Source organism: Mastigoproctus giganteus, chromosome 4 (assembly GCF_048544385.1).
Source record: "Mastigoproctus giganteus isolate SK-2022 chromosome 4, ASM4854438v1, whole genome shotgun sequence".
Lineage (NCBI taxonomy): Eukaryota > Metazoa > Arthropoda > Arachnida > Uropygi > Thelyphonidae > Mastigoproctus > Mastigoproctus giganteus.
In genome coordinates this window covers 47,829,899-47,901,987 of record NC_143578.1, presented here as the reverse complement: position 1 = coordinate 47,901,987, position 72,089 = coordinate 47,829,899, and the positions used below count along the sequence as shown (strand labels likewise).

At 39.4% G+C, this 72,089-nt stretch overlaps 1 protein-coding gene across 1 annotated transcript; it reads right to left on the bottom strand.

Moving 5' to 3' along the window:
* Window positions 1-34,725: 34,725 nt before the first annotated feature.
* On the bottom strand, window positions 34,726-65,258 carry LOC150086698 (paired box protein Pax-6-like). Its single transcript, XM_090372230.1, has 5 exons — window positions 64,967-65,258; window positions 56,969-57,118; window positions 51,094-51,249; window positions 41,282-41,551; window positions 34,726-35,051 (listed from the first exon to the last, which is right to left on the bottom strand). Exons 1-5 carry the CDS (start codon window positions 65,256-65,258, stop codon window positions 34,726-34,728), a joined length of 1,194 nt encoding a protein of 397 aa, XP_090228356.1.
* Between the last annotated feature and the right edge of the window lie 6,831 nt (window positions 65,259-72,089).

The following is a 72,089-nucleotide window of genomic DNA, read 5'->3' as shown; positions in this document are numbered from 1 at the left end:
AATAATAAATACCTGGGTGTCTTGGTCGCCTTGAAGTTGGTGTCTTCTTCTTCAGAGTCACTTGAGGAGTATAACGATACTAAAATCACCTTATAAACTAAGGCATAACTTCATTAATTTTAATGATTATTGAGAGCAACACAGATACGTGACTGTACGGTCCGGCGCCACCTATAAAGCTGGCAATCATACATTAGATGTTGCCAGCTCTCCAGACCGCCGCAAACTCAGGTAGGGTCCTCTTCAATTCCCAAAAGGAAAAGTTTGGCATTGATGGCGCCATGTCCAGTGAGAAGGTATGCCGCATGGAGTCCCGGTGAGAACTACGTTGCGAACTTAGGGTAGACCCTGCCGACGTCAGGTATAAACTTTCTGGTTATCTCCCCTGTATGGGAGTTTGTCCATCTCTCTTGCCACACCTGCAGCAGGTGAGCGTAGAGCCTCTTCTTTTCAGCAGTGCGGTTATTTGCTGGGTCAGTTGTATGTCCGAGACAAGTCCTTGAGGTGCCCTTTGCCAGATGGTAAAGTAATCCTTTGCCCACAACTCCAGGTCAAGGGGGAGAACTCCGGTCAGGACCTGTAAAGCGTGGGCGCTCACCGTGCTACAGGCACGAGAAGTAAATAGTAGAATCGATCTTTGGGTTGAGTCGTTGATACGTTGGTTGACTGCGGTAGTACCTTGTAATACCATACGCCAGAGGCATATGTGATGATAGGTATGAATATGATTATTATTAAATTACAGTTGCTCAGAGCGAAACGGATACAAAATTAGATTGTGACAAGTTTAATAATAGGAAATATACATATATTAGATTAGATACATAAAAGCTTTCGGTTGTTTAGTCAACCTTCCTCAGTTAAACTGACAGTTAAGAATGGAGCATGAGGGCGTATACTGCCAATCTTGTACGTGAAGTGCGTGATTGATTGTTGGATGTTGAAACCTGTGGCTCTGATGTATGCGGACGTTGCCAGCGTTTGTCAATGGACAGGATTGCTGTTTCGGTGATAGGGTGGACTTGACATCCACTGTTCATGTTCACTGAGGTATTGGAGCATTTGATGTTTAACGACTCAAACCAGGCGCCTCGCCAATAGTGGCGGGTCTTATCCACAATCACGACATCACGGTGTGGGTCAATATCGTGGTGGATTGCCCAAACGTGTTCGGCAATAGCTGAGTGCTCCACATCCGCTAAGCGGATTGCTCTTTTGTGTTCGGAAAGGCGTTTTTCGAGTCGTCTCCTAGTTTCCCCGATGTAGCAGCTAGTGCAGTCACGGCAAGAGATGCGGTAGACCAATCCGCTTTGTAGTAGGGTGGGGATAGGTGTTTTTACCTTAGAGATGAGGGATCGTAATTTTCTGCCTGGGAGTTGTACGCATTTTATCCTATGTGATTTTAAGATTCTACAAACCTGTTGCGATAGGTTTTGGTAGTATGGGATAAAGGCGCTCGTGGCTGAGTCATCACCTTGGATGTTTCTGTTGGTCGCAACGTGGTCGCGTGTCTGTAGGTCACACCTGTCAAGAGTATTGATGGGATAGCCACACCTCGTAAGATCTGCCTTGACTTTAACAATTTCAGTGCGCCTCTCATTTACAGAGCTAGAGTGTGTCCAGGCACGAGTTAGTAAGGTTCGTGCAGTGCAAGAAAATGGCTACGCGCGTGTGCTGACAGGAAGTTGGTAAATTGGCCGGCACACATAGGTTTACGATGGACAGTTGTCTTCAAACGCGTGCCCTCGCGCCGGACAAGGGTGTCTAAGTATGGTATGGTGTTGTCCGACTCTAGCTCGATCTTGAATTTTATGAAAGGTGACAGAGAATTGAGGTGGTCTAAGATTCGGTCACCTGAATTTCTGGGGATAACCACGAACACATCGTCCACGTAGCGACACCAAAAGGCAATGGGATCTGGTACATTTGTAAATGCACGACCCTCTAATTCGTCCATCGCGATGGTTGCCGTGACCGAACTAACCGGGGAACCCATGGCTGTGCCATATACTTGTTGGTAAATGGAGTCGTTAAACATGATTGCACCGCCTGTTAAGCACAGTCTGAGGGCGGTGGAGATATCGTCTGGTGTTAGTTTGGTTCTGCTGCCAAGGGTTTCGTCATTATCTAAGAGTTGCTTTGCACATGTGATGGCAAGTTCTACTGGGATGGAGGTAAAAAGTGAAAATACATCAAATGATGCCATAACTTGATCTTGTGAGATGGATGTAGTTCGGACAAACTTAAGAATTAGCTACGTTTGTCTCGAGGCTCCTTTCTCCACTAGTAGGCAAGACCACCAACACCGTCTCCAACAGTAGTGAGTTCATAGAAAGGATCCGAACCACATCCATCTCACAAGATCAAGTTATGGCATCATTTGATGTAGTTTGAAGACAACTGTTCATCGTAAACCTATGTGTGCTGGCCAATTTACCAACTTCCGGTCAGTACATGCGCGTAGCCATCCTCTTGCCACTGCACGAACCTTGCTAACTCGTGCCTGGACACACTCTAGCTCTGTAAATGAGAGGCGCACTGAAATTGTTAAAGTCAAGGCAGATCTTACGAGGTGTGGCTATCCCATCAATACCCTTGACAGGTGTGACCTACAGACAAGCGACCACGTAGCGACCAACAGAAACATCCAAGGTGATGACTCAGCCACGAGCGCCTTTATCCCATACTACCCAAACCTATCGCAACAGGTTTGTAGAATCTTAAAATCACATGGGATAAAATGCGTACAACTCCCAGGCAGAAAATTACGATCCCTCATCTCTAAGATAAAAACACCTATCCCCACCCTACTACAAAGCGGATTGGTCTACCGCATCTCTTGCCGTGGCTACACTAGCTGCTACATCGGGGAAACTAGGAGACGACTCGAAAAACGCCTTTCCGAACACAAAAGAGCAATCCGCTTAGCGGATATGGAGCACTCAGCTATTGCCGAACACGTTTGGGCAACCCACCACGACATTGACCCACACCGTGATGTCGTGATTGCGGATAAGTCCCGCAACTATCGGCGACGCGCCTGGTTGGAGTCGTTAAACATCAAATGCTCCAATACCTCAGTGAATAGGAACAGTTGATGTCAAGTCCACCCTATCACCGAAACAGCAATCCTGTCCATTGACAAACGCTGGCAACGTCCGCATATATCACAGCCACAGGCTTCAACATCCAACAATCAATCACGCACTTCACGTAAAAGATTGGCAGTACACGCCCTCATGCTCCATTCTTAACTGTCAGTTTAACTGAGGAAGGTTGACTAAACAACCGAAACTTTTATGTATCTGATCTAATATATGTATATTTCCTATTATTAAACTTGTCACAATCTAATTTTGTATCCGTTTTGCTCTGAGCAACTGTAATTTAATAAAAATAATGAACCCAGAGCGCACAGGCCTCTTTAATCATAGGTATCAATATGGCTTTGTAGAAGATATGTAGCGTACGCCAGCTAAGGCCCCAGTCTCTTCGAGCCACTCTAGCAACGAGGGCAGCATATTTCCTAATCTTGGTTCGGATGTTTTGTAGGTGGTCTTTGAAGGATAGGTTGTGGTCTAGGATGAACCCTAGATACTTGAGTTGTTTGGAGAATTTTATTGTCGTCTGGTTTGTCTTAATTTGAGGAGGCCGTCGTAGGTCCAAGTTCCCTTTCAGCAAGGCTGAGTTGGTTTTTTCTAGTGATATTCTCAGGTAATTCTGTTTTGCCCAGTTCTGCAGTAGCTCCAAGGCCAGGTTTGCAGATTCTTCCAGTTTTGCCCTGGAGTTCACCGAAACGGAGAGAATGAGGTCATCGGCAAATGCTTGAGCATCCACTTCTCCAAGGTCCGAGACGAGGAAGCTGTCCAAGACGACGTTCCATAGGATTGGTCCCAGGACCGAACCCTGCGGGCAGCCCCGGCGGATGCTTCTAGAGAGGGTCTGATAGGGCGCATTCACTACTATGAATCTGTTGGATAGGTAGTTCTGTAAGGTCTGATAGAGGTTGCTGGGAAGATTTGCCGCTCTAAGTCTGGCCAGGACGCTCGGCCACCAAAATGTGTCAAACGCTCCAGCGAAGTCCACAGAGATCACGAAGAAGTATTTTCTGTTGCAGTTCTCCACTTTCCCTAGGAGGTGCTGGTGGGCATCTATGGCAGAATGACCCTGTCGAAAGCCGAACCGGTTGGGCGTTGTTAGTCCTGCAGTATTGTAGTGATGTTGGAGACGAGCATGTAATAGGCGCTCGAAGAGCTTGCTGACCAAATAATAATTGCTAAAAACCAAATAACAACAACTAAGCTGGCAGAAGGCATGCTGGTGGGGACGGCGTTATGGTCTGGGGAATGTTTTCATGCCATGGCTTGGATCCGCTGATACCTCTGGAGGACACCCTGAACAATTGGTTACTTATCGATCGTCGCCGATCAGGTCCAACCGTACATGTTGACAGTGTTCCCTGGGGGCGAAGGTATCTATCAACAAGACAATGCGCCATGCCATATCGCCAGAATTGTCCGTGAGTAGTTTGAGGAGCACGACAAAGACTTCAAGCTACTCGCTTGGTCACTGAATTCCTCGGATCTTAACCCAATTGAAAATCTATGGGACCACCTCGATCGACACATCAGACGGATGGATCCTCCACCAAGGAACCTAAAGGAACTCCGGGGTGCTCTGCACTCTGCATGGCCGACCGGGCTAGCCAGGTGGGTAAAGTGCCTGCCTGGCAACCCAAAGGTCGCGGGTTCGATTCCCGCCTCGGGCTTGGATCAAAGTACTGCAAAAACCTTGGGAGGTGCACTATGGCCACAGAAGCCGATGCGCCAACAACTACCAAACCAAAAAAAAAAAAAAACCACTCTGCATCACCAAATACGGAGGATGCGGAAAGGTCAGGGAATGACGACCGCATATCCTGGAGCAATATGGCCTTAGTTGCTAATGCTCCTAAAAACCAAATAACAACAACAGCACTCTACATGGTCACAAATACACGTAACAACCATCATCGAACTTATTGAGTCTGTCCCAAGGTGGCTGGCTGCGGTGCATGCTGCGAAAGGCGCATAAACTGTATACTAGGTAGGTGGTCATAATAATATGACTGCACCCTGTATATACACTGTGCTGAACCTTTCAAACCAAGAATAACTTGCCCACGGAATTGATGGGTGTTTGTTGCTGCTCCGGTGAGAGTAGAACCTATAGCAGACTTGACCTGAAAATGGAAGGCAAGAGAATTTCGCAAGAGGTCCTTCAGCTTTGGCAAGAGCGCTGGACGACGTCCTCCAAGGGTAGAGTGACGTTCGAAATACTTCCCGACATTTCAAGGTTGGAACAGATCCAAAGGTGTCCTAAGCTTGGAGTCTTTCAAGCTATGGTTGTTACAGGACGCGGACTTAAACAACGACTACTTCAACTCGGGCTTGCGGACAGCGATCGCTACAGTTGTGGGGATATCGAGGATAGTCAACATGTAGTTTTTCAATGTCGATTATACGACATTCCAAGGCGAAGGCTTCTTAGCCAATTAGGGGTTTCCTCTCCCCATGAGTTGCAGCGGCTTTTTGAATCTGAAAATGTATATAAAGTTTTCTTGACATATCTAAAATTTGTAAATACTATTCGTAGTGCTCAGGGCACTACTTGAACCAAAGTAGGTTCAGTTTTCCCTCATGCTTGCGGATGTTAGTTTTGTGTTGCGACTGCTTGAAGTTGCTATTTTGTTTGTATATTATGTATATAATATTGTTTGACTTCTAAACTGATGTAAATAGCACTCTTTAGACCTCTAAATTGAAGTAGTTTTCTTAGATTGTGGGTAAGATCAAAGCAATCAGAATTCTATAAACATAGAGCTACAACGTTGTGTTAATAAGGATAGTAGCGACCTGCTTCCGCGGGGCTAGGGATGGTAAACTTCCTGGCGGTAAGATGAGTTCTTGCCGTTAGGAAGGCTAAATGGTCGAAAGTAGCTAAAATTGCGTTGTTAAGCCTTTGCTCAGGGAACGCTCCAATGAGGGTAAATATGATGATGATGATGTGCTGCCACTTTATTAGGTACACCCCTGCTGTGCACACAAATCGTTTGTCCCACAACGTTGCAAGTCACATTACCACAGTTGTGGATATACATGCAGCAGAACAACCTTTCTAGTATCAGTTAAGCGTACAAACCGTAGCAAGAAAAGGGGAAAAGGAGTGATCTAACGAACTTCGAACGTGGCATGGTAGTAGGTACAAGGCTTGCTGGACAAAGCATCTCTGAAACGGAAGTTTTCCTGAACTTTTCACGCACCACAGTTTCAAGGGTGTATCGAGAATGGTGCAACAAACAGAAAACATCCTCTCAGCGGCACTCCTGTGGAAGAAAATCGCATGTTAATGAGAGAGGTCAGAGGAGGATGGCTAGAATTGTGCAAGCAAACAGACGGGCCACAATGTCGCACATCACGTCAGAATACAATCTTGGTGCGTAGAACAAAATATCGCAACGGACCACTAGTTAGACTTTGTCGCGAATGGGCTACAACAGCCGACGGCCACATCACGTACCTTTGTTATCAATGAAGAACAAGAGAGAACACCTCCTGTGGGCACAGCAACACCAGCACTGGACTATCGACAATTGGAAAACAGTTGCTTCGTCTAACGAGTCGACGTTCCTAGTGCATCATGTTGATGGAAGGCTCAGAATTTGGCAAAAACAACATGAATACATGGACCTGTCATGTCTGACGACTACTGTGCAAGGCGGTGGGGGAAATGTTTTCTTGGCACACGTTGGGTCCATTGATACCCATAGATTCATGTCTGAATGCCACATCGTACCTAAACATCGTTGCTAGCCAAGTGCATCCGTTCATGTTGACAGTTTATCCTCAGTCAGATGGTTACTTCCAGCAGGATAATGCGCCGGTGCACAAAGCCCGAATCACTATGGAATGTTCCCAGGAACATGACAATGACTTTTCTTTGCTGCAGTGGCCCGGTCAGTTCGCGGATTTCAATCCTTTTGAACATCTTTGGGATGAGCTGGAAACGGCTGTTCGCTGCAGGCCTACACATCCGTCGAATCTCAAGGAACTGCGTGACACATTCATGTCTGTATGGTACTCCATTCCTGCACAACGTTTTCAGCATCTTGTTCAATCCATGCCTAGGCGAATTCAGGTTATTCTGAAGGCTCAACACGCTACTAGGTAGGTGTACCTAATAAAGTGACAGCACAGTGTATATATATATATATAAAAGAGGAGCATTGTGGTGAATTTACAGCCGAAATGGCGATAGATTTAAGTGAGAGGGGTTAAATTTTGCGCTAGGTATAAATCCTAAACAATTACACTGCTCGAAAAAATGTATCAGAACAAAATGTTATTGTGAACATTGTCGCCGCGGGGGCGAATATATATATATTTTTATTTTCAATGAAAAAATAGGCATCCTGATATAATATGATATAACAATTTGATATAATACAACACTTTGATATCGATTTGTCACCTTACAAAGCCACACATTACGCAAATTATTCATGCCTATAAAAACACGGTTTGCGACCACATCATCACTTCATTTCCGTTTTTTGGCTTGTTCAGTCGGATAACTACATCTCCAGTACAAGTCATCATCATTTAGATGATTCTTTGAAATGGCGGATCGTTGGACGACTTGAAGCCGAGCAGTCGCAGGCGGAGTTGGCACGTTGGCTTAATGTGACACGCAGTGTCTTCTCCATACTATGGAAACACACAGAGCGCGTAAGGAGTACCAGCGTCACAGAAATTGGCCGCCCCAAGACGTTGAACAACTGCATGCCATCTACCTCGCTAAAAAGAACACGTTTACCAAAGCAGTGCCAACAGGAAAAGACAAACGTGGATGGACTTCGTCAAGGACTCAAGAAATTCTAACCCACAGGGATGCCTTTATAAAATCTCTTGGGGAAAGATATATACCCAGTTGTCTTTGGCTCGGTACAGCTTCGCGAACAAGAAACCATAACTTGGCACGATTCGATCAGTGTCATACTTGATGAACTTTTCCCCACAGACGATCCAATGGAAGACCAACCTGAACATGCAGATATCAGAAGAAGGCATTCACTCTGCACATCAGCCTCACGTGATGAACCTTTTATATCCCAAGAACTGGAGATAGCAATGAACAGAATGAACCTGAATAAATGCTCTGGCGTTGATTGTATTGAGTGTGCATTCATACAAAGGCTGTTCAAACTGAAACCAGAGCACCTAAAAAAAAAACTTACTTCTCCTTTTTAACCGCTGCCTTAGAGAATCTCTCTTCCCTGAGCCCTGGAAAGTTGCGCTTCTCCGACTCATTCCGAAGCCTAACAAACCACCAACAGAACCTGATGAAGACTGTCTAATCTGTGCTCCTCAAGTTTATAGTGATTTCATGTATTTATTTCGCGAGTTACACTAGTTTTTTTGTATAGTGACCTGCCTAGTGGTAATACTGTGCATCCTGTGGAAGATCATTACCCTAACATTTTAGGTAATTATGTGTTTTGCATGATCTGTTTCTATCCGTATATTCACATTTGCCAGCGTTGCTTGTCTCCGAGGCCTGAATTCAAACTTCACTTCTGTAGGCTTACTGTGCTGGCTGACCACTGTCCGCTTCGGGCTATATCACAAGGTCAAGCAGTTCCTGTGTGGTGGGAGCTCTCAGGCAGTGGACCGCTTGTAAGGTGCGACTTTTATAACTCTGACCTACTTATGCATCTGTTTAGCTTAAGAGACTACATGTTGACAGCGAGTTAGAAGGAACTCAGCAAACTTAACTCTGATTATTTTGTCTACTTCTGTCTGGCAATCAAATATTCGATAAGATGACCACTTTTGCCGGACCCACTCATCAACAGGTCTCAGATGGCCCAGCTGCCCTTCCAAAACTTACTTAATTTGTGCATCTCCGGAATTTAGCCTACACTTCAAGCTAGTAAGCTGCCCAATTGCAGCAAGCCTTTGTTGCTCCCTGCATTTCACCTACCCGATTACTGCCTTTCTCGACGTGCCATCCGCTCCCTTCTTCAGCTCAGACGTTTCGCTTTTAATTCAACTGTATACAATGAAGGATAGAACGGGCGTTCAGCAAACGTCCTGTGCCGAATGTGGGTTCAAACCCGAGGCTCCGGCATTACTTTGTGTTACGTGTCGTAGAATCTTCTGTCGTGATTGCCAGCCACCTAAAGTTAAAAGGTTGAACAAACAACGGAGAAGAAAATGGTCCTGCCACCTTTGCGCAAATAACCCAAAAAACTCTTGCAGAAGAAACCCCATCTGGTGTTCTTGATGTGCGCAGTTCGATTGAAGGCAGTATTGTGTCGCCTGCGTTGAGAACACCTGGAGATTTAAGCTTATGCTTTGGGAAAGACGTTGCATCTTCGAATAGGGAATTTGATACCGCTCCTGCTGCCTCCGCAAACTTGGAGGTTAATAGCCCCTTTGATTGTTCGTCAATTAAAAGCGCTCTAAGGGACAACACCTCCATACTCAATGCCCTCCCTGAAAGATTTAAGATCACTTTCGGGGAGATTTTGTCCCCAATAATCGACTCTCTTGCCTGCCTCAATAACGAAAATAGAAAACTCAGAGCCCAAAATACGGAAATTCTCGACCAAGTGCTCACAATGAATGAACAACTCAGGGATCTCAAAATCTTTATAAGTGATTACTGTCTTCCCTCTAGTCAGACGTCAGTGATGGACCATTTGGAACCTCAGGAGCATTCACAGGAAGCAGATGATGCACTAACAAGACCTCCAACTCAAACTGAGCGCGTCCAGCGAGGAAATCGAGATCTCAAAAATCTGCACAGTTCACCTCGTTTTGCAGACAAAACAACTAAACAGATCGTAGCCCCGGCCGTGATGTTAAACCCTTTGGGTACTCATCCCCCTCACACCGCTCTCCATCAGCGCGATCCGACCTTCGAGGCTGACAGCCCTTTTATACAGGACAAGTGTATTATTCCTGGTGAATCTAATCCGCACCAACCTTGCAAAAGACGTCACGAGAAGCCTGGTGGCCAGGTTCTGAACCAGGCCCAGCACGGTTACAAGAGGATGGAGATGAGAGAAACCCCACGCCAAAACAGGGAGGAGCGGAGCTATGCTCAAGCGGATGCCTTCTGTCTCTCTGACCAAATTAACCATCTTGCGCAATTTACCAGGCATAAGCCACAAATGGCTTACGCTCAAAGTGTTTTGACTGTGAAAACACAAGGTAACAAAACTCCATGCGAGGAGCCTAATATGTCGGTTCCTACTGAACCTGCCTCGGTCCCTCTGTCGCGGAGACTTGAGGAGATATATAATATTTCAGCTGTCCAGACCCGAGAGAGAATTTTTGTTTCCAGACTAGGACCAGCAACAAAAGTGGAAAGTATCAGGGCACTCTTTGCCCAAGAACATGGGATCAACTTAGACGCAAAAGCGATCAAAACCAGACACCCGACCTATTCTTCCTTTATCATCTCCTGCCCTGCGAATGCAAAGCATATCGTCTTGGATTCTAGCTGCTGGCCGGTAGGCACCCTTATAAAGCCGTTACAAGAGAGGAGCAGATCGATCGCTTATAGCGGATCCAGGCGAGATAAACAGCCATAGCTACAAAAGGATGACATGCTACCAGGTTCACACGAAGGAGAGATTCTTTGGTTTATGCAGAATGTTCGCAGCCTAAAAAACAAGCTTCATTGTCTCCAGACTCTCCTATTGCTTAATGAGTTTGATATCATCTGCCTTACAGAAACATGGTTAACGGCAGATAGACAGCTTGATCTTACCCATTTTAACACCCCTTACAAACACATTGGAAATCACAGAATTAACGGGCGAGGCGGAGGTGTTGAAATCCTGTTCAACGATCGCTTCCGGCCAATAAGGACACGAGTGAGCCAGTCTAACAACTTTGAGGCAGTCTCCCTGACGCTGAGGAGTCCTCTTCTTCAAATCCAATGCTGCCTGGTTTACCTTCCTCCGGACCACAATGATGACTCTAGAGCGGAGCTGCTCACGTGGTTAGCAACCAACTTAATGCCTAAAATTCCAACTGTTGTAGCAGGTGACTTTAACTTGCCACTTCCCAGGCATGGGAATGCTCTTGAGGGCCTTCAGGCCACTCTCCGGGCCTTTAACTTTACACGGTTAGTGACGCAACCAACTAGAGCGTGTCAAGCACTGGACCTAATCTTCCACAACTTAAAAGATATCAAACTCCTACCTGGCAACTTTCGATTCCAATCTGATCACTCGCCAATTCCATGTAAACTATCCTTACAGAACAATTCCCTTGGGTTACCTGACGAGTACTCTGCTGAAGTACCTAGGATAGCCTTCTCTACCAAATATCTGAAGCCAGAGATCATTCTCCAATGCTTGATTGGGTTTGACTGGGGGCGTCTCTATTCTGAGCCGTTGGAGGATGCCATTATGCTCTTGTCGGAACAACTGAAGTTAATCGCACTACATGGTGCAGCCAAAATCACCAGGAGTGGTAACAGGTCGAATCGGGGTTTCAATAAGGAAACTAAGATGGCTTTCATCAAGAAGCAGAAGGCCTACCGGAAATGGCAGAAAACTCAACTTCCCTCAGACCATTCCATCTTTAAGAAAGAAAGAGCTTGCTTCTTGAAAAAAAAAAGGCTGGTCCTTAACCAAGCTGTTCTCAATAGGTTGAAGAGTGGTAGAAGGATCCTTTCGAATCATCATCATCACCTAGCCATTGACAAAAAGCTTGTCCAGGAATGGGCACAGTTCAGCTTACAGCAGGCAGATTTTCCTGACTCTGATTCCCTTCTCTCGCAGGAGAACTTGTTACCTAGGTCACACTTGTCTGAAATAGAAATAACTAGAGAGACCCTAACTGATGTCATCAATAAACTACCCAACAAAGCCACTGTAGGTCCGGATGGTTTCCCACTCTTTATTATCAAAATTTGCAGCCCATATATAGTCGACCTTCTCCTTCACCTTTTCAGACAAATCCTGCAATCTGGAATAGTTCCTTCAATTTGGAAAACTTACCATGTTAAGCCCATTCCAAAGATCAAGAAACCCAAATCTCCTAAAGACCTGAGACCAATATCCATCAGCTGTTCTTTACTCAAAATTTTCGAAAAAGTAATTCAGCCAACAATTGCCCAGCATTGCTTTGCACACAGGCCCAAGTACCTCCATACCGTTCTACAAAGGAGATCGACAACTACCAATCTTCTTGATACCCTCTTCAGAATTCAGCACACCCTTAACAACAAATCACAGATTGATATCATATTCCTCGACATAAAATCGGCTTATGACAGAATACACCTCCCAGCTCTTTTTACCATACTGAAACACTACTTCGGCCTGGCGGAAACCTTACTTCAAATTTTGAAGTCTATTTTACTTCCTAGACATCTGTCTGTGGCCCACAATGACTTTCAAGAAACTATTGACGTCTCAAGAGGCATCCCACAAGGAAGTGTACTGTCAGCTATACTGTTTGCAGCAGTTTTGGAGCCTTTCCTTGCTCAGAATCCGAACTTTGTTTCCTATGCCGACGATCTGAAGTTCTACGTGAGCTCAGATCATAATCATCAGATCCATGATATCAACCAGCAAGCTTCTAGGCAGATATTGAGCTTGGAAAGTTATCTTGCCACAATAGGGCTGCATCTGAGCCCTTCCAAATCAGCACAACTGACAATAACCAAGAAGACAGCCAAAAATGATATCCAAATCTTTGTGAGTGGGGAACCGGTGCAAAAGGTGACCTCTCATACTGATCTTGGCCTCACCTGGGACATTGGGCTCACATTTCAGCCTCACTTTGCCAGGATGAGGCAGAAGACGTACGCTGCTCTTTGGGCAGTGCGTCAAGAGCTCGTTGGTGTGCATCAGCCAGCGCTGCTTGTTCGGCACATCCTGAGGTGTATTACGCCGATTCCTCTCTATGCTTCGGAAATTTGGTCATCTGCCCCTGCCTCATACCTTCAGAAGTATCTTAGTTTAGAGTACTGGTTGCTTAGATGGATGAACAGGGTGGTAGGCCACCCCCTAACTATCTCCAGATCTATCCTACAAGCAAATCTAGGCACCACTCCTTGGAGACATATCATCATGACAAAAAATGTTCTCACGCTTGCACGGCTTATAACGAGGCGAATTGATGCTCCGTCAGTATCCGCATTAATCTCTGGCCCGAGGAGGGCAAGAGGGAAGCACCCCGACTCCTGTCTCCCTCTACGTCTTACTCTGTCAAACATTGATTCCCTGAGGAACATGTTTCCAGCCAATTGTCTCCGGATCTTCAATAAATTTAGGATCCACCCTGATAGGTTCTGTGAAGACAAGCCCTACAGGAAGGAAATCCTCAAGAACTGTTACCAGATTATGAACCTATAATATTCCCCTGCTCCTGGACAGACTTTTTTTTTTTTTTTTTTTTTAACTTGCCTATCTGTATATGGCAAAGACTTTCTGTTTTCATGTAATCATGTATATTACTGTATATTTTGTACATTATTGTTTATTTAACCCTCTAAAAGTCTCGGGTCGAGCACGAATGTACCCTTGTTTATTGTACATTGTGTTCCTCGCACCTTAGTCTGTATTCACACCCTTCTGGCACAGAGCCGTCCCGGGGTGACCCAAGGTTTCTTGGGAAATAAACTGATTTTAATAATAATAATAATAACCTCTGGCACTGCGCCCCACTGCTCTCTTACCCAACCTTGATAAAATTCTGGAACGACTCATGGTGATAAAAATTGTAAGCATATTTCGCAATGAGGATTCACACAAGGTCGCTCCTGTGAGGATGCACTCTCAGAAATAATACTCCATGTGGAAACCTCCAAGGCCAAGTACGAACTGGCCGTCTTTATAGACTCTGAGAGGGTCTTTGACCCGGTTATGGTGAAGAGCGTTCTTGAGAGGCTGCGCTCTGTTGATTGCCCACCACAACTCTACTGGTTAATCAGGAACTACTTCACCGACAGAACCGTTACAGTACAGGCAAGACATAGGCAACTAACATGACCAACTTACAGAGGATGCCCACAGGGCTCCGTATTGGGCCACTTAATCTGGACTTGGTTCTTCAGGACTGGCTTCGCTGCAGCTTCGACAGTACCGAAATCATTGTATTCGCAGACGATCTCACCATCATCTTCTCAGGCCGCTCTCGGCGAGCTCTTGAGACCACTGCAAACCGCGTTCTTGACGACCTTGCCGACCGGATTCAAACCAATAAGCTACGAATCAATCTGACAAAAACAAATATCATGATCTTTGGAACCAAACTCGACCTTCGAAGGCCTCCCCAGGTTAAAATTCAAGGCACGCAGTTACCTCTTGCGACCCAAACCCGAGTCCTAGGGGTCATCATTGACCATAGACTTACTTTCCTCCCTCATCTTCAGAATCTTAACATAAAAATAAAAAACTTCTCAGCCTCAGTAATCAGGATCTCCAGGAGTGACTTGGGGCTCTCCAAGCGCACAATACTCCTTTACTACAAGGCAGTGTTCCTCCCCATAGCCACATTCGCTGCAGGGGCAGGTTTCACCGGGCAATTAAGTGTAAAATTAAAGAGAAGCTGAACTCTGTCCAACTGGGACCTCTCCTGCCCACCCATCGAATCTGCAGAACAGTCTCCACGGCGGCAACACAAGTCATTACAGGGGTTCTTCCACTGGACCTCTTTGCAGCTTACAGGGGGACTATGCTACAGAATACGGAGGATGCCTGCAGCAATCCTAGGCTGTTTGTTTGTTTGTTTGTTTGTTTCGGGATTATTAGGCGCATCGGCAACTATGGCCATAGTGCGACAGCAATCCTAGGCATCCACCTTAACTTAGACATGGATGTGAAAACAGAGAAGCTGCGCTGCTATAATGAGTTGGTTCATATATGACAGACGCAATGGGATACAACCAACAAGGGACTAGTCACGAAAAACTTCATACCGGACGTTAACTTTGCAATGACAAAATCTGTTACGAAATGGCTTACTCTCACGATGGAAACCTCCTATCTAGTCACAGGACATGGAGCAGTCAATGAGAAATTGTTTCAATTTAGGCTTTCAGAGTCAGGCCTTTGTTTCTGTAGAGCAAAGGAGAACTGGTCCCACATACTCTTCGACTGTGCAATATATAATGAATCCAGAAAAAAGCTGAGGCATAACGTCCAGGGATTCTCCTCAATGCAGTGGAACAGCTAATTCAAACAGCAAGTAATCTTGCAGCACTCCAGGCCTTTTCAAAAGAAGTTTTTGCTCGAAGGAAGTGGCTTATTCTGGTGGAGAACCCGGTTCTGCCCCAGATCAATCAAGTCTGAAGATAAAATTGGACAATAAGATTCGTTTCACCAAGAAGACTTCGACAATACTTAGAGTTTAAATGTCTGTTTTTGGTGTTAGAGTTCTTGATAACCACAATTGTTTAAGATATGGATGAGTTGCTAGTGTAAATTTTATGCGTTTTTTTAAAATTAATTTATATATTTTATGTTTTTACAATGTTGTATTTATTTATTTATTTTATGAAAGATGTAAGATACTCAGCTGAAAGTTGGTACGCGGATTTGAACTTATGTTCTGGGTGCAGCCTTTATTTTTAATAAAAATAAAAAATATATATGTGGAAGCAGTTTGTCTGTGCGGTAGCACAGTGGTATCATCACCGTCCTCCCCACACCGGGTGGAAAAGGCCCGGGGTTCAAATGACGCGAAGAAGTTTAATGGGCTTTTTTCACTCCATGGCTGAGTTAGTCGGTCTCAGGCGTAGATAGCAAGGATTTTTCCTCAGAAACTGAGGTTTTTCGTCCAGCAAAACCTCGTCCGGAGAACACACGCAGAAGAAATTTTGCGTGACTCTAATAAAATAAGTTGAATATGAATTTTATGGAAGCAGTTTGTCTGCGCAGTAGCACAGTAGTATTGTCACCGTCCTCCCCACACCGCGTGGAAAAGGCCCGAATTTGAATCCCATCGATGTCGCGAGGAACTTTTATGGACTGTTTCACTCCGTGGCTGAAATAATCAAAGGTCTATCTCAGGCGTGGATAGCAAGGTCCCCGCCGCACCCCAGAATCAGAATCCGAGGTTTTTCGTCCACCAAAGCAGACAAACCGACCAGAGAACACACGCAATTCACAGACACAATATACGCACATGGGTACTAACTAAATATTAGGGTCACCATGTAAGTTATTAAATAAAGCCATGTATATTGTGTCTGTAAATTGCGCGTGTTCTCTGGTCGATTTTCCTGTTTTGCTGGACGAAAAACCGCAGTTTCTGGGGAAAAACCGCAGTTTCTGGGGAAAAACCTTGCTATCTACGCCTGAACCCGACAAACTCAGCCATGGAGTAAAAAAAGTCCATAAAAGTTCCTCGCGTCATCCGAACCTCGGCTTTTTCCTCCCGATGTGGGGAGGATGATGACGATGCCAATATGCTACACGCGCAGACTAAACATATGCGTAGATGAAATAACTTTCCGAGTGACCCTAATAAACAGTTTTTATGGAAGCAGTTTCGGGGAACAGAAAGCATTACAAGAAGAGCTGGCGAAGGTCACCTGAGGGCTATGTCAAACAGAACAGACCGCTATCTGGCTCTAATAGCAAGACGAAACCCTACGGTGCCCTGTAATCAACTTCTCTTGAGGTTGCTGCGGCCACGGGTGAAAACATTTCCAAACGGACTGTGTTAAGAAGGCTCAATTCAAGTGGACTCTAAACAAAGAAGACAGTGGTTTGTATCCCAATAACCCTAAACCACAGCAGAGCTCGTCGAAACTTGGGCCTTGAACATTTGATTTGGAGCCCTAACAAATGGGGTACAGTTCTGTCCTCTGATCAGTCCCATTTTAGCCTACAAACAGGTTATAGACGTTATTTCATCTGGAGACAACAAGAAATGAGGTAGCATCCCTTGTTGAAACTGAAGGTATCCAATGAATGCCGTGGCTTGCACGATCACCAGACTTAAAGCGGATCGAACATGTGTGGGACGCCCTTGGGCTTCGTATTGCACGCCAACAGCTAACTCCATCAGTAGGTGAGCTAAGGTGTGCTCTGGTGAAAGAATGGGATTTGTTGCCACGGAATCTTATCGATACCGTTATATCGAGCATGGTTCACCACATTCAGTCCTGTTTAGCTGTTGCAGGGGATCATACGCCGTACTGATGTCATGTGGCCAAATTTTCGAGCATCCTGCATCGACTTAAATGTGACCTTTTTGGCAATTCTTATACAACCACTATAAATGTCCCTCATACCTCTCCGAAGTGTCTCGCTGTCTCCTAATTTTTTCGTTATTCTATGGTACACTACCATATCAAATGGCACTACATTTTCTACGTGTTCTGTTAATTTTGTCGAGCAGTGTAGATTATATAATTTTATTTTTCAATTGCAATCATTTCTTCCTCATATTTACACCTGTTGAAAATAATAAATTTATAGTTTATATTTCGGAGAGTTACATAGGATAAGATTTTACACGGATAGCAATTATAAGAGTATTTTATGGCATCACATGGTTTCGAACACAACATGCGCAACTCTGTACCTTAACCGTACCTACTAGCATACATTCGTGCTTATATATAGATCCATCTGAATTATTTTATTTCAATGACAACCAAGAAGAGCTCCTTATAATGATTTTCAAATCGTCCTCGAATAATTATTAATTTTAGAAATGCCATTATCATCCTGAAACATTCCATTACTGGAAGAGCCTTTTTTTCACAACAATATTCAAGAAATCTGCAATGTGACAAAGCCCTTAAAGATGGTGAGATTGCTTACACCAGAGCTCTATAGAGTGTACCCAATGCACTCTGTATTAATCACCACGTGTGACTTCCTTAGCATCCATCCTCATACCATATACTTCCATTAACCCGATGTCTACTTTCGCCATTCACTGCACTACTACAAAGAGATGGCTATTCTTTTGAAATATCACGAGGAATTCTGAGTACAGTACAACTTCGTAGATCCACTGTCCGTAACTCCTGACGTGCAGCACTCATTGATAGAGGTAGCTCTAGTAACTGAGTCTAGTTCATGATGAAGGTGTCCGTGATTCTACAGACTGTTGTCCTTCCATTTTTGTTTTATCAGATAAAAGTGGTTGTCAGGAATATTTTTAAATAAATTGGTTATACAGTTCGTTAGTTAATTCAGCCAGTCCGCTGATATAGATATAATAACATATAATATTTTTAAAATTATGCAATATTACATTATATAATAGTATACAGTTAACGTTTATTATATTTACTTTTAATTATTGATCAAAATTACATAATCATAAACATTACAATAACAGAATCGTTTTAACTGAATATTTTCTTTTTTTCAGATTCAAGAATCTACCCTACTATGATGAATGCTCTGTGTTTATTTATCCTGTGTCTGCTGCTAATGACAAATGATCTTACAAGGTGTGAGGAAAACAATTTATGTACTCAATGTGAATGTAGAAATAGGAATGAGAATACCGTTGTCATGTGCTCCCAAAAAGATCTGTCGGCTATTCCTCCCATGATTCAACTGCCCAATAACACGTCACTCTTGGATTTGAGTCACAATAACATCTCCAGTATAGATAAACTAGAGCACGAAATGCTGGAACATCTTGATCTGAAGCTTAACCAAATCCAGACTATTGCAAAGGACGTGTTCAAAGGAGTACGTAAACTGAAGTACCTTGATCTGAGCTGGAATTCAATAACCACACTAGAAGAACATACCTTCTATGGTCTTGAAAACCTACTCACACTGAATTTAAGTAACAACCACATTACTCAAGCAGCCTCGAATTCACTCATGGTGCTTTTGTCCATAGAGGTATTGGTTATGGAAGGAAATAAGATAAACTATTTGAATCCAGATTTGGTTAAGAATTTGAAGACTCTTAGGGCGTTGGACATTAGTAGAATGAACCTCCATTCTCTTAGCGATGGAATATTTCACGAAATGAAAAATATTGAAAACCTAAACTTGATTGGCAACGAGTTCGACGAGGTTCCCATCAATGCCTTAGTAAACACAAAAGGATTGAAGAAGTTGACCCTCAACGAAAATCCCATCGAAGAGTTAACGAGCAAATCACTAAAGAAACTGGGATCGCTAGAAATCCTAGAATTGAATTACATGGATAAACTCCAGACAATTGGCCCTTCTACATTCTCAGATCTTAAGGCTTTAAAAGTGTTAAAAATAGAAGGTAATCGAAAACTAGTCAGTATTCACAAGAACGCTTTCAGTGGAATTTCTCCTGATCAGCTTGACTTAGTAAGCCTCCAAAACAACCGTTTGATTTCTTTGGGTAAGGACACGATCTCGTGCAAGAACCTCGTGAACTTGAATCTTCAGCATAATCCATGGCACTGTGACTGCAAAATGAACTGGGTTATGAACTGTAGCATCTTACCTCAACTAACTGTTGATCTGATGTAAGTCACAAAAGTCCTATATTTTTTTAGTAGGGAAGGGAAGTTGATTTTATTGCATAAAAATTCCACTTTATTTCACTTTAAGAATTATATTACACTGTATTCCTCTATACCGGGTGTTCCCTTTATAATTCCAGCACGGCTTTTCATATCTTTGCGTATTATTCAGATGGAATCATTGAAAGTGTCCTTCTTCCTTCTGGTCTTTTTCAGTGATTTTTCATGGCGTAATGTCCAAGTAGAGGTGTTTGGATTTTCCACCCAAAGATTTCGATTTTATTTTTCATCCCTTAAGACAGTAAAACTGGCTTTGATGATAAACTGAAGCATTATGGCAGATGTCTTAATGATATCTTATAAATAAATAAAGTTGCTGTTTATAACCGAACTGCCACATAGGTTAATAGGAATACACACAAGTCTGCCAAAAGTATTCAGATAGGTTTAATAACAATACACACAAACCTGCTAAAAGTATTTGGACACCATCACATTTGGAAATAAAAATTAATGAATAAATTATTAAGGCGTAAGTCCAAGTTCCAATGAAGCATCGATAAATCTTGGGACACTTTCGACCAATCCCTTGTAGTAGTCCATTTATCCTTCAGTGCAGTTGCCAGTTAATTCGTAAGAGATGAGTATTGGCCGCGCCCTGATCCGGTGTTGTAGTTCATCCTAAAGGTGTTAGATCAGATTAAAGTCTGGATTCTGGTTGTTGGACTTCGTTTTCCTCAAACTTGCTTGCATCGCTTGTTGAGTAGGATGGAGAGCGTTACCATGCTTGAACATAAAGAATACATTTCCAAAGAATTGCTAGATCTTAGTCAACATAACTCTTCTAATATTTCAATGTATCACTCAGTGGTGTACCCAGAAATTTTGTTTGGGGAAGAGTGGAGATCGTCCATATTAGTGGCTTTAACAAACACTACCACGTGATAGAAGAATTATATAATGTAAACAAAATGCTCTGGTGGGATTTAGCGCCACTCATACCACCCGTGCAGTCGCGTGCTAACGAGTAACAGCCAAACAACCTTGCCGAACTTCATTTTGAGCACAATAGACTGCGACGGATGACAATTCACAGGCATTCTCTACACCCACACATTGTGAAACGCAGCTCATCACTCGATACGATCTGTTTCCACTATTCCATGGTTCAAGATCGATGGGCACCATTAAAATCGACGTCTGGCATTCGTTGGTATCATGTGGGATTTTCAGTGGGACACAGGCCATGCGGCTTCCTACGTACCGTGAAAGCACTTACGGATACTCTACTTCTGTGGCCATCTGGAGCCCACATAATGTCTGCTAAGGAAGCTGTTTGGCTCGCTTTCACCACTTTTTTTTTCATCAATCGGCGATTTCTATCCGTTAGTGTTTTGCACAACTGTCCACATGCGCGCAACTGCATCGCCATGATTGTTTTCACTAAATCGGCTACGGTTAACTATGCGAAGCTAAAAAGTGTGGCTATCAAGCACTGTGACAAATTGGCGATACGGCACCAGAGGGTTAAGTATATTTGAAACGCTAATCCCGTGCAGCGACGCATTCTACTTGTTTGGGATGTCTCTGATATTGTCGGCACACTTTTACATCTATTATTGTTTTTCGTACATATTGTTCACTATACTGTATTAGGAGGGATTTGTTGTTATTGTTGTTGGGTTTTAGGGACATCGGAAACCTAGGCCATGTTTCTCTGTGCATATTGTCTGTAAATTGCATGTATTTTGTGGTCGATTTTCTGTTTGCTGGACGAAATTTCCGGGGTAAAAAAAAAAAAAAAAAAAAAAAACGACCACGTTGTTGAAACGACCCACCAATCTTCGCCGGGATTCGAACTCAGGTCTTTTCCACCCGCTGTGTGGAGGAGGACAGCAATCCTACGATCTATGCTACCCACGATGGTATATTAGGAGGGATGTCCTAAAACTTTTGGTAAGTTAGCATTTAAAATGAAAAAGCGAAAAGTTATTGTAAATTATAACACAGTAAAAAACCTTTTTGCCCATTATTTTATTTTTTTTATGACAAACGAACTTCGAGTTTTGTTATCATGTGGAGGCATCTACATCATGACAATGTCCTCCCTCGTACCACTCGTTCTGCACTGATGATACAAAAGATTCAGTTTTTAAATTGAATCTCTTGTATGTGGAGGGTGAAGCAACACTAAAGTATTGCTTCAACCTCCATATACACCAAGCTCATTGCTGAGTGAATGTTACCGTTTTCTGGCAGCTGAAAAATGAACTCAGAGAATGGCACCTACTGCCGGAATAAGGGTGAAGCAGTTCATGAATGCCTCTGAACCTAACCAAAATATTTCTCTCCACGAATATCTGAATATCAGAAAAATGTCCTGAGCCTAAAAGTGTATAAAAAAATTGTCATATCAGCGTTACACGAGAACAACCTCATCCGCCATGTGAATTAACCACAAATTGAGTGTGTTCTCTGGTCGGGTTTCTTGTTTTTCTGGACGAAAAATCAGTTTCTGGGAGAACAAACCTTGCTATCCTCGCCTGAGACCAATTACCTCAATTACTGAGTGAAAAAGCCCATAAAGGTTTCTCGTACCATTGGCGGGACTCGAACCTGGGCCTTTTGTACTAGAAGAAGTTTTGTACCTAAAAAGTGTGCGTATTGATTTATTTGTACTTTGGTATACCAATAGCTAAAAGTAAAGGCAAGAAATGACCAAAACATAAAATCAAAAGATCTTTATTTAATGCGGAACACCAACATACATCAGTACGAAGTATTAACTGATCTTTCTGTGGCAGTGATATAAGCATTATGCATCTTGACATTACGTTAAAAGGGTGCTTGATATACTTTTGAGGAATATTCTCTTCAAGCCTATGATACTGTGCTTTAAAACAATTAGTCGCAGTTTTTATTCCAATAACTCATGTAGTTTACGTAGTTTCATGATATTAAGATTCGTATTTCAAAATGGAACCTTATCTAAACGTAGTTAATATTTGCTTATTTTTTACGAAACTGCCTTTGATTTTCAGGGTTTAAAGTTAGCAATTGCCATTTAAAGAAACTAACCAACTAAACCTCTTCCAAACTTTTCAACATATCTGGCTGTCTTTGACTTTGTGGATATTTTGAAATCTACTTATTTAGGAAAATTGTAATCCGTCCACGTGAGACGAAACAATATCCATTCTGAAATCTGACTACTCCCATTTTGATTTGTTGGCACATTTCCCTTCGACCACTGAGTTTATTGGAGAATTTCCGGATTTAGCCATATCAGATATATGATCCATATCAACATTCATTATTGCTAATGAAATCTGAAAAATACGAGGGTCCTTCAAAAAATTCTGAGACGGATGTATTTATTTAAGTAGTCGAAAGCTGCAAGCCACGAACGAGGTGACAATGTATATTGGTTACCAGTTATACCATTGCGCCATCTTCATTCAATCGTCTGTCATACGCGTTAATACAAGTTGTTGAGTATTTGTCTAAACATTTTTGTGATATTGCAATCCTGCTCCACTCCCCAGAGTTTGTCCCTTGTGATTTATACTTCTTTCCTAAGCTGGAAGGGCGCCTCCGTAGCCAGGTGGGAAGGAGCAGCAGTGCGTAACACACGCTTCTTGATTAGATCGGGGTTCGAGCCCGTCACCATCAAATAAGGAGGATGCGGAAAGGTTAGGGAATGACCACCGCATATCCCGGAGCAATATGGCCTTAGTTGCTAATGCTCCTAAAAAAAAAAAATAAATAAAAAAAATAAACTGGAAGCTTCACTTAAAGGAAGATTGGCCAACAGTGAGGACATTGAAAACATGACGAATGCTGAAAACCATTCTGAAAGAAGAGTTCCAGGCATGCTTCAATTCTTTTATAGATTATTTTATGGAATCTAAAAAATAACCTGCAAGTTCGAAGATCGTTTATTAAGAAATATCAAATGTTTTCTTAAATATTATCCCGAGTATCATAAAAGTACTTCTCAGATCATCTCCATGATTAAGGTACGTGTGCTGGGTAATTTATCATACGCCTGGCTTTGATTTTAATTAAGAAATCTGAATATGATCAAACTCTGTACAAATACTTGTACTGACAGGCCTAGAAGCTGGAAGGACATAGAGAGTGTCTCAAAAAGATGTATACACATTTTAAGAAATAAATTGAATTACAAACCTCAAAAATTATTATTATTGGGTGTATACAAAAGACATAGTTTGTGGTACATGGTCTGCTAGCGCAGATATTCAAAATTTCCACCCTTTATTTCTAGGCAGTGTTCACAGGGGCGAACAACTGAATGACAAACGTGATTATCCTGAGATGGTTATCCCAGAGTTGATTGTCCCATTGTATAAAGCAATGGTTAGGCTGCACCTTGAGATCTGCATATAAGTCTGGGAGTCCTTTTTTACGTAGTTGTTGTTGATTTAGGGATTTATTTGGTGCATCAGCAACTATGGCCATAGTGCCCCACCCATTTTAAGAAGGATGTGGAACTGTTGGATTGGATGAAAAGAAGAGCAACAAGATTAGTCAAGAACACAAAGGGACACTCTTGTCACAAAAGATTTTAGTTCTGGAAATGCAGCACTTGGAAACCTGCATGACCTGATTGAAGTGTTTAAGGCTTTAAATAGATAGATTAAATAAACTAAATACTGATGGCACCCTTACTCTTTCTAAGTCAACATACATAAGGGGACATAAACTTAAACTGAAAAAAGAATAGTTGCAGGATAAATGCGCGAAAATTTGCTTTCAGCCAGAGCGTGATTGGTGTCGGGACAAAGTCCATCTGGTGTCGTGGAAGTCAAGGGTTGCATGGTTTTTTTCACCCAGAAACTTGTGTTTTTCGTCCAGCAAACAGCAAATCGACCACAGAACGTAATTTAGAGACATAATATACGGAGAAATATGGCCTAAGTTGCTGATGCGACTAAAATTCCACAACAACCAACGAACCTTCCGTTGTTTTCCACTACTAATACTAACACACAAACTTCACATCAAGGTGATAATGTGGGGATGCCCCATTCTCTTGGTAGAAAAACCACTTCCTCATTCAGCCCCTAAATGGCGGCACAATGTATACACTAAATATGCAGAGGGATTATCACCAGTAACTATCCCTTCAAAGACAGACGATAAAACATGTCCCCTGGATGAGATGCCACACTAGATTGTAACTCCCGATAAATTAACTGCCTTCTTTGTAGAGACCAAATACATATAATTATATCAGTTCACTGTATCACTGAGCTTGAACGTTGCTTCATCCGACGAAATAATTTTATCCAAAAATCTTGCATCCTCGTCTCCTTTGCTTTAAACCATTAACATTAGCAATTAAACCATTGACGTTACTACTATTATTTTTAAGCCACCCGAGTAATTAAATTCATCTGCCGTGCTGTGTGTCTTATGTCTGTTAATTGCTTGTGTTCTATGGTCGATTTGTCTGTTTTGCTGAACGAAAAACCCCAGTTTCTGAGGGGGGGGGGGGAACCTTGCTATCTACACCTGAGACCGACTAACTCAGCCATGGAGTGAAAAAAGCCCATTAAAATTCCTCGCGTCATCGACGAGATTCGATCCCGGGCCTTTTCCACCCAGTGTGGGGAGGACGGTGACGATATCACTGCGCTAACGCGCAGACAACCATTGACATTAGCAATCTTAACGCAAATCCAGGCGTCTAACACTGTAATGCCAGCACCATAAGGGACAAAAACGAGGAAAAACATTTGTGTAAGTATGTTTTAAGCTTTGTGAGACAAGAAGAAAAACTCATCATTAAATCTAAATAGCATAAAACTTACCAATTTTGCTATGTGGCAAAGTGCTGAATCGTGTTGAAAAATGCAGTTTTGGACATCTGTGTGGTGATCCTTAATAACGGGTTTCAGGCACTCCAAGATAGCAGTGTAGGTGTCTGCATTCACCATTTCGTTAATAAACTTAATTCGCCCCATCCCTTTGCTTGTTATGCATCCCCAGACCATCTGACCGGCGGGGAACTTTACAGTTGGTGTTATGCAGTCAGGATGGTATGCCTCCGATTTTCGTCTTCTGACATATCGCTTCCCATTCGAGCCATGCAGGTTGAATTTCGATTCGTCAGAAAAGATTACGGTGTCCCATTGCTCTTTTGTCCATGAAAAATGCATTTTAGTTCAAGAAAGTCGCTTCTTCCTCATTTGTTTGGTCAACAAAGGCTTGTTCTTGGGCCGATAGGCATGCAGACCACATTCCGAAAGCCGTCTTTGGATAGTTCGTGAGTTTGAGAGGCCATCTCAAAGTCCAGTTTTAGATCAGGAGCACTAGCATGGCGATTACGAACGCATAGCCTTTTCAAATATCGATCTTGGGAAGGGGTATCACTCTCTTACGGCCTCATCCAGGTCTTCTCTTCACATCACCGGTTTCACGCTTTAATTTCAGCACCCGGGATACTGTTCACTGGTGGCAGCCTACTTTATCAGCGATAGCACGCGTAGAAAGCCCTTCCTGGAACAGAGTAACAGCTACACTTTTTTTCTTGGTGTCAACTGAACGTATGGAACCATGCTTACACCTCCACAAAACAGGATACTAATGAGCGTGTATACCCTTCCAATTCCGTATTATAGAAACCTTACAATTACTGTCTGGTGCAATAGAAGCGTTATCTGACGCAATAACTTTGCTTTGCGACAAACAAAATGACTGTAATCAAAAATTATCTTATACGTTTCACTACAAATGTTACTTTTCTTAAGGTGATGCAGTTTTTTTTTTGTCTACAGGTAACCTGTAGCATTCAAATGTTGCTTCATTGGTATCGAGGTTCCAATGTGCGGTACAAACACGCTTCCAACACCATTCCACTACCACCACAAACCTTCACTGTTGACACCCGGCAAGATAGGTCCATGAACTCATATTGTTTTTGCTATATTCAGGTTTTCGCATCAGCGTGAAAGAGCATGATTCGTCAGATCAGACAACGTTTTTAGAACTCTCCACCGTCCAGGTGTTGATGTTCCCGAGTCCACTCTAACCATACAGTCTTGTTTTTTTGCTAACAGAATTAGAACTCCGTTTGGTCATCGGCTGCAACTCGCTCCGTCTGTAACAGAGCACACGAATTTTGCGTTCTGAAATACCTCTTTGGTTAGTACTGTTGCACTAGGATTTTTACTTGGATGATTTTTAGTTACCCCGCACAAGTCTTATCAGCCTCCGTTGGTCTCTCTCTCTCATCAACGAGCTGTTTCCGACCACAGGATGACCGTTAGCTGCATGTTGTTTTGTTATTGGACCAATCTCTATGACACCCGAGGCATTATCGTACGCAAACCCCTGCAGGGATGTGGTTTCCCAGATACTCATACTGGAGCATTTGGGGCCGACTACCATGCCACTTTCAAAGTCACTTAAACCTTTCGTCTTACCCATACTCGCATTGAATCGTGCACATACATTATCCCTACGTATCTACCCACCTGCTTATATTGCATGATACGAAACGTGATGCTGTTACTGAAGGAATGCTCCATTTCATGAAAAGGTTAAGTGTACCTAATAAAATGGCTACTTGTTGTAAATGGTTGGGAATTTATATCAGATGTACGTTTAATATTATATTTTGTAGAATAATTTTATAACCAATAGGAAATCTGGTGATATCACGATGACATAATGAACTAATTCATTTGTTTCAGATGTGAGTCACCTTCTGACCTAAGAGGACGTCGGTTCACTAAGTTAACTACCAATGACTTCGTCTGTATGCCGGAAATCAACGAAGAGCATCTAAGTCGTATATACCGTACCACTGCCCTTATTATTGCGGTACTCTCCCTATTCGTACTGGGAATTCTGATCATCGTTTACATAAAGCGTCAACGGATTAGATCCTGGTTACTTCTACGCAAGCAAGGTACGGGTTCAGTGTATTACGTACGGGCTCATTCGAATCCCATAAGACCTTCTGACATATGAACATAGAGGGCGCTGTGTAGATAGACTTCGCCTTATCATAATGAATCGCCAAAATTAACTCCTAATTTAGCATTAACAGCAAATCATCTTCAATAAGGAAGAAATATATTGGAACAGAGCATACATTTCACAATCATGACGTCAACGAAATAAAAAGGACGAATCGCATTTCTAAAAATAAAATAAATTAATCCAGTTGATGAGAAATGACCTATCATGAATTGTTCCCGTTTGAAATTGAATATTTCTGTGATAGCAGCTATACAGAGAATCAATCGATAGTTAACAGTGTTCATTCACTTTAAAAGGAACTGTTATAGCAACACGTAATAATGAATGATATAAATGGGTTCGAATCTGAATTAAATTCCCTTCTCAAACAGCCAGGTACGCAAAAAAGGAAATCATGTCATTGTATATAGACCACATTAAAATGTTTTCAGTTTGTAATATTTGGATATATCCTCAAATTGAAGGTGAATATCGGTTTCTAAGCTTTTATGCTCAGTACTGAGTAAATCAGTCATATTCAACTTTGGGTATTTTTTCCGTCTAAAGGCAGGATTTTTCCCGAAAAGAAAACCTGCACTAGGAAAAAAAAAAGAAAAAGAAAAACGCAAACCTGAATTCTGATTCATATCAATCATCCGAAGATATCAATAACTAAAATATTAATAGAAACATTACCTTACATATATATATATATTTTTTTTTTTTTTTCACCACTATTAATTTAGGCTCAGAAGTATGAAGGTGAGTATTTAATGATAGTCTGATATTTCCATGAGACTTGTGGCCACGATTCCAGCTAGAATCGTTCCACGATTCTAGCTGGAATCATGGAACTCTTCAAGGAAGAAGGAATTTAAATGGTAATGTTTTAATTAAACAAAAGAAATGGAAAATAGCGTTGTAATGTGTCATACACTGTATAACTGTTATTCATTCTGTCTTCCTGAATAACCTGTGTAAATTTGCGAAATAAAATTATAGAAACTTTATCCTATGACTTGGTGGATTTTCTATTTCCCTATCTTTAATTTTTCATTCAATTAATTCTTCATGATTGGATGGCTGAAAAAATATTTAACAAAAAATTTAACTGCATCTTCTCATCGAACGGTCGAAAAATATTTTGAGTTCGTCAAATATTTTTCGACTGTTAATGCTGCCATCTGTTATCAAAAATAATAATTACATATATATTTACAAAAACAAAAAATAAAAAATAAACACTACTTTTGATTTCAAGGATGGTATTACTATAAACAAATCAGGCATTTGAGGGAAAGGCTTTAACCTTTCTAACAGCAATTATGTGGTTAGCAGTACCATGTTATCGTTTATTTAATTAATTAATTTATTTTATTTATAAACTTTCTCGGGCAGGCGGGCCACCTGAGCCATAGAATGATATGTCACTGGTGATTAGCATATTAAACCTTTGATCTATAATTAATATTACAAATGCCTCAAATTTGTTTGCAGTAAATTTTGCTTTATTTTACATACCATGAAATAAATAAGTAAATAAATAAAATTCTTATAATTGTTATAATTATTGGTCTAAATGCTATTAAAAATTAGATTTCAAATCCTTCTTTTATAAAAAAAATTGGAATTACATTGCGTTACTAGAAGTGTGGAACATAGATGGCGATGTCGACGTTTTTTGGAAGAAATATTTTAAATTACAGCAATAAATTGAATATTAAAGACTGTTTTCAAGGCAGATGGTTTAAAATCTGAATTACGTATTGTAATATTAAAGGGAAAATGTCTGTTGTTTTTAAAGTGCAAAATTCTACACACACCGAACAAAGAATCTCAGTTGAGTACAAACTATTGGCTTTGGTGAAGGTATTTTAATGTATTTACTGCCCAGCTAAGAAATTATGGAAATCAAAGAATCCTACGTGGCCAGTCTGCGTTTAGAATCTCTATTTGAGATAAACACTGACTGGACTGTCTCCACTAAGCGAGACCTCAGAGAGAGGAATGTTGGTTCAGTCTGAGGTAGAGTTAGGAACAAAATCACTGGATGGTTTATGGTGAAGTTTATGATTTTCAATCTACATGATCTTTGCTAGGCCTTCGCGTGCTATCATCACAACTCCACTAACGCATGACAAAAACAACACACAGACATAGTTTACATGACGACTCTCGAAGCATGGACGGAATGAACTGTAGTGAGTGAATCAACAGTTTCTATGAGTAAATTAAGACTCCACTGAGAGGGTTCCTACTTGAGTCTAAGACAAGTTGTCACTAGGGGGTGGACGCGTTGGGGAGAATGCCGAATTTTCCCCTCCCATCTTGGGCACGTTTCCTGTCGGCGTCGGGGCCTGCGCTTGACTAGAGGGTGCTGTTATTTTGGTTGCAGGTATTGGGGGTGGTTCCGGTGACGTTGATGCTGCACTTAGACTGGAGGCCGGAGATGAAACTTGAATGCCGCCATTCACTGGTTTGGCCATGTTCATACGCTGGTGGCGACGCCACTTCGCCCGTCTGTTAGAAAACCATACCTGTGTCAAACAACCAACATTGCCATCTGGTAAACAAACTCAAATAAATAACAGTTTAACCACAAAACAAAGAAGCATTTAATTACGTCACAAGAGTAACAGAAATCGCCAGTCTGTGAGAAAAGTCATTTTAAATTACGAATATACCAGTAGAACTTGGTTTTTCTTGGATATTCTTAGCATCCTCTTCCCTCAAAAAAACCCATAACAGTGAATTTAGTCTGTCATGCATGCATGCATAAGGAAGGATAGACAGACAAAACATTAATAGGCTTGTTGTTACCTATGAGCGTAAAAGCGACACATTTTTACCATAATTCAGAGTATAGTCTAAAATATTGAAAAATTTAATATGTCCGAACAGCACCGTACCTAGCAAATTTAGAATCACTAAATTAGATAGGCAAGATCATTTCTGCTCCTCTAACAGTAGGTGATAACTTAGTAACTACTGAAATGCGCCCGGGACAAGCGTCTCTTTGCCCATGCCTTGGCACAACCCAAGTCCGGAATTCAAATATAATCATTATTAAATTCTGGCTCACATGCACAATTTATGCTAATGTTTATTTTTACAACTGCAGAGTGTCCTAAAATGTTTCCGCGGCTTAACGAAGAAAAAATCATTTATACCTTAACTAAACCGAAATCTGCAGTTCTTAAAGCAAAAAAACCCTGCAATAACCCTACCAAGGCGTTTGATTAAAGGGTTAGTATTTGATTTGGATATGCTAGTTTATTTGTAATCTTTCAAAGCAAAGGATTAGTACTAATTAAATATGAACGATGTTTCCAGACTTAAGGCCATAACTGGTACTCCGTTCAGTTTCGTATCTTGAGAAATCAACCATCTCCAAATCCGATAGCGTCCTTGATCCCGTCACAAGGCTGTACCATGCATATGTGTGAGGGTTGTCAAGAGTTTGGTTATTTTAGTAACTATTGAAGTTCTACTGCGTTCATAGGCTGGTTTCTGTGACTTGCATAGTTTATGAGCAATACGGAACAAAGTCTACATATACATTCAGAAATAAGAATAAACAATATACATTACAAATACAGTCCGACATATAGAAATATATACATAACAAATAAACATACATATAAGGACAGAATTAGGCTATACAGAAATATTAGATAGATACAGTTAAACAAACAATAGATGTAACATCAACATGGGCAACAAAAATATTTATACAGTACTAGTGTTGTACAATGTAAATATACACTCACTGCCGAAAAATTATAAACCTTTATTCAATATGTAGTTATGCCACCTATTGCCCGAATTACAGCTCGTTCACGTCGTGGCACAGATTCAACTAGGTGTCTGAGGAAGTCTAGCTCCAGATTTGACGATTCTTCCACCAGGATACTTGTCAGTTGCTCTACTGTTGTCGGTAGAGAACTGCGAAGCCAAACTGCCCTTTCCAACATATTCCAGACATTCTCAATTAAATTCAGATCTGGAGAATTAGGCCAGGGTTGGAAATCTTGGGAATGTTCCTCAAAACATTCAGAAACAATTTTTGCACAGTGGATAGTTGTGTTGTTGTTTACAAAGAATACTTGCAATCCGGATAAAAATGAAGTACTGCAGAGTGCAGTCGGTCCGATATGACAGAAAAATATTCATTGGAGGTAACACGACCTTCTAACAGTAATAGCAGATCCAGCCCAAACCAACAGAACATAGCTCATACCATGACACCACCTCAGCCACTCGAGTGCGTGTACACGAGACAATTTGAATGCGTAGCTTCATGAGGTTCACGCCACACTTGCACCCTACCATTGGTCCAACAAAAGTGTAAATCGAGGTATTTTTACAGAAAGAAATGCTTCTGTATGGATACACAACTACCAAATCCCAGTTTCTTCAACTCCTGAAGCATAGTTCGGTTGGGCTTTTTTTGCCTAAACTGATATTTTTCAGTCATTTCCTCTAGAACTTCCAGCTGATCTGGACCTTCTATTCTGACGCACAATTCGCTTTAAATTCCTGCAGTCTCGTTATCGAAGTACCGACTTTTTGCAGCATTTCTTCCTTTTAGCGCTCCATTCTCTTTTTGTCTTCCGCTCATTGTATACTTTTGAGATGGTTGTTTTCGACATAATGATTTCCTTTGTTTGCTTTCGACATAATGATTGCTTTCGATGGTTGCTTTCGACATAATGATTTCCTTTGTTTTCTCAAATGTGGTTGCCACTAAACGTGCTCCAACAATAACACCTTTCTGAAAATCCGAAAAATCACCTGTCTTTCTCATGATCAGATCGACTAAGAAGCCGAGGAAAACGCACAGTATTTATCTCAAGGAACTTTTGATCGCGCCACGTGACAATTTACATTTGCATGCAATACGTTTAATTATCTATTGACGCCAATTTCAAAACGTTTCTAATTTTTTTGTCCGTGAGTGTATAATCTTATATATTAATAGCGTTGGAAAAATTTAAAACTCCAGGGTGAACGGAGAATATTAAATATTAGTAGGAAAGGAAATGTGCTCAATGAGAGATAATGTGGCCTAGAGACGCAAAGCAAATGCATGGATAGTGAGGAAAAAAACTCTATACTCTCTGCAATAATTTAAACAACCAAACGACTGGGTCGTTAAAGTGACTCAATGTCCTCTGAGTTAATAACACGCAAGCTAGTCACACAGGTGCTCATTTTATTGTGACAGGGCATAATATCAATATAGCCAATGAGAGAGTTCAACGAGGGTGTCGGACAATAACTTTGCGAATTCTGAATAACATTCTTTTGATAATTATTCAATAGGTCAATCATACGAAGTACGTGCCCTTAAAGTTTCAAGGATCCTAGCCATTTCTTAGTATTGGCTCATACTGCACAAGTCCCTGCAGTCTGTGATAATCGAAATGAAGAGTAATAAATCAGAGTGGCGGAGTTTATCAGCCGTACATTTTCCGTGCACATATCCATTGAAAGCGTTTGCAAACTTGGAGTCAAGGGACTGCCAGGACTTAGGCTTCGAGATAAAAGTGATAGGCGTCATTGATCGACGCAGAAAACCTTCCTTTCATGGAAAAAATTTCGATCGGACTTCTCTGAAAACGGATTCTAGAGTCGGGTGGGCTGACGAAGGGGAAGACGTTGGGGAGTAGTTAGCTGTTGTCATAGAGACTGAGAAAAATCGACTGGCGTTGCAATAAAACTTGAGTTAATGACGAATGAAGAAAAACACCTTATCGACGTCTTAAGTAGCGTGGTTGGAGGGTCGTATACGTTTTGGAAATATGGTCGTTGTGATCAAAAGCGTTGTCAGGGAGGCACATCCCCCCCCCCACCAGATTTTAGACTCCTTTTTTATATTACTCCATACCTTACATTCCACCGTCGACGACCCACAGACAGTCTTCGTAATGTACGTTTCCCTTCCCTCCAGCAAATGGTTGTGTCAGAAGATCTGTAGCCATTGTTTCGGATTTGCCATTTTGAATAAAAGTTCCAAGATGGCCGATGTACGGATAATTGACAGTTTTTGAGCTGTTAGTTCAGATTCACATGGAGGAAAGAAGGGAACAGTGAGCAAACAGAAGATAAAAAACGAAAAACAGAAACAGCACAGAGAGAGAGAGAGAGAGAGAGAGAGAGAGAGTACACAGATTTGGTTTTATTACGCTGCAAAGTGTTACTTGGACTTGTTTGGAATTTTAATAATTTTATTTACTCTTTCTAATAAATGAATTCTATCACGTGTTAGTCTAGTATTCACTTGTTTATTTTCCACCAAATTTATTCATAATTTCTTACGTTGGACACTGTAATTGTAATTCATGCTTCATACAATTGCCGATTTAAGCATAAATGAAGTAAGCGGACTCTTGGGGCCTCAGAATTTAAGGGGCGCCCAAAATTACCACATTTCCGGCACAATGTCATGGGCAACTTCGAGTTCATTCGTTTCCAATGTATTTTAAAGTTATCGGAAATGATTTTATAATTTATTAAAAACATAGTTCTTTTCAGTTTTGTGCAAGTAGGTGTACATAATAATCGATTATTTTGATATTATATGAGGCGAAAACGCGTTATTGTTTTCGGCTCATTCTTCTTCATATGAGACTATCCTATAAAAATTTCCAGTAACACCTCTGTCAACATTTTCGAGAAATTTTACGAAGATATAACGGCTAACTCGAGAGTAAATTACGGTCGGTGTCGGCTTTTCCGTCTAAGATCTTAACCCAACCTCGCTTGGACCTCACTAATAATTTTATTGGTATCCTTCTTTGCCGCCATTTAGAAGTCTGCTGATAAACAAGAGGGTCGTACGGGTTTTGGAAATATGGTTGTTGTGATCAGCAGCTTTTCCTACAGATGTGAAGTTCTTTTTCTTCAAATTATAGTTCAGATTCCAATATTGCATCCTTTTCAGTGCTTCTATCAAACATATTATGAAAATCTCATCGGAAATCAGTCGACGATAATCGCAGAATGCGAGAAACAAAATGGCGAAGCGGAATGTGCAAAAAAATCCTAAATGCAGCAAGGAAAGCTGAAATTTCATAAAGTATAAGAGCTGGAAAAAGCCAAGAAAGAAGGCAGTTCCTGAGCACACCTTTATGATTGCGCATGCGGAGACGTGCGGATATACGTCAAAGAAATGAGACAGACATGCGTGTTCCAATTTGTTCTCAGCTTTCACGAACCGACTGAATTTGCACATACCTAAAGTTTATCACTGGCTACATACATCCGTAATGTACCCGCATGAGCAGATAAGATGTGCGCGCAGCCACTGCCTTCAAAACTTTCTAACTCTATGATGTATATTTGAACATGGACGTTAGTTAATATACACACCTGTACCCTGGCTTCCGAAAGACTGGTTTTGGCCGCGAGCCTTTCCCGGGTGCTCACACAAGGATAATGTGTCTTCTCAAACTCTTCCTCTAGAACTTCCAGCTGATCTGGACTAAACGTTGTGCGATTTCGACGAAACTTTGGCCTTTCTCCTCCATCTGAACTTGCTGCTTCATCACCTTCATTGTCCACTATTGTAAAAATAAAGTAAAACAGACCAATCCAGTGATATATCGGAGAAAAAACGGAAAGAATAATAATGATAATAAAATTTTTCTCATGGCAACAAGTAAGAAATGATTTAGTCCTTTTTAAACTCTGGGATCCAGTAAAAAAAAAAAAATTAACAATTCAAGTTTATTGTTAAGGCAGCTAAATTAGCAACGGACAATGCAATTATTGTGGAGGAGAACGGATTCTAAAGTGTAACATTTACAGCAGTAACCACACATGCTGCTTCAGGTTCAGAGCCAAATGCCAAGTTTAAAAAAATAATAATAATCTGGATTAATATTAATGCTACAGGAAATACAACCCGGAGCCCTGTAGTCATAAATTGTTTTGCAATGGTAGTTATGGATTTGATATTGTGTGTGTGTGTGTGTGTGTGTGTGTGTGTGTGTGTGTGTGTGTGTGTGTGTGTGTGTGTGTGTGTGTGTGTGTGAGAGAGAGAGAGAGAGAGAGAGAGAGAGAGAGAGAGAGAGAGAGAGAGAGAGAGAGAGATGTACCAGAATGAAAACGATTCAAACTGCGCCTGATTTAAAAATGCAAGCAAGACTTCTTTTGTTTTAGAGATGGAGATTGAAAGCCTGTCAACAAGAAACAAATAGGAATGGTCAAAAAGCTTAGCACTAGAAAAGGATTCAATACATAATTCAAAATGTGAAATCATTTTGTACGAGAATTACCACGAAGAAGGAGGGTTAAATCGTCTGCACATGCAAGAGTACTTATATCAGAAAATGTCATAAGAAGCCAATCATCCAGAACGAGATTCCACCTGAGTGGTCCAAGCGCAGAGCCCTCAGGATATCCACGAGAGACAGATCATGAGAAGGAATGAGGAACAGATAACATAATGACAGACTTATTGTTGAAATAACTTTTGTTAAGAATGTAAACTAGAAATGAACGGGCAGACCGAAGAGGTAAAAAAAAGCACTCGCCCATCATAAACAGTCGATTGCTCCAGAAAAGTGTATATAAATGGAAAGAAATTACTTATGATTATTAGAGAGATCCCTAGAGAGAAGTTGAAGCAAGGCCTCCTCTGTGCCACGATTAGGACAAAATCAAAACTGATCAGGAGAAATAAATTACTGTTCAGAGATAGCAGAATAATCTCGAAACAATTAGGCGTTCCTAAATAAGAGGGCAACAGGCCTATTAGGCCTTGGAAGATTTAATTTGATCTATAGGTTGTTTATGAGTTTCAGAAACCCTCCAGATATGATCACTTCGATGTATAGCAATAATTATGAACATAGCAATGTTCATAATTATTTTTTGGAACCATTATTTGGCCTTAACGTAAAAAAAAAAAACATATAACTACTACAAAACCAAAATCATTTGGAAACTTGTACAATTATGGCTGATCTCGTGTTAGGTAGTTACTTCAGAATCGCAAGACATAAAAGGAAAAATACTGCAACACATAAATCAATGAAATTTAAAAGAAGTTTATAATTATCGATTACTTTCTATCTGGTTGTAGAGCCACTATTGATAAAATGAAATACTGTAAAAACATCTAACCATGCACTTGTGATTCCCATACGTTAACTTTTTCATAAAAAGAAAAAGTCTCTCAATGGTTTGTTTTGGTAGGCTATTTGAACTTTAAAACGTTTTATCGCCAGCTGCGCTACAATTAATGAATGGACATTATTAAAATTGCAATTTTATTTAGGCATTATTAAAAATACCTGCCACTACAGTTTTTGTGATAGCTTATCTAACTGATAATCCGAGCGACACTACTCCCCACAACTATTAATAAGGAACCAAAGAATTTATTATCCAAAGGTTGGAAATGCAAAAACAAGGAATGCAAAAACCAGTATGGCTGAAACAGTGTAATACAATAACACATTTAGCATATATGCATAATACGTCTATTGTCTTCACCATGTTCGTTCATCCGTCCGCATGTAACAACTTTTTCCTGTAATTCTATATTTGGACCTTTTAAAAAGGTTTTTCGAGGGATTCCAAACCAATAGAAATCTGGCAATTATTATTTCATTTTTTTCTTTTTTCTTTTTTTTTTTTTTCTGTCCTCGTAATAACTAAAATCCCAGTGGATCGATTTTCATAAAATTTTATACTGGGCCTTTTAGAAAGACTTGTCGAACTATCTTAAATTTAATTGAAATCGGACCAACAAAAATTTAAAGCAATTGCAGCATGTAATAACTCGACTCACAGCGAATGGACTTTCGTGAAATTTTATATTTTGCTCTTTAGAACGATTTGTCGGACATTCCAAAATTTCATAAAAATTGGACCAATAGAAATTCGGCAATTACTATTTATTTTTTCCATACATATGACATTATAATAGGCTATTCGTATGCCGCATGGTGTAACTGAAGCACTGGGTATTATGTTTTTTGCCATGCACTGGTTGGAGGAATGAATGGGCAGTGTGGAAGATGCGCAGAGTCACTGCTTCTTGCTCTTCTTCTTTTTTTTTTTTTTTTTTAAATTATAAATCATGAATTATATTATAACTATTGCTAACGCGCCTGAAATGTAATGTACTACGTATGCCAACTAACTTGCTTTTGATTCTAATTTGAGGAAATTTATTTGGCACCGCAGGTGTAGGATTTAGGGCTAAAAGCCTCAGACTGTGGGAAGAGTTTACTGTCATAAAAGTTAGTGAATTAACATCATTTCGATACACAGTTAACCGAACGAATTGGTACAGTAGTTATCCCAGTTTCTTCAGTGTTAAATATTCTACGGTAGGAATTTAAATTTGTCATATATTATAGAAAAACGTTAAATTTGTTAAAAAATTTAAATAATTCAAATTTATTGTAATTTTAAATTTTAAAATTAAAATTTTTATTTTTATTTTAATATTTTTGTAAAATTTGTTCAATGTCTTAATTGAAACCAATGATCTTTCCAAAATTGCACATTTCAAGAACAAAACATAAACTGTGCCGCTTGCAGAATGCTAGAACTCAGCCTCTTCCAACACATTCACTAGCAAGCTCCATTAATTTCCTAGTCGTCAGCATGAGAACCTACCATCTGATTATTTGCAGTGATTGGAGAAATCTACTTTAGATAGATTTTAGGGAGGAAACTAGTCTTGGTATATAAAGAGAAACTACTGATATTAATGAACTTTATTTTCTAATTATAATAAAAATATATTTGCAAGATTAATAAAGTCGAATCTTTTTATAAATCACTGAGATATTTGAAGTTTAGCATAAAATTAAACAAAATTTTAATAGTAATAGCCGCATATAAAGTAAAAATGGCTCATATTGCCAAGATATGTTATAAAACGTAACTGCCAAAAATGTTACCATCAAACACGACTGTAGTATCATACATCGAGTAAGGATAGGGGCGTACATTAGCGGATTCTACACCATCAACTTTGGAGGGGTTTTTTTTTTTTATCAGATACGTGTTTCCTTTATGCTCAACTTAAAACATTTATGAAAACCAAAGACTGTTAGATCCAAGGAGCTAAGGATATCAGTCAAAGCAAATTTAACAATTTAAACATCTTACAGGTAATCTGAATACGAATGCAATATTCGTTAATGAAAAATTGGCATAAAACAGGTAAACTTAAGTCATAGACTGACTTAAGTTTATCTGTTTTATGCCAATGCATTTTTTTTGTTGTTGTTGTTTTTTTCGGTCTCAAAACGCTAGTCTGAGACAGACCTACGGACATTCCACATATACAAAACGATTCAAGTGGTGGCCAGTTTTAAAATATCAGTCCTTCAGAATATTAACAGCCCCTCCAATTTATTTTTTGAATTTTTCCGTTCGAGAACACATGCATAAATCTAGACTTGGCCAATCACAGCTTTACTGTTTGTCGCTTTCATCGTTCAGAGAAAGAATTTTCGAGATCATACATCCACAATCGTGGGTCAAGAGTTCGATCATTTCTCGAATCATAAGTGCCAATCACAAAGACTGTAGTAATGTGCATTGAAATCGCAGTGGTAAATTATCAGATACATCCTGCTTTGTTTATTAATATACGGTTGATATTCATTTTAATGTTTTTTTTTTAAATAAAGAAGTATAATATGAAAATTGTTGTAGTAGGGTGTTTCAGGAGCATCAGCGACTATAGCCATATTGCTCTGTGTATTTTGTCTATAAATTGCGTTTGTTCTGAGGTGGGTTTTCTGTTTGCTGGACAAAAGACCCGAGTTTCTAGGAGAGAAAAACGATGCTATCCTCGCCTGAGATCGACTAATTCAGCCATGTTGTGAAAAAGATCCATAAAAATTCCTCATGTCATCGACGGGACTCGAACTCGGGTCTTTTACAGCTGGTGGGGGAGGACGGCGATTCTACCAACTGTGTTACCCAAGAGGGCACTGCATGAATATTTATTTTCTCTATGTATTGTAATTAAAATGGTTTATCCTCGGAGTGGCATTACAACTAACACTTAGTATATACTATAATAGTACAATATCACACTTAATGCTTTAAATTTATTTCGTTCTATTAGCTATGTATTTTACAAAAATTAGTTTCCTTCCTTAAAACTGGATGCGCATGTGCAATATAATAAACGAAAATTTAAAACAATATTCACTGACGATTCAAGAAACCATAAATACAGTTATCAAGAAAATACGCAATAGTTTTCGAAGCCTATATTTTCTTATGTATTGCGCTGGAAAAGCTGAGTTGGGTGTCATTAAACACGTAAGGCATAGGGAGAAAAAAATGTTCTTGTTTATACTCCGGCACGACCATCAGGTCAGTGGAGTTTACACTGACAATCAATACAAATGTTAATCGTATTTAGCAGTCACGGGCTTGAACCCCGGTCCACTCAAAGAGCTTGTGCTTCTGCAATTGCGCTTCTGACCACTCGGCTACGCCAAGCAAAAACGTATTCAATATGTGATCCATGTTCATCCAAGACCATTCTTAGACACTGATTAATATTTACCATAACTGCAGCCAATGTTTCTTCAGAGGTGCCCTCTTCAGCAGATGTGATTTCACCTGTCAGTTCTTCAGCAGTGTGTGATCATTCTTGCAGACAATTTTCCTACTAGGATGCATCACTAAACGGTAAAAAACTCCCGTGCATTACGTGCTCAATGACACCTTGGATAGTAGGTTCAGGATTCTCCAGCAAGCACTCCATAATCTTCCTATCAGTTCTTTGAATTCATAAAATGCGACGAAATAAAACAAAGATTAATATTAATGAAACAGTGCAATACGCTCTTCACTGGCGCCCTGGTTTCTCTTTCTGGAAAGAGGAGTTGGAAAGGGGTATTTTTCTTAAGGATTATGCCTAAAAATCCACTCTTTCAATAGCAAAAATGGGTGTGAATTAGAATGCTCGGCTGTCTCAGGGTTACCGTGGAATTAGACAGCAAAGACTGGCTGAAGTGGGCGTTATTCAGATTATATCTGAAGTAGAGCAAAGGGGTCCCCCCCCTCCTAAAACAATATTGCATATTGTATATCGTTCTTATTTTTAATTTCCTATTATAAGCGTTGGCTGAAATGACAGATCAGAATTTTGCATTGTCTTTTCTAGCCTTCGAAGCTTGCAACAATTACTTTCCGTATTGTTATTATATAGCTTCTACTGTGGGAACGGTTGCTAAGACAACAATAAGAAACGACCTTCAATACTTTGGTGCAGATGGATATGGTACGAGTGTAGCCTTTCACAGTTATTTCTGCACTTTATTTTTCCGAAATATGAGTTTTTATTTTTGACCTTCTTAATCAAATAGAAAAGGTTAGTAAACCGTAGCAAACGGTTACAAAGGTGAAAGGGTGGTCTCGTTACTGATCGGTGACTTTCTCATGGTTTCCTTCCAATGAATATGAACACAATGAAAGGAGAAAGCAGTGGTTTCGGCTCCCACACACTTCCCCGGCAAACACTGTTACTTCTTGGAGGCTAAGGATCCTGTTGACCTCCAAAAAGGAATGTGGTTAATTCGTGTGCTCAAGGGGAGAGTCCCTTCAGGGTGTTTATACTCCAAGTTTCTTGCTGCATGGCTGAGCTCTCCCCACCTACCCAAGCCATCAACTCGCTGCATTGGAACAGGTGGACACTTCAAAGACTACTCTTTATAATACCACAAACAAAATGCAAAAGCCGAGAAAGAGAAGAAAAACAGGCAACACAGTGATAGATGAAATAATATAAACATAAACCTACCTTGAGGCCTGTGGTCTCGGTGAGCTGGCAGATTTGTGAGCAGTGTGGAGTCACTAGCAGAATCCGAATGCAGCTGACTCCCGGCGAAAGACGGCCAGAGCTGAGAGGACGTCGGTAGCGCACTGCCCCAAGGAAACACCGCTGCGTACTGCTGGTAAATCCCATATCCCGCGACGCGTGCAAACTCTGCCGCAGCTCTTTCTGCTGCTCGGTTGCGAAGAATCCGGTTGATGGAACTGACGCTCGGAGCAGTGCTATTGGTACACACCCCTGCAGGAACATTGGATGAAATTTATGCACGACTCATAAAATGAGATAGGAAATTATATCTAAATGAATGTCGAATACGTTTAATTTTAAAATCCCCCTCTAGAATATGTGGAAGTGGTGACGTCATTCCATTGTTGACAACAGCAATGAAGAATAATCAGCCAACGGCAGAGTAAACAATTTTACTCTTAAAACAGAACACATAACAGCGACTTTGGCGGTATCGAACTCGATTTGTTTCTGCGGCGAGCATCTGCAGGTCCAATTATTAAAATAACAAAACACACACACACACAAATTATTAAAGTGAAATACGAGTCATAACGAACAGATGACAGGGTGTTTTTTTTTTTTTTTTTTTACCTTCTTTCCGCCGGAAATTTGTATTCCTGGAGATGCCGAAATCACTCAGTGGTAGCCATAGGAGCGATAATTGTTATTTAATGCATCGGCCGGAAGTCAGCAGGAAATTCTATCATCTTTTTTTCCCCAATTTTTTAATTTTTTTTCATCCGTATTCTTTTCGGTGTTCTGCACCCTGGACAGGTGCAACTGGATTCTCTCCCCCCCCCCCTCCCACTCCACCTCCTCCGTCTCAGTTCTTCAGAAATGGCCTCTTGATGTAATCAGTGGCCCGAGGGGATTTCGCTGATAGCCTTATAATTTGAGGGTGATTTGTGTAGCGGAAACATTCACTACATAGACAAGGTGTGAAAGGAAGTAGTTTTTCCTTGACGTGTCAGGCCTTCTGCGGTGAACGACATCTGTAGTCACTTTGTTGATAAAACACCTCACTTCGTTCATGCGTGCCTCCTGTTAATTTCCCCCCTTCCTATAGTGACATCGACTCCGGTGCTAAATGGAATTTAGGCCTAAGGAGACATGTTATGAAATGTATACCTGGTAGTTCGTGCGTTAGATATTTTTTTTTTTTTTTTTTTTTTTTTTTAGTTTTTTTAGTCATGCACGCATCCATTATTTGCTACTTTACCAAAGAGGCTGCAAACATTTAAAAGTTGCTCATGATGTTGTAACCGATGCCTTCATTGAAATTTTAAGAAATTTAAAAAAAGTAAATAATGCAATATTTACGTATATTAATTTTTTTCAGTTTGCGTTTTTTTTATTTCTGCAATAAATGCATTATATACAATAAATAAATATTTATTTATTTATTTATTGATAAATGAATACATATTTAAAAAAAAATAAGAAAAAAAATATCGTACTGAGAGAACAGAATGATTAAAGTTTAATATATTAATCAATTTTAAAAAGTGATTGTTGTAGTAAAACATTAGTAAAACAATCAATTAATTTATTATCAAAATGTTACAGGTAATCATCATTCTATATAGTGCTTCCTGAGCCCAACCCATATGCACCTAGGGCATCTCTACTTTTTTCTTTTATCGATCACTCAGCTACACCACCCGCCTGACTATGTCAAGACATAGGTGGTGTGTTACAACCCCTGCCCCAGGGAGGCGGATCTCTACTATCTAATCTTAAGTACCCTGTATAATACTAAAGGCCGCATTAGCCGAGTGGTCAGTCGCGAGCGTGCATAAGTGATTGGGGTGAAGCCTGTGACTGCTAAATACGGTGCTGTTTCTCGTATTCTCTGTATCTTGTGAACTCCTCTGACCGTGTGGTCATCCCGGAGTATAAACAGAAAATTTTATATATTTATTTCTTCATATTCCACCTTCCATTCTAATTTTAAATCCACTTTATACAAATGCACTATACATTTTTTACAAATAAAGATATTAATTATTTTCTTTGTACATATATACATCTCTCTAAGAGAAGCTATTTCTCTTTTCGCAATAAACTATTTACATATTTACACCTTTCTCTAATAAAGCACGTATATACACAAACAGAGAAGCTATCTCTTCATTATATTATATACATGTTAATTACATATTTAAAAATAGAACAGAACAACACGCTGGATAAAACAGTATCTAAACTCAAGCATCATACAAGTCTTTTCTAATAACATTAACCTCAAATGCAAACTCCAAAAATTAATCAAAATATCTTCTATTCTTAAAAAGTTCATGTAGCCTGAATGCATCCATGCTCATCTTCCTATAAAACTTCAATATATAATCATTATATATTGGACAGTAATATAGCAAGTGTTCTACATCCTGTATTTCTCCACATCGACACTCTGGACTCTGCACAATACCCAATTCTGCTAATCTTACTCTCGGGCCATACTCTTTACTTTAGAAGTGGTAAACGCCAAATCTTGGTCACTTTCTAATATTTCTCATATTCCTCAGGCAAAAAAGCAAAGGTCATTCAGTGAAAAGCAGAATAGCTCCAACGTTCCCGCCACAATCTCCATTCCTCTGCCTGAAAACGATTTCTTTTCATACATCTTCCTAATTTCCGGGCAGGACCTCACCCCATCTATTTCTATTGATTTAGTTATCTTTGTTACAAAAGCTAATGTACTTTCATAACAACCAGATCTATTGGTTCATAGCCTGAAACAAACTGAAGGGCATCGCAGAAAACCGTTCTACACGCCCGAGCGACCTCAAGAAGGCAAACCTCTGAGCAGATATCAAAATCCTTCTCACAGTTACACTGGACTCGGTAATCCCATGCTCCACAAATATATACCGCCCACAATAAATACATGCAAACACTTACAAAGAAGGTCAAGAGCAATGGCCTGTCCTTGACTCCCCATTGCATTCTCACTATTCTCATAATCTTCGAATAAGCTGTCCTCTCTTTGCCTCTTACATATCGAATACATGGGGAAGCACAAATGTTAAATTTTCATCTAACACAACCCCCAGACAGTTGATCAAGGGGCATGGGTTACCATATATGAATATAACCTTACTGTGGAATATCTTCCACCACTTCAATAACGTAATCTTTGTCTTTTCATGTGAAACTACTAATAATAATAAATAAATAAATAAATTTTCTGTTTTATACTCCGGGACGACCAAACGGTCAGAGGAGTTCACAAGATAGACAGAATACAAGAAACAGCACCGTATTCAGCAGTCACGGGCTTGAACCCCGGTCACTCAAGGCACGTGTACTTATGCACCCGCGCGCCTGACCACTAGGCTACGGCGGCCTTTAATTATGTAGATCTGTCCACTTTTCTACTGCTCTTAAAGACTCCTAAGAATTCTTCTCAAGCTCCTTCCTAGAATCACCATATACCACAATTACAGATAATATATAACAGTAAATAATAAAATAAACTTTTATATTTTTAAAAGCCACTTTATTTAAGCCGGTTGTCGATCCGATATTGTTCTCTTCTGCCATTTAATTCAAGATGGGCGGTAACGTTATGTATTCCCGTCCATTGTTTACCCAAGGAAATTCTCCTTCCGGTTGCCATTTTCCGAACAATGCGTTGTTTACTTACGTAAACAATGAGTTTCAATGAACGTAATAATGGTAAGTTGCTTCGTTGTTCGTAAGGCATGGTCTGTGTGGTCACCATTGGAATGGAAATGCATAACATTCCAATCCGCTATTTTTCAGCAGACGAGAAAATAATTTTGCTTAAAACCAATTTCTATGCATCCTGACCATGTCAACAATTTTGTTGAATATTAAGACATCCTATTGTTTTAACAAAAGAATAGGAACGGGAATAGGAATAGGAATAGGAATAGGAATAAAAGAATAGAAACCGCGTGCAAACCCAAACTTTTTGCTTTCAGAAACAAATTTTCTGTTTATATTCCTATACGGTTGCATAAGATCAGAGGAGTTCAAAATATAAACTATCTTGAACTTCTCTAACCTTATGTGGTTGTCCGGAGTATAAATAGAAAATTTATTTATTTATTCAACAGGAGAAATACCGTATTTGTAGTCACGTGTGCTTAAACCACGGTCACACAAATGCTATTTAAATAGCTTCAAATGGAAAAGGAAGTCCTGCCTCCCCATTGCTAATCCCCATGGTGAAACGTCGCTAATGTTTCACCATGGCACATTAACCCTTTACGCAATGTGGAAAATTAATCCTAAAAAGAAAAGACGTTCCTGGACTGATCAGCTTAAAGATTCCACCGTTACGTCATTATACAAGCTTTTATGTCAGCTGCCTTATTTTTATTTTCGGGGCCAAGGCGAACTTGTTTCGTGGCATTCATCTAATCTAAGAGGGTAATGAAAGCACAAATTTCTTTGAAAAAAAATCTACAATTTCCAGCAAAAGCCACCTGGCGGATATTTAGGTGATACTAATGCCACCTAGCGATGAATGGTTTAATCACAATTTATTTCTTTCCACTTTCTTCATAAGAAAAATATGAAAATGAATATACTGATGATAAGAAGGCGGTGACAACATAACATATTAATGTGTGTTCAACGGCTGATTTGATCGCATTTCAAAAAGTTAAAAATTCTTTCGGCTCTAATGGCAGTTCGGTAGTAACATATTTCTTAACGCCATGACAAGAAGATAAGAGGAATAAGGATAGCCGCGAGCGTCCACTGGAAAATCGAGCTCGTGACGCAGGTCATGCTTGCTGACCACAGCATTAATACACCAGAAAATAGCACGCGTGCTCATGACTTCGAGAATTATTTTCTACTTTACGGCCGGAAACGACTTAGACGGAGCAACTTAAGGAAAACACGGTACGATGATTATAGGCTCGGGTCGTCTTTTTTCTTTTTTTGCGAAGAATTTTTTTTCTCTCTCTCCTGCCTTTCATTCTGTTTCTTTAGCTCAAATGTGTTTATGCACGTTAGCAGAGAAATAACTGAAAAAGCGAATGTCCACGGTCAGCAGGTCAAGCAGAGAAAACGGTCCTGCCTCCCTTTTTTTCGGATACCCTCTTGGAAGCATCACAAAGAAGCCATTGTTGATACGTCGCTGCGCCGCTGCTGCTACTGCGCGAGCTATTTCGCTGCACCAAACCACAGAAGGCTAATTGGAGTTCTCAATGTGTTAGCGATCACAATGCTAAGCCAGCACTTCAATTCACGCTCAATTCATTTTTATGCAAATCGGCTGTTGGCCATGGAAACTATTTTAATGGTACCCCGAGATGGGCAGAATGCCAAGGAACGGATAACTGGACTGATACCTTACTCACGTTGGTCACACCATCAGCGGTTTTAACATCACTTTTCAAAACAGCGACAGATCTTTCAAGTTGCACTGCTCAACAGTGAAGTATTACATGATTTTTACTATCCGAAGAAATTAAACGAAGCAAAAATGTGTGGGAATTCATGCACAGTAAGGTGACAGTTGTTTATCACCGAATAACGTGTACAAGTGGCCGGTCAAGTGTAGCAGATGAACTGTTAGACTAGTCGAAGTAGAAACATCCGATACAGTTCAATGTGCTAATCATTTCATTCAGGACCAATGCATCAGTTTCCATTACTCCCATCCCACCAACACGAATTATTCCGTCGAGTTGTCAGGCACGAGTACATGTGCTTTAGGTGACAGGGATTCAAGGCAGTGACTACAAAATACGGTGCTGTTTCTTGTATTCCTTCTATCTTGTGAACTCCTCTGACCGTGTGGTGGTTCCGGAGTATAAACAGAAAATTTAACACACAATTAAATAAATTGTGTGTTTTAGGGCGGTTTGCGTGTACATGGGAGAGGAAATATTTGAATTTTCTGGAGGGAAAATTCTAACTTCCACTTGGGATCGGCTAATTACGGCCCAGAGTAGAGAAGGAAAGGATCTGTGTTTATACGAGAGGTGATCATTTAATTCGCGGACTGGTGCAAGATCTTATCTTGTCATCATCTGAATCTTCTGTGGATTTCTCCTTCTCGAAATACTCTCCCTTGAACTTTACACATTTTTCCCACAGTCGTACCCACGCATTAAATGTTTCTTGCAAGCCATTTTTCGAAAGACTGCGAAGTAGTTCCGTTGTGGCTCTGCGAGCATCGTTGTGTCGGAAGCGAAACGCTTGCCTTTCAGGGCTTTCTTCAGAAGTGGAAACAGGAAGAAATCACACGGGGTTAAGTCCGATGCATAAGGAGGACGTAGCAGAAACCAGACACCTATGACAGTGATCACTGCCTGCACAATATTAGCCGGATGGGACCTGGCATTGTATTTATGGAGAAACCAATTCGCAACGCAAAGTTCGGTCACACCGGAATATGACTGGTTGTACCTGGGTGTATGCCTAGAAGAGAGATTAAGTTTCGTAGCGCACACTACGTATCTGAGAGACAAGATTAAAAGACTGTATGCCAAGCTCCAGCGAGTTACACACGAGGATTGGGGCATAAAGGGGGGGGACCTCCACCTCCTTTATGACAATGTTTTCACCCCGATCGTGACTTATGTGGCTGGGGTTTGGGGAGGGCGGACAGAACATTCGCATGTTCGGAGAATCTTGCTTTCAGCACAGAGATTTGCTCTTCTGGGCATCACCAGGCTTGCAGGATGGTGGCCACAGAAGCACTGTGGGTGCTCGCAAGAAAGATTCCTGCTGACCTACTTGTGGCGCAGTATTCCCTGTGATTTGTCGTCAAGAGGGAATGCTCTCGGCAGATTTTCGGCGTCCGTTCTTGTCCGGTGGGGCAGGCAGGTATGCCTCCTAATTTAACACTCGAACGGAGACGCATTAATGAATTGGAGGCCATTTAGCAAGTCCAATGGACCAATTCTGAGAAAGGTAGACATTTGTTCTTCTTTATGCCCTCTTCTCTTACTGTGAGTTGGGAAGACGTTCCTGCTCCAGTTTGGGTTGGCGGCCTGTTCTGTCCTTACTGGGCATGGACAGAGGTGGAGGCTTTTCCGGCTGGGTCTTGTTCCCTCGGAGTTGTGGGAATGCGGTGAGCCCGAGACTGGTCTCTACATTGTGCATCAATATCCGCTGTATGTGGATTTGCGAGTGAGGCTTGAGCGAGGGACCCTCGCTCTTGCTACTTCCGATTTGGAGGACTTGTTGATAACAAGAAACAATTATGGCAAGTTTGCCGAATTAGTTAAATCAGTGTTTTTGCGATTAGCGAGGCCCGGATAGTAGTGACCTACCTCCTCGTATTGGGGATGGCAACTCGTGGTGAGGGGTGCGATATAGCTGGTCCCCACCACGAGGCTAAATGGTCAATTACTTATTATTTATTTTGTTATTTGAGTTTGTGTTGACCAGTTGATCAACACAAACTCAAAAAACAGAGAGCTCCTCTAGCGGCAGTTATGGAAAGTTCGCGCGGTAAACATAAAATCTGGCACCAGCCGCGAATTAAATGATCACCCCTCGTATATCGTTTGTCCCATTAAATAGCCACTTCTGCAGATTTCTCATAAGTTTACCATAGCAGTTCACGTCAGTATTATTTGTCCACAAATAATATTTATCTGAATGGCTTTTATCGGAAACTAATTCATAACATCTGGTCTGCCTAATGCTTCATTGTGCCTCCATGTTATAATGCATTGTATCGTTGTTGAGAACTGTACGTGACATCTTCCTCGAGAAATAGCGATTTTTTTTAAATGGTGAAGAGATCGGGCAAAGTTAACGTGTGGCTGCGTTTTGTAAATAGAAAGGCCAAAGAGCAATTCTTAGTTCTGGATGGAGATAAGAGTTAAAAGAGGCGTGCAATGTTAATTACGGAGGTTAAGAAAATTGGAGTAACCCTGCTAACGCGATCTCTAATGACTAAACAATGCCGGGGAGTCGGTGAAGGGCATCGCAGCGTGTCGAAGGTGGGCGTTAAGGTATCGGGAGATGTATGGAGTCTCGCGGTTGTATCCTGGACCAGTTGCTATTCAAGGTTTGCAGAAAAAGAAAACGGTTTTTTGGTTCACCGGACCAGCTGACTGGCGTCTGTACGCGATTACAGCACCTGACCTTTCCTCGTAATTGTGTTGTTAGCCGGTCAGCGCAGCTTGTCAACAATCGTCCACTTTCTTCGGCGTGTGTTCTTGCTCCTACGCACAGACTCAGAGAGTACTTAAGTAAAGTAAAGAAATAAACTTAATTTTCCTATTATATTTAATTAGTTCGATGCAGGTACTGAAATCTTTAATTAATGTTAATTCTGTGATTATCATTAATTGATCAAAGGGTGTTAGCGTTGTAGCGAAGAATACACCATGCGGTTTTAATTTAAATTAACTTTCGCTCTTAAATGCAGATGAGAAAACAGAGCTTAATCTGGAGATACAAAATAAATGAGACTGGTGAATGTTGCAAATTTGTATCTTTTTCGTTTTTAATAAAATATAGTGCATATTTACATATCGTGAAACAATTTGATGTAGAACGAAAGAAATTTAAAAAACAAAAACAAGGTATTTATTTATAAAAATAACAATAATAACAAAATAAAAAATGACATATTTTTAGTTAAAAAACAAACCAAGTATAAACCAAGTCATAATACCCACTGCGTAAATGAACCAACAAGTTAGTTACGGTTACATTATAATAATAACTGTATAATGGCAAAAAAAAAAAAGGTGCAAAAAGCAACGGCTTTTATGCGCAAACCGGGAACAATTCATTACTGTGCATTCACCATGTTGTTCACATCGAAAACAATAACCAATCCATTTCCTAACCTGATAAAGTATATAAAATTAATTTCTAATTACTTTAATTTTAGATTTATACTTGGTTTGTTTCTTATTTAGAAACACGCCATTTTGAATTCATTATTTTTAAAATTCTGCCGCAGGTTGGAGGAATGTATTAGACAAAAGGCCGGACAAAAAGGCACACCTAAAATGTCACCTGCCGTCTCGACCCAAACAAAAACCGTATAAGATAATTTAAGCAAATCACTTAATAAATAAATAAATAAATTTTCTGCTTATACTCCGGGACGACCAAACGGTCAGAGGAGTTCACAAGATAGACAGAATACAAGAAACAGCACCGTATTCAGCAGTCACGGGTTTGAACCCCGGTCACTCAAGGCACGTGTACTTATGCACCCGCGCGCCTGACCACTAGGCTACGGCAGACGAAACCAGGGGTATGCTGGAGGGTGCTCGGGAGAGGAGTGGGGAGAAAGGACTAACGAGCCCCTTGTAAAATTTTTGGGGACTATCTGAATCTCTTTCGATAATATCTAACAGACTGTTTTAACCGGGGATGACGCTTAGCTGAAATCCTTCTGGAGCGAGCCCGTTAACAAATTGGCAGCATACCCCTGGATGAAATTACAATTTCCCACCGTAGATACCCAATTTAGTCCTTATTCCGGATAAGGCTAGTCGATAAGCGGTTCTAATAATAAAAATGTCCCAATAAGATTGCTATTAAGAAGAGAAAACAAAATATAAGATTTTCTTCAAGCTCAGAAGACTGGTAGGAGAAGTCTATAATATATAAAGTTTAATTATACTTAGTAAGCATCGGCACATAGGGATCAAACCAAATTTGATATTAACTGAAGATTAAAGATATTTCAAAGAATGAATGAAAGAGTTTGAAAAGTGCAAAGAACATTGAATAGTAAGACAAAGAAAGCTTTTATAGAAGATTAGCTAAAAATTTTTGGTACAAAAAAATATGATAAGACATACCTTCTGAAATAAGACGTTCTCTTATTTCCCAGGCGAAAATCGTTGGATTTTCTCTTTTGTATTGCTCGATCTTGGCTACAACTACTGGTGTTGCTACCTTCGGTTTGCTTCCCCCTATGATGCCAGTTCTGAGACTTCCTGTTTCGTAATAACGTCCTACATACAGATAGCTAATGTTATTTATACTCTTATTTCAAATTTCAGTTTGATGATTGTTCAAAATAATTGGTAACGAGGTAATAATGTATAAATGATAATTACTTACAAGTATTTAAATATATATTTTTATCTTTGGAGGGGTGGGTTTCTAAATACAAGTAACGCACTATTCCAAATTACAAAAAATCAGCATTTTTAACGCTTATTAAGGCATAATTGTTAAGCTGTACGCTTTAAATTCACTGTCAAATAAATTTACATTAGATTGTTAGAATTCACAAAGTTAATACCAGCACGCGAGCATTTTCTGTTGTTACATATATGTTAGCAGTAAGACAAAATATAAATTAATGCAAATCTAGGCCTAGGTTTAAAAAAAAAAACATGTTAGAACTATACATGAAAAAAAAAAAAAACATATTAGCACATTATTCTACCATTGAAGCCAAATCATAGATACATTCTGAAAGCAGATAGAGGCATTAATGATAGCTGTTACCATGCTCAGCAGGTTTTTTTTTTTTTTTTTTCTTGCCTCATCTTGTTCACTTAACAACCAAGTCATTAAGCCCATTCTATAAAAACGTAATGCACTACACCCTGCTTTTATTCCACATCTACAGACCTTACGGGTAATTTCCCCATTTTCGCGAGAAAAAAAAATAAATAAAACAAAAACTAAACAAACAGTAAGAACGCGATGATGAGGCTGCTGGCGAAAGGAGATGTTTCTATTGGACTAGGAATTATGTTAATGTTTTCTTTCGGCCAGCCGACCGTTACAGTACAGGCAGAAAAACACGTCCACGGAACTATTGATCGCTCCGAAAACACGGCCATTAGACGAGATGATCTTTCATAATTCAGCGGCCAACTGCTACGTAGGGCGGTCAGAACGCGCGTGCAGACGTGACTGACAGTTTCGCTATGAATGTACGGGGAGGCAACGATCCATAAATTACCCATAGGTGCTTAGTCACCAGTCTGATATCTCTAGTCGCTCTGGAACCGAGAAATGAAGCTTTTGTAGTTTATGAGGATAAATAGCTCACAGTAAAACAAGAAGGGATTTTAAAATAAGGCAATTACCATAAATATATGTTCAGAGACTGAAACGGACTCCATCCTAACCACCTATCGTCTCATTACGTTTGTTGAAACACTGCATACACCAGGACGAACACAGAAAAATTTGGATAGATAGACGCATAAAAAAAATTAGAATACAGGCAGATTAATAGAGAAAGAGTGATTGAGATAATATTTGCTTAAGTTCATCAACAAATTTTGTTGTAAACGGATGCGCATAATAGAAAGCGTAATTTCTTCAAATACTTGGGAATGACAGTATTTGTAGTAATAGCCGGCAGTGGGTACCTCACGCATTAATGTGCGTGTCGCGTCTACACTAGCATTAGAATTGAGAATTTTAATACGTCCACTGCATAGTCCACACCATTTTTCTTTGGACTATGGGAGAAGAAAAACTTCTACTACAGGGGGAAATAAGATCCTTCTGCTTTACAGAAATCAAACTCAGGCCTTTTTCTTTACACGGTGTGAGCGATGAAAGTAAATGCGGGGTGGTATTCGATCTATTCCCTTGCCCTCTTTAGTTATTCTCAAAAATAGAGATGAGGAAAAGCAGAAGATTTCGGAGCCAGCCATCACTGAGCTCAGCAGATTTTTAAACATAAAAAGGGCCTTCTCAGCGAGAGCCACTCGGATGCGTGCAAACAGTGAAGGCGTTTAAGTTGACCGTGGTCCTAGCTCACGTGACTGCTAATGTTTATTTTCTCTCTTGTAACTCCTCTGACCTTATGTGACATGTGATCTCGGAGTTTAAGCAGAAAATTTATTTTTATTTTATTACAAGATGGAATAGCACGTTGCACAGATGCGTTCGATTTACTCCATAATTCTTCAAATAACAAGAATTAGGCCTCTTGATTATCATTTTCTGACCGCTATAAAGGAGGGAAAAGAAGGAAATATTTTCCACGACTAGAAAATCACGAGAAAACAAAATAGCCAAAGCCCTTCATTACGAACACGGCCTATAAGGAAAAAATCGCTATAACTGGATTTATTTAGTGAACGGCCAATATGATGGATGGACGTATTAATGTGCGTAAGGAATTAATGTATAATATATTTTCTCAACTTCATACATTTTCTTGGATATTTACTTTTTTTCCCCTAAATGTGATAGTAGACTTTTACTACAGCCTTGCGTGTATATAATTACATTTAAGATATAGCATTCATAATTAATAAACAGCATTTTTAGGGGGTGTTAGCATATGTTCGTAATGCGCCGATTGTCTCACCACGTCAGTCCGCATGTAATAACTTGGATCTTATTGGATGGATTTCCATGAAATTTTATATTTGGGCCTTTTACTAGATTTGTCCAGATATTCCAAAATTCATTTAATGTTATTAATGGATGAATTATTATCTCTTTGCCATCCCCATGTAATAGCTTGGCTCCCATGCATGGATTTTCATGAAAGATTTCGCTCTTTTAGAATGATTTATCAACCATTCCCAAATTTAATTAAAATCGGACCAATAGAAATCCGGCAATTATTATTTCTTTTTTTTTTTTCATACATATTACATAGGCTATTCATACACCGTAATTGTAGCTGAGGCACTGGATATTATGTTTGTTGCAATGCTCTGGTAGAGGAATGAATGGGCATCGTGGCGGATGCGCAGAAACGAAATATTCTCGGTTGGAGCGGAAAAGTCATTGTTTTTTGCTCTTTCTTTATTTATTTATTATTATTATTATTTTGTTATAAATCGTGAATTATTACCATTTGCTAAGGCGCCCGAAATGTAACCCACTGCGCACATTAACTATCTTGTTAATGTACTGTGGGGGTGAGGTTTTTTGGCTGAGTGTTCAGAGTGACAAAAACACACATTAATTTATAACATAGTTTACATATTTACAAAGATACATCATGATAAAGTTATCAAAACTCAGGTACATACTAATATTATCCAAACTTGCCTATGTAACATCAGATATATATGCAATTTAATACATTGGGTTTACACTAGAAGGGTTATTTCTTGCTACACAACGTAATTAATATCCTTACAGAAAACTGCTATAGTTTCTTCTTTCCTCACACAAGATCAATAAATACTTAGGAGGTTTAGTTAACACCCTTTCTCCAATGTAAGTCAAATTCTTACTTTATAAAGTGATTTAGGAATTTCACTCTTAACTTTGAATTATTTAGTGTCCCTTTTTTGTCTTGGGGAATATAATTTCACAAACTTTCTCTAATCAAGATAAATCGTACATTTAACATCAATTTCTGGACTAATGCTTGTCCCAAGGGTTAGCTACATTCAGAAGGCTACCCTTCTCTTCCAAAATTTATCATACTTATATGTTAAACAATAACTAATAACAAGTATCAAATTTCTCTCCTTTACATATGTCTACATATGTCTAATTATACATTAATCAAAACCATAACTATCATCTGACTTATCTGTATATTTATGTATATATATTTATCTTTTTGTACATCCTTCCCTTAGTATCTTTCTAAACTTCTACTAATCTGATATTAGGGTTCCTACAGTCCTTTAGGGGTAAGTGAGAATACTACATAACTAGTCACTTACTTAATTTTACGAATCGGGCTTCTCTGTTTCGGGGCCTTCCGCTCCTTGTTTGGGACTGTCATCATCGTCTAGGGCTTCCAGGTAATCTTCGTGCGGGTCACAGTTCTGCTACTCTGCTTAAATACACTGTTCAGTCTAGACTGGGCTGGCACTTTGTCGTACGGTCCTACTCTGTCGTTACGGGGACTGCTATCTTTCCTTCTGCTTTGCTCCGTCCGCTCTAGGCTGGCACTTTGCCTTCACCGCCTGTTAGTTTCGATAAAGGGGTTGCTTCATACCGTTTGGGACATCGGAACTCGATGCCTTCATCGAAAGGGGCTCCTCCTTTTCCAGGCACTTTTGCCTTCGCTGATTTCTATCATTCCATTTCTTTACTTTCTCCGTTACTTTTCTCTCTCTCCCACTTTTCTTAAAAACCTCATTCACAAGAAGGAAATTTCACAGGGCGCTTCTCTCACTAACTCCAACAAAATCTCAACTCTGTCTGTACTAACTCATTCTAACTAACTCCGACAAATATCTCAACTCTGTCTCTACTAACTCATATTAACTAACTCCGACAAATATCTCAACTTTGTCTCCCACTAACCCATTTTCACTGACACCGACAAAAAACCTCAACTTTGTCTCCTCTGCCTAACTCATATTAACTAACTCCGACAAATACCTCAACTTTGTCTCACTCTAAACCATTTTCACTCACACCATCAAAAAACTCAACTCTGTGTTTTTTTTCCACTCCTCCGGTTCTCTCTTTTTGTTCATCTCATTACGTACCGCCTCCATATGTCAGGTCCGCCTCAGTTCCGGGTCTTAACCAATCTTCTCATTTTATCAAACCTTTCTCTCTGTCCTATTCGCCCATGTTATCCTTTCCCATGCTGTCCCTTCAGCGCTCGATCCAACCTCTTATTTTAATAAATTTGTAAATTTCCCAGGCTGGCTGCCCCTTTGAAGTCTGCCGCAATTTCCGCAACCACCTGCTTATTCTTGACAGCTTTACTTCACAAGATCCACAAAACTTGCCATCACCTACAGCCAGATGCCAGTCTTAATTCTAATCTGAGCATTTGTCAAGTATTTACTTCCCGTCTCATCTCCAGATGTTACCGATCAAAGGAATATTCCGACAATACGGTACACCACACTATTGTTTTCCAGAGCCACAATTTTGCACACCTATTCACCAACAGCTGCTGCTACCTGTTCCTGTTGTTTTGGTTTACAGTATTCCCGTGTGCTCGGAGCTGAAGTGTAACCCATCTGCTACTAGTCTTTTCTCATGCTTACCCCTCCCTTCTTGTAACCTTGTCTAATTTAATCCCTAGCGAGTGACCCATTAATGATCTTAAATACTATTTGTGACTGGTAAGGTTTCGCCACCCCATATTGTTATACCAGAAGCTTTACTTTTAATTAATCTCTCCTGTGTATAAAATATTTTTCTTGTAAGATTTTATATCTTACAGTACGGAGTGTGTTACACTCTATTAATTATTAATCGATAATTAATAGAACGTAATTACCTCATAATATTTACTTGTAAACTCGTAATTAACGACTTTATTAGGTCGTAAATTACGAATTAATTAAGAATTTTATTTATTAATTAAAAGTTCATTACGAATTCATTTAATACAGTTTATTTGTACACACATTGCATAAATATAACATGTTTATATTTATTTAATAAATATAAACATATAACATGTTTATATTTATTTCTATACAACTCAATTTTAAAATAAAATACATTTTATAAATACAAAACATTATTTTAAAATAATAAAACTGAACTAAATAGACAGCCCACATATTGTAAGCATTTGGACAATTTCAAAATAGGATGCAACACAGGTTTTAAAAGAATAATTTTAATTAATTTCAAAGCATATGCTAATTACAATTTTTTAACGAAGCGTACATTTAAACTTTTTAACGAAGCATACATTTACAATTTTTAACTGAGTTTATTAAACACGGGATTTCATTTTTTTAAAACAGAAATGCATTAGCTTATTCGTTTCATTCAATTGCTTAAAATAAGCAGAAGGCAACTCACCTAATATTTTATTAACAGCAGTCTGTGATGTCAGCAAGTGATTTGCAAAATCATAAGGACGGATTCCATAAGGAGAAATTTCAGATATGACACGAGGAGGAACAAAAGCGTCTCTTATTCGGGAATTTAGATACAGCGGATTGATATTTCCTGAAAATAATAACAACAGATGATATAATTAGCATTAAGGCAAACAGTAAAATTTTCTTCCATACTTTAAGAGATGATAATTCTAGGCAGTTAAGGCATTTAAACATGAGTTTAAATGCCTTAACTTCTAAATTTAAATAAGTTTGTTTTAAATATTGCAAAATTCTGTACACGGTCTACTGTACGGACTTTTTTTTTTTTCTTTGAAAAATCAAATAAGAAAAACTTTTCTGCTGCTCTGCATGCAACAGATAATATCTGTTCTGTTGCATATAGAGCACTTTATTCCGATTAGATGGGAAGCATTGTCATCCGTCGTAAGCGGTAGTAAACATAAATTTTTTTTCTATTTTTCTAATATTAATAATTCAGTTTCTAAGTTATTACCGATAATAATTGTGCCATCCCATATTTAAATCACACTACATGCAGTTCGCTGGAAAAGTTATTAAATCATTCAGATATATTTATCGTTCCGACATATTTAGCGAATATGTCTTATACAGTATAGCGTAATTTAATGGATGAAAAATGCATTTTTCTTACCATTGTCATGACTAGGCAGCGCATAATTTTGAAACTCTCTCACGAAGAAGATCGCAAGAGAGTTTCAATTTTGGACGCTGCCTAACTATTCTTCTTCTATCCACCTAACAGACAACAACTGAACCTAATTCTTAGGTGGGGGAGAAAAACACATATGTAGACGCCATCGTTTGGAACTTAGTTCTATGACGCACGTGTACAGTACTGCTAAAGGATTCTCATCCCCCGTAATTAGACCGAAGAGGAGTCTTACGAAAGGCTAAACATAGTTGAAAAGTTTCAGTGGTTGAAAGTACTATGCAGGGGCTCATGTACTTTGCAAGCAGTTGTCAATAAACTAAACATTTATTTCCCACATAGGTAAAGTGCCTTTAGTTGCCTTGAAACAACTAAACCGATAAAGACATGAAGTTAAGGCTGTGGGACGAAAAGCGCTAAACACCTTGATCGGGACTAGCTTCGTAGGTCCTGTTTTAGCTGGGTGTAGCAAAAAATCGACCTCCCCAATTAATCATGAGTAAGAGAGGAAGTCCTCGAAAAACTCATCGGGATTCCTCTCCTTAGGAAAAACTGTATATTTTCACTAAATTTTAAGCGAAATCTACTATATTTTGTTTTAAAACAATTACGCATTTTTCAAAGACGTTTTATTTTAAATGATTTTTAAAAACTATTCGAGAGCTTCCACCTCTAGGTATGACACCATAGTAATGCGGCGTAGTGGTCCTTTCTCTACACTAATATCGTGTTTCCCGGTCCGTAAAACAAAAATTAAATTTTCTTAGAAAATTAAGAACTGTATGATACAGCATATTTCAATCATTGGATTCACAAAGTGGATTATTTTTCTTAACATATTTGAACTGATAATCAGGGGAAGTGTTACCTATGTAAAAATCAAATAGTAATGCGTTTCTAAAATATTTTCAAGGGCGTGCATGTATGAGAAAGTATAACATTATTCATCGTTCCTTCGGTATTCTATCTCGGAAAAAGCTCTTTTGCTGTACAAACAAAGTGCAGTAATAATGTATGTTTCCTTGTTGATAAAACGATGTTAATGGTATTCTGAATGGAAATCGAAATCTGAGTTCAACTCCCACATTCACGGAAATAGTGCCCGAGGGTAGAGATCAACGTTTAATCAAACGAAAACAAGAAACATTACATGGAAGTCGTTTGCACAGTGCGTGTGTGTGTGGTGTAAAATGATCTTTGTTGAGGTAACATCAAAGTTTTACTAACTTCACTGACAAAAGAGGGCGCTTTGGCAGTTAACTCAAGAGAAAAAACCTGAAAGGTTTTTCCATAGAAAACACGAGTTTTTTATCCAGCAAAAACAGGGAAGTCAACTATACAATATACTGTACACGATTTACAGAAATGATACACTGACGCCTCATATCCTTAGTTGCTTTGGCGGAAAAAAGTACGCGTTTTTGAAATAACATTCCACTGTTTATTTTCTAGAAATGAGATACAAATATGGTTAGGTCTAAATTAGACTGTAAAATTATATTTCATTCGATGTTCAGATAACATCCAATTAAGCGGATCTTAGTATATAGCATACTTTTCGAATAAGCATGTTTCATGTTTAAAATCGCCTGTTAACAGTCCTGATCTGAACATCATGGTAAACTCTTGGAGAAATGATGGGAAAAGTAGTTGCGTAGAAATATTCCAGGACAAAAAGAAAGTTTTAGGTACACTTCTACGTGTTTGTCACCGTAAAGTGGATCATTCTTACATCCGACTTTGATTTCCAGCATGCCAACTGACATAGTGACAAAAGGTGATCACAGTAAAGTATTAATGCTTAGTTTTATTGTAAAATAAAATGAGGCAATATTATAGTGTATACACCAGCGAATATTTCTAAATCATTTTGACAGTTAAATCTGCTCAACTTATTCACCATTTGTGAATACACGCAATCTTTTTTTTTTTTTTTTTTGTACAGACATAATATACAATAACCCATATGACATGACGAATATGACAACAGGGTCGATGCGTGCGAAGAAATTCCCAAAAACAACAACTGTGAAACCATTTAAAAACGAATTCCAGAAGATCGGCCACAAGCCATTACAAAACTGGGGTATAACTTAGTTGCGATCTGCTGTTTATCGAAACCTAATTCACCAAGAAAGCTATAATTTCCATCCTATAATTATTATTAAATTTATTAAGAAACTGCCATCATCGTAAACATCTTCCGAGGTAACAGGTGTAGGCATTTATGTTCCAAACAAACTCGGCTGCTTCCAAACTTAATCTTCAAACACGTCAGATCTCGAAAGGTCACCGTCGTGGAAGATGCTCAGCATCACTAGCTGCGGGCTGCATGAGAGGTACGAGGGGGTATCAAAAAGTTCGTATCCTGACCTAGATAAAACATTAGTAGGAAGATGTCGTTTTTAATATAAGTTGTCTACATATTCAATAACTAATATGTGAAATTTCATTCCCGTAGGTGACTGTACACCAGAAGTGCAGCCCGGAATCTGAGGAAGGACGCCATGGTTGAGAAAGTGGAGTATCGAGCAGTGGTCAAGTTCCTGCATTTGTAGGGCAAGGAAGCTCAGGAAATTGACGAAGAAATGAAAGCTGTGTATGGGCAGGATTGTCTATCCTATAACACCGTAAAAAAGTGCAAACGGGAGTTCCAGTGCGGTCGTACAAGTGTCTTTGACGAGCCCAGAGAAGGAAGGCCATCAACATCCACAGACAGTGAGACGGTTGCAAAGGTTGAGTAGCTGGTGGTGAGTGACAGACGTGTAACAATTCATTTCATCGCAAATGCAGTGGGAATTAGTTATGGGTCTTCCAACAGCATTTTACATGACCGTCTGCAAATGTCTAATGTCTCCTCAAGATGGGTTCCAAGATTGCTGACGCCTTTGCAGAAGCCGTTGCCACCACCAACTTTGTTGCCCAGAGAGGCTTCGAACTACTACAGCACCCACCCTATTCTTCTGACCTAGCACAGTTAAACTTCTTGTTCCGAGAAATGAAGAAACCATTACGTGGACGCCGTTTTGATTCGTCTCAGGAAGTCATCAATGAAGTGGAAACGTAGTTTCAGGCAAAAATTGCGGGACTTCTATGACCAAGGATTAGTAGAAAAGGATTAAAGTTCCTGTGAATTTTCACCTTTCTAGGGCTATTATTTCTAGGTAAGGGTACGAACTTTTTGATACGCCCTCGTATATGGAAGGCCATATACAAACGGGCATAGTGGAAAAGCCTTCCTTAACGTTACGACGGGAGACTTCAGACCATTTATATACTGGGTAAAAGCACATTATCCACAGCACTACCGTCTCCTGTAGATAAGAGTATTAAGATGATATTTAAGGGTTGGTGGCTTTGAAAAGAGTCTGTATTATAATAATGGACGTAAAGGGTTCGTATTCTGTCAGCCCACTTTGAAAATAGCCTAAAATTTCGACGTCTTTTATTTACTGAAATATATACTGTATATATATTTTTTTGTTATTAAAACATATTCGAGAGCAATACCTCAATAATCAGATACATAAATCCAAATAACAGGCATTGACCAATAAACGAAACTACCTCATGTTATGGGTGCAGCACCAATTTGCTAAGATTGAAGTAAACTTGATGTTTTGGACAAAGGTGAAAAATTAATCATGGAAATTAAACAACCAGTTGCTATACTTTCATAATTTTCGTAAAAATTTGAGAACTATGTTTATTTTATAATATCCAAATGTTAATTCTAATTTTTATGTTTTTGTCTTCGGTTTTTGATTCGCGCTGTCAATATTGGATTCTACATTATTGGATCATTGCACTCGCGGGTAGCACAGTTGATTCCATCCCTTCATTGCTACCTACGTCATTGATGGAAATCGAACTCAGGTCTTTTCCACCAGGTGGAAGTCTGCGCGCGTAGCACAGTGGTATCGTCACCGTCTCCCCACACCGGGTGGAAAAGGCCCGGGTTCGAATCCCGTCGATGAAGCGAAGAACTTTAATGGGCTTTTTTCACTCCGTGGTTGAGTTAGTCGGTCTCAGGCGTAGATAGCAAGGTTTTTTCCCCAGAAACTGGGGTTTTTCGTCCAGAAAACAGACAAATCGACCATAGAACAAACGCAATTAACAGACATAAGACACAGCACAGCAGATGAATTTAATTATTCAGGTGGCCTAAATATAATAGTTTGTTCCACCAGGTGGAAAAGACACGAGTTTTATTCCCATCAATATCGCATCAATATAGGCCATTTTCACAGAGTGAAAATACCCATAAAATTGGGTTATTCGGTCTGAGGCGAAGGTAGCATGATTTTTCCTCCCAGAAACTCGGGGTTTTTTTTTTTTTTTTTGTCGAGAAACATCAAAGAACACATACAATTTCTAGACACCTGAAAGACCAGAGAACACATGCAATTTGTAGACATTATATACGCCGCAACATGGTCTAAATTGCTAATGCGCCTAAAATCTCACAACAACAACTTGATACCTATTACAGATAATTCACCAACACAACGAAAAGAAAAAGGAATAGATTTCCTAATAGTTTTATTAGAAATTGTATCGCATGTAATTAAAGCGGAACCCATAAAAGTAGATGGTAAAATAATTTCAAATAGTTATGTTTTGTGGGCTTTTTTCACATGGCTAAGTAGTCGGTCTTAGATGTGGGACGCATAGTTTTCACTCCTGGAAAACTCGAATTTTTCGTCCAGCAAACTAACTGAAGAATATGCACACTTACAAACATAATACACTGATTATACTACACTGATATAATATAATTTGTCCCAGATGTTTTAATAAAAAGTCTGGGACAAATAACCAGATATTTTATTATAAGCTATTAAGAAAACTTTTGAGTGCAATGAATATATTTGTAAAAAAAAGGCTCTAAATATTCCCCATTGGTCAATTCAAATTATTTAAGTATATAAGTGCAACCAAAATAAGTTTTTTTTTATTCGAGATTTCACTGATTATATATACTTTCATATATATGATTATAATATACGCTGATATGATCAGCTTATAAATTATTATTCTCATGTTCATCGAATAGCAGGATCCACAACAAAAGGTGAGAGAGTGATAAAACAAAAAACCAAAGAGAAAAATTGAAAGAGAAAAGAAATGATTCAGGTTTCGTTACAAAAAACCTAACCGATCGTTTGTTACCTTCCTTGGACTGAACTACAATTCACAAGACGTGGTGCAGATAGTGATACTGATTACCACACCTGTGCGATCTTAAAGAATGACCTGACTGAGTACATGGTTTATTTCTGCAACCAGCAGCGGTTGATAACGAAATTAATCTTTCGTTTAACCTTCTACTAGTGACGAAGTAAGAATGTCAAGTCTCATTTCGTTGTACGGGTGTCAAAGGTGTTCTTCGGAGCCTTCACAGGAGCACTTGAAATGCAAGAATACTTAATGAAAGCAATTATGTAGAGCTTATTGGCAAAACAGGTTCGTCCAAGGTCCCATTCTTCTGTCCACTAAGGCAGTCTAACTGGAAAGCAATTAACAAATATGCACGTGGAATGTAAAGTACCAAAAGGGTTGACGTTCATCAAGAGGCATCTAGCTGCATTATTAGAAACGAGTGAAGACGAGTGAAGCTTTTTAATGGAATTCACCGTCCTACCATTACCTTACGGATCCTAACATCCTCTCTGTCCTTCATGACACTTTCCGAAATATTCTAGAAGGAATCCTACCAGGAATTCGGACCATTTGCAACTGCCTCGTTGCATTATTTGCAATGACTCCAAAATGATCATACTGTATTGTTATCTAAGAAACTCTAGATTTAATGTGCCATCCTTTATTCCAATCATCCCATTATTTTTCTAACTATTGGTGTATTATTAAATTTTCGTACTGAAATACTTAACAGATTTTCACGAAACATAACACGTAATATTAAAGAAAGACAGGCATATATCACTAAAAATTTTAGAGAGTAATTTAATTACCAAATATAATTATTCTTGGCATTATATTTGGTAATTAAAATGAATTAAGGCTATTAGTTTAATGATCAAGAGAATACGCAGATTGGATGAAAATTAGGATAATCCAATAAAAATCACAAAGATGAATTGAAAGTTTAATGAAATTAGAAAAGGATTAACACAATCCCAATGAGATAAGGAAGGTGGATTTAATGTTTTATGAAATTATAAAAGGATTAAAACAATCCCAATCAGATCACGAAGATAGATTTAATGTTTAAAGAGATTATGGGAGGATTAAGATAATCCCAATAAGATCACGAAGATAGGAGGTATAGCCTGATTATCAACTATTAGATCGATTAAAAGGATAAAAAGTTAATTTAATGAGGCTTTGTAACAAACGGAATTAATGATAATTGCACCTAGACGCTAAATAGAGGCTAAATATGGCTATTTGATCGTGTTCATGACCAAAAAATAAACAAAGCTGATGTTCGCTATTTAGTGTACTCAACGTACAATGCTATCTTCATTAATCAATGCCTTTCATGTAAGTGTGCTGCTTTATTTCCTTGTTTAAACTTTACTATGAAACAGTGAATGGCACATCTTCGTGTCTACTGGCATTAGACGAGCAAAGCACTTCCCATTTATGCAAGGGATGAACATTTAAGAATAACGAATGGTAAATTAGCCTTGGAAAGTGGTTACAACACGAATTATCTTTGTAAATGCATTGGAGACACATCACTGGAAATCTCTGTCACCAGAGTACATGGAGGAAAAGTATGGAATGAGAAGAGAAAAGTGAGAAAAGCATGAAAAATATTTACGAGGCAGGATTTATCTTATGAAATGGTTGACAGACATAAAGGACAGATAATGTTATTTACAGACAGAGGAAAGGAATTTTAACCAAATAGATAATTTGTTGTAAGAATGAATGATAGGTAGCATAAAAAAAAAATGGAAAACATTATTAAAATTTTTAAAGGTAACAAAAAAAAACAGATTGACAGAAATTGGTTAGAGAATATTCAGATAATAAGACGAACAGGACTGAGGTATAGGATCAAAGATATTCATAATATGATTTAAGAGGATTAGTTAACAGTGAAATAATCAAAAGAATTAACTATATTAAAATGATTACCTTAATCCAGTTCTTAATCGCGTTAAGGAGATAAGCCAACGAATTCATTTAACAGATAGAGGTTAATTCGAAGATATATCGAAAGAAAGAAAGGAACAGGTTGATAGACAAATAAGAATAGTGGCTATTTACAGAGAGAGAGAGAGAGAGAGAGAGAGATGAGATATACGGTACCTGATAGCAGTCCGGGTGACATCGGATACACGGCAGCAGCAGTATCGGTCGGCAGAATGGCCTGAGGGATGTCCGTTAGGCGTTGCGGAGAGACGGTCGGCGGAGCGGGAAAGTGAGGAACGTGCACCATGCCTGAAACAGCACTTCCGACGGACGCTACGGAGGAGGCAGCAGCAGCGGTCACGGTAGCCGAAGAGTCGAGCGGTAGAGAAACACTGAGTCCGAGGGAGGGTGGAGCTCCTGGCAGCTGGTCCACAGGAGAGCTGGACCTTTTGGGAATGCTCAAGTCCATCAAGATGGAAGTAGTTGGCTCTTCCAAGAGATAAGGATCATGCTTTGGCCTCTACCCTGCCTCCCTATCTTTTCACATGAACTTTATCCTTCAAGTGTTCAAGGAGTATAGAAGGGTGAGCATAGTGGCTGGAAACGAAAAAATCAAGAACTACACGGTCATCAGTGTGTTGATTTTCATGATGAGGCTGATCTTTTTTGGGACGGAGTGGAGTCTTGTATACGTGGTATCACTCAGATGTATACAGAACACTGCGGAAAAAAGCAAAGGAAAATGTCATTCTAGAAATCAGACCTAAACTGTAACACACGCGGAGTACATACAAACATAATCATGAAAATTTATTTCTTAAAAAGTAAAGAAAGGGCTTAATCATTTGACTAGGTGGCAAATGCTATATTCACTTTGTACGATGGTGTTCCTGAGACAAGCATACAATATTGGGCTTTGCACTTTCCATATACTCTGATCTAAGATCGGTTTGTCAGTAGCGATTAAGCTCTAGCAAAAAGAGATAAACCTAAACCACAACTCAAGTTTGGATTTCTGCTCATCTGCCTGTTTGCTTCTGTGTGCGTTTTGAAACAGTCAATAGAAGACTACAGTTTATAATTTCAAGCAGCTGAGAAACACCAAGAATCTAAAAATTTCATTGCTATATATCGAATAATATACGAAAAATATTCGAGAACTTTGTAACACATATACACATATCTTCGTATTTCATTGACCTTCCTTATTTACAAGTAAACAACAACAAAAATGTAATCTGAAGGAACAAATCAACGTTGCGTTTCTCTCTCTCGCTCTCTCTCTAAATCAGGCCTGAGGAAGAACGATCAACAAAGTGACAGTCGTTCTTCATGCTGAATCGTAATAGCAGCTATCTGCCCATGCCGTAATGATCGCTTTACCTTCAACCGGGCAGACTGGTAGCCAATTACTTAAACCAGCAACCACTCGGCCCATAAAGGTCTAAGAGCAATGTTACAGAAGGTAGTCATAGACAAAAACATCGACCCACGCCAGGTCAAATAAACAACGGAGTAAATTGAAAGGGTAGGCAGGCTTTCTGCTTCGGTGATAAAGACTATGCATTAGAAAACTGGTGCTTTGAAAGACCCTCATAAATGAACCATACGGAGTGCTCTGTCTAGTGAAGTGTACATGAGAGGATGCAACGTATTTACGTACACACAGACACACACGGTAAATGTTTAAACCCACAAGATTAAACCGCGTTATAAAGGAAAATATGAGCAACTAATAAGACACAAAAAAGTCATTCCATTATATTTTTTTAATTTTATTTGGGGCTCTAAAATATCGATTTGAAATCATCATTGTCTCATCATGCCTCCTTGCGATGCCATGTTCCCTGAGCAATATTTTTTTCTGCTGACAAGATAATAACGAATATTTTGCTGAGGTGGATGTTTTAAGTTGACTAACTCTATGTGGTACTATATTTGACGGAATCCAAAAACCTGTTATCAAATATAGTCAACTGAGACCGTGATATCCAGACTACGAATGTCGCTTTATATGCATAACATCCAAAATAATTAATCAGGCGCACCGGTGCCCTCATAAAAGATTTTCTTTCTTTTTGTTAATTCAAGTGTTAAAAATTGATAAAAAGAAACAGCATTTAAATACCTGTTCACAGCCTCTGATTGGCTGGTCGGTTGTTGTAGGATTTTAGGCGCACCCAAGCAACTTAGACCATGTTGCACCGTACATAATATGTCTGTAAATTGCGTGTGTTCTGTGGTCGATTTGCTGTTTTACTGGACGAAAAACCCGAATTTCCCGGATCAAAAACCACACTACCCTTGCATGAGACTGACTAACTCAGCCACGTTGCGAAAAAGACCGATTAAAATTCCTCGCGTCACTGACGGGATTCGTCCTCAGGTTTTTTTCCCCCGGTGTGAGGAGGACGGTAATTATTATACCAACTGCGCTGCCCACGAGAGCTTTTTTAATAGCCTCAAAAATGTAAGGGTCAGTATTGATATTAGCCATATGATGCAAGAACTCCCCAGGCTTCTGATGCACACAAAAAAAGAAAAAAAATCATAAATAAAATAATAAATAAATAAACTACCTAATAGATTAATGAAGTTTCTCCGAAAAATTGCGGGGCTACGCAATCTACACACGGCATACTCACCACATATATATATGAAATTGTACGTTAAGATAAACACCCATATATAAACCAAGATATCGCGGCCAAAATCATCAATATGCGTGGTGGATTCTGTCCTTCGAAGAAATGCTGGTAAGTTCTTTTACAAGGGGAAAAAAAAGTTAAAATTTACAAAATTAAACCGCACATTCATCCAAAAAAAAAAAAAAATTCTCAAGGGATACTTATATAATTCAAAGTGGAAGTGGATAAGCAACCTCAGATCATGATGAATGCGTATTGTATAGCTAATTGACAAAAATTAACTTAAACCATTGGTTTCAACATTTTTAGTCTACCCTTCCGGCAAGGCAGCAGCGTCGAAAGCGTTTGAATCAAAAAACCGTTTTAAAAGCAAAGGGGTTTGTTTACTATTGGGGAAGAGGCGACTAAGGTCATGAGGAGTCAGTACTGTATATTGTATCTGTAAACAGTTTAGTCTAGTTTTCAGAAGAAAAACATCATGAAAACTTTAATCAACATGGACAAACTCAGCTATCAGTATGAAATCCTCATAAAATTCACGTTTCGACGACATTCGTACCCAGGTCTTTTTAATAGGAGTGGAAGGAAAGCGACCGTGACTACTGTGCTAGACACAAAGGGCGTTCAAATTTTTCGTGTAAAATTCAAATTAACAGAGGTTCTCTGCATCCCCAGAAATTCGAAATTTCCGCAACAAAGCACCCCGCCTACAATCGTCGTGCACCAAAGTTTGTGTGTATATATATATATATATATATATATATATATATATACAGTACATAGATACAGAACCGGCTCAGGTATTCTGGCGCCCCCTTCCAATTGGAAAAAAAATTAAGAAGGCTGTTTTTATAATAATAAATCGCTTTTGTGTTTGAAAATTAAAAAAAAAGAAGATGGAAATACTATGATCTTTATCATGTTTTCATTGTGATAGGCTTGACGTAGCCGAGTGGTCAGGACAGCGAGTGCAGTAGCACACGCTCTTTGAGTGAATCGGGGTTCAAGCCCGTGACTGCTAAATACGATTAACATTTGTATTGATTGATTTATTGTAAACTCCACTGACTTGGTGGTCGTGCCGGAGTATAAACAAGAGAACATCATATTAAGATATCAACACTATCAAAAGTTCATTATCTAAAGGAATCAATTAAGATAATCATTTTAAAAAAAATTCTTGCAGAATAAGTTGACCAGAATAATATATTTCATAATATTACAGTAGAACCTCACAAATCTGGACTAAAGGAGGAATAGGTAGTCCGAATAACAGAATATATGTAAATATTTTCAAGTCGTAGTTTATAAAAATAAGGAAATTTATTCAAAATCCGGTAACATATATTGATTTAGATGGTATTAGGACACAAATATCAAGTAAAGAAAAAAAAAAAATGAAAATGCTTATATATAAAACAAAAGGGAATTTACAAAGAGTACAAATCAAACAATGCGATATTTTAATCAACAGACTTTGTGTTAAACGACAATAACTGTAAATTCAATCGGATAGCACGGTCCCTCTCAATTGTACTGTCTTTTTTGAAGAAGTTTGAGATGTTCTGTTTATAACACTAAATAAGAATATCGTAATCATTTAACAACGTGCGTGTCGGCCCACCTACTGCCTTAGTTACACACTGTGCCAATTTTTGATAACAGGAAGGCGGTATTTGGTCCATTTCTCTTTCGACACAGCAGTCAATCAGCTACTGATTTGCGGCCGGTTTATGTCACCCGAAGCCGACGTTCCAGTTCTTCCAAAAAGTGTTCAACTGGGTTAAGATCAGCCTCTCGGTAGGCCAATGAAGCTTTTGCACACCTACTTTAAACCAAGTCACTAGAGGCTATGCAATATGACATGGTCCATTGTCATGCTGAAACAGAAAAGGGACTTCCCCATACTACTTCTTCAGTATAGGAATAGCGGGATTGTACAGAATGTCAATGTAAGTTTTGTTATTTTCAGGAAAGCAGGCTAATGGTTCAAGCGCAAACCAGGGAAATAATCCCAAACTGTGACGGCACAGTTTCTCCAACAAAAGTCCCAATTGGGAAGACAAATTGTGGAAAATAATGTTCTCCGAGCATACAACACAACACACCCAAACACTGCAATCAGATCGGAAAATCGTGTAACCGTGATTCGTTACTGCTTAACGCAGCTTTCCAACTAAGGACAAATTATGATGAGGCGTACACCAGACAATTCGAAGCTGTATACTGCGTGCTGTGATGTTTCGTTTGTGTGCTGTAGCTCTTTTGCAAAAATCTGGTGCCATGCAGCTCCCCACCTATCGTTCTTTTATTAATATTAATTTATGTGGCCCTCCTTGAACTGCTGGTTAAAAGTATTTGATGAGGACTGACGGAATCTATACAAGACTCGTCTCCGGTCTCTTTCCTGCAATTGCTGCTCTTTACCAGGCCCTTTTTCCGGCTGTAGTATCACCATGACGTCTGCATTTGGTGACTACGTTAGCTGTCGTTAATCTCGGGCTGTGTCACACTAACGTTTTCGACCCCAGAGCCATTTTGGTTGCTAGCTTTACCGGCGGACTCCTCCCCCTAAAATTGAAATATCATTTTATTTTATTGCTATTGTAAAAACATCCGTAATTGCCAAAAAAATTCTAGTCTATCCATTCAGCATTTGTTGTTTGAGGCGCATCAGCGACTTCGGTCATATTATTTTATTATTTTTTTTATTATTTTATTATTATTAGCTATATGGTGCAAGGAAGCCTGAGGCTTATGCTGCACTAGCCAAAAAAAAAATTCTTTAATTACCCTGAGAGAGAGAGAGAGAGATTGTGTGTCAAAAGTAGAAGGGAATCACCAAGAAAGAGAAGAATGATGATATCCAGCTCAGGACCCTGGGTGTGCCAAGCCCATACTCACCAAATGTGAGCCCCTGGGGTTTATTATGTCTGCAAATTGCGTGTGTTTTGTGGCCAATTTTCCTGTTTGGTGAAAGAAAACCCAGTTTCCGGGAGAAAAAATCGTGCTACCTTCGCCTGAGACCAACTAACTCAGCCACGTTGTGAAAAAGACCATTAAAAATCCCTCACGACGGGATTCGAACTCAAGTTTTTTCCACCCGTGTGGGGGAGAACGGCAATTTTACCAACTGTGCTATCCACCAGGGTCCTACAACCTTTAATATTAATATTAGTAAAACCAAATGATGCAAGGAAGCGAACTTTTCGTGCATGGGCCAAGAATAAATAAATAAAATAACAATTATTATTAAAATAAGAGAATATTTATACTATTCCATTCCCACAAGTAATCATCCAGTTCTACTTTAAACTTAGCCAGACTCTCTGTTTCCACCACTTTGGGAGGCGACTTATCCAATGTTCAACGACCCGCTGTACATAGGCGAACTTCATGAGATCCAATCTTATGTTATTCTCTGAGATTTTATATTTGTGCTCAGTGGTTTATGTTTCACCCAAGAGGGAGAGCAGACCTTTGTTCCTTTTAATCAATGCCTTCAGTGCTTTATATGCCTCAATTTGATTTTCCCTCAGATGTCTAGTTGTCAAACTTTATAGTCCACACCTCTTAAGCAATTCTTGATATGTGCATTGCTTTGCACTCGTCACAAATCTGGCTGCCCTTCTTGAACCTTCTCCAGAAGTTCTATGTTTTTTTTACGTGCGATCTTCAGATCTCAATAAAATATTCTACATGCGGCTAACCATCGCCTTTTAAAGAAGAATAATGACGTCCTTCTTCCTATTCCTTCCTATAAATCATAGACAGCACATCATGTGCTTTCCTAGCCGTCTGTTTACACTCTATGGAAAATTTTATGTTGGATTGACTCATAAATCAAACTTAAGTCTTCTTCGTCTTGAACCACTTTTAGCTCCTCTCCCCTGAGCTTATACGTGATTCCAGAACTTCTGTTCCCCAAATGCATAACCTTACATTTAGAAGAATTAAACTAAAAGTTGCCATTTTTCGAACCATATATACATGAATGAAACCGATCCAAGTACCTCTGAATAAACGTGACCTGGCTCGAACTGTGAAACACCCTTCCCACCTTCAAATCATCAGTAAACTTCGTCATATGTATCGTGGATACTTTTGTCAATATCATTTTTGAAAATTAGAAACAGTAGGGGACCCAACACCTATCTCTGAAAGACACCATTTGTTACGTTGGTTCACCCTGAAGACTGACTATTTATATCAATCCTCTGTCTCCTATCTTTTAGCCAGCCTGAGATCCAGCGTAGAATCTTACCAGTAACTCCAGTCACTTCCCTTTTTTATAGAAGCCTTCTACGAAGGGCAGTAATAAAAGCTTTACTAAAACCTAGATATATAATGTCAAACCTATTATCTGCACCTAACTGCTTAATGACTAGTAATTTAGTAGACTGATTAGGCATGATTTCCCCCTTAACGAACTGATGCTACGATCTATTCAAGATATCATTCTTGTAGAGACAGTCCTGAATCGCATCCATAACCACAAACTTCACGACTTCCTTACCAAAGAAGTCAAATTCACTGGCCTATATGCTTTGGCATTTTGGGGAGACATTGATACTTCTCCAGACCAAGGGGTTCTTATCAGAGACCAATTATGCGCTCATTAATATTCCTAACGGTTTTATACACTCATATGC

What these genes read in the sequence shown, in the direction of transcription:
- LOC150086698 (XM_090372230.1), bottom strand. Translation starts at nt 65,258, where the DNA reads ATGGACTTGAGCATTCCCAAAAGGTCCAGCTCTCCTGTGGACCAGCTG. An exon ending in TGCTGTTAATAAAATATTAG is followed by an intron (nt 51,250 to 56,968) that starts GTGAGTTGCCTT and finishes ATCTGTATGTAG; the next exon opens with GACGTTATTACGAAACAGGA. An exon ending in CCGAGACCACAGGCCTCAAG is followed by an intron (nt 35,052 to 41,281) that starts GTAGGTTTATGT and finishes TTTTTACAATAG; the next exon opens with TGGACAATGAAGGTGATGAA.